Here is a 66,687-nt window from a genome sequence, read left to right on the forward strand (position 1 = left end):
CAGCCTGGTCGGCCTGCAGTCAGACAGGGCCAGTGCAGGGCGGCCAAGCCCTGGGCCACCGCTGGGAAACTGGGAAAGCGTCTCCCTGCCAATAGCCCCCCCTTGGCCAATCAGCACTGAGACTCTGACAAGTGGGAGACTGAGAGGTCTCAGCGGATTCCACAAAGGATGGCCCAGGTCACCACCAGAGAGGGTCAGTCTCAGAGGGTATGTCTACACTGCCCCGCTAGTTCGAACTAGGAGGGTAGTGTAGACATACCCAGAGCAATTCCAGCCTCCCAAGGCGACTGCACCCTCCCTCCCACGACACCTCCCCTCCTTGGTGGAGGCAGGGGGGAAAGGAAAAGGGGGAAGAAGCGAGAGAAGAGGAAGAGGGAGGGAAGGAGGGACCTACGAGGACAACCCCCCCAAGACCCTAGTGATTTCTGTGCCTAGGATTCAGCTGGTACTTGTGGATCAGCCTGAACAGGTTCCAGACCTCTCTGAGGTTCTTACCTTCCAACCAGGGGCTGCAAAGTCAGCAGCCGGGAAGGGGAAAACTCCGACGAGGTTCCTCCTCCTGCCCGCGTCCGTTAATCCTAATCCATCTCTGTCCCCAAGAGAGACCTTGAGAAGGAGCCTGGTGCTGCAAAGCCACCAGAGTCTCTGAGGGTATGTCTATACTACCCCCCTAGTTCGAACTAGGGGGGTAGCGTAGACATACCCTGAGGCTGCTACTGCCTGGCACCTCTGTTCTGCCTGGCTGACATGGGGCGGGGGGAGGTCTCTTTGTGAGGTCACCACCTCCCACCGCTGTCCCCCAATGGACTGAGGTCCTGCAACAGGCCTTTGTGATGTCACTGCTACCCCGCCCCTCCCCTGCAAGGCTGCTGTCCTGCCCCTGGCCAGTCTCTCTGGATGTTCAGTGGCTTCCCTGGGTCATCCCACCTACCAACAGCTGAGTCTGGGGGTGGCGCTGGCTGCACAGCAAAGCCCCAGAGGCTGCTCCCTTTGCCATACTCAGTTTGCCATGAATTAGTAGATTTTAAGGCCAGAAGGGGCCATTAGAGCATCGAATCTGACCCCTGCCTGTCCCAGCCCTCCTGGGTAGCACTGCACAGCAGTGAGATTTTGATCCAAGCGCACATTAGAAAGGCATAAAGCTCTTGCGGAAAGTTTTTTTGTACAAAAAAGGAAATGTCCACACTGCTTATTTTTGCGCAAAAACCTGTAGCGCAAAAACAGATCGGCAGAAAATATGCAAATGAGATCATGACTCATGCAAATGAGTCCCTCGTTAGCATATTTTTTGCCGATAAAACTCATAGTGTAGACGTAGACAAAGTGAGGGGAGGGGCCTGACCCCTGCTCCTGCCCCAAGCCAGGCCCCCTGGTAATTCCCTGGGTTGTGTTGCTTGGGGGAGGGGGTTTTGGGGAGCAATGGAGATGAGAGAGGGCGGAGCAGGGGAGGGAAGAGGAGGAGCAGGGGTGGGGCTTAGGGAAGGGTGGCATAGGGATGAGTGGGGGTGGAACAGGGGTGCTGCAGGGCGAGGCCTTGGGTTGAGAGGGGTTGTCTAAGGCCCTACTTCCCCCAGGAATGACCCTGCCCAGTACAGATCCTTGGAGGAACCCACTGGTCATCTCCCTCCTTAGTGAGCTTCTGTGAGCCATAGTCCATCCGTTGTCGGTCTGTGCCAGAGCCAGGGGCTTGTTAAGGAGGACAAGGACGACTTGAGCAGCAGTGATATTTGGGACAGGTGGGCAGAGCAACAGAACTTGGGCTCAGTATCTTTCTATATGATCAGGTGATCTCTGTCAGAGATTTTCCTATCTAACCTGCTCTTAAAAATCTCCAGAGATGGAGACTCCACAACCTCCCTGGGCAATTTATTCCAGTGTTTGACCACCCTGACAGGCAGGAAGCTATTCCTAATGTCCAACCCAAACCTCCCTTGCTGCAATTTAAGCCCATTGCTTCTTGTCCAATCATCAGAGGGCAAGGAGAATATTTTTTCTCTCTCCTCCTTGTGACACCCTTTTAGATACCTGAACGCTGCTATCATGCCCCTCTCGGTCTTCTCTTTTCCAGACTACACAAATTAAAGTTGAAAGATGCCCAGTCTTAATCGGAAGGCTTCCAGAAATGGAGAACCCCCTCCCCAACTTCTTTTAGGAGGTTGTTCTAGTGGTTAATAGTCACCCTCAACGAGAAACATTTGTGCTTAATTTATACCTGGAATTTGTCTGACTTCAGATTGTAGCTTTTAGTCTTGCTCTGTCTTTCTCTGCAATCTTAGGGTGTGTCTAGACTACATGCCTCCGTCGACGGAGGCATTTAGATTAGACATATCGGCAAAGGGAAATGAAGCCGCGATTAAAATAATCGCAGCTTCATTTAAATTTAAATGGCTGCCCCGCTCTGCCGACAAACAGCTGATCAGCTGTTTGTTGGCAGATCTGGGCAGTCTGGCCACACTGTGGTCACAAGGAAGCCTTTGTCGACCGGCACAGGTATGCCTCGTGAAACCAGGTTTACCTGCGCCGATCAACAAAGGCTCCCTTGTGACCGCGGCATGTCCAGACTGCCTCGATCTGCCGACAAACAGCTGATCAGCTGTTTGTCGGCAGAGCAGGGCAGCCATTTAAATTTAAATGAAGCCGCGATTATTTTAATCACGGCTTCATTTCCCTTTTTTGAATAAACTAATCTACATGCCTCCGTTGACGGAGGCATGTAGTTTAGACGTACCCTTAGAGAGATACCTGGCAGCTGGGATTTTTTCACTGTAATAAACTCATCACCTCTTGAGCTCATTGTCGGTAGCTAAGGTGACTGAATTCCCTAAGTCTCCTACTGTAAAGCATTTTCTCCAGGCGCTTAGTCCCTGTTGTGGGTTTTCCCTGAAAATTCTGTTTTTACTGGTTTAGCTGCTTCTGGTTTTGGTCCAGGAAGAAAGGACAAAGTGCAAAGGGCAGAGTGGCGGTGTTTGTTATTACCGATTGTTTCTACATTGCTACACGGGTGAATGTCCTGTCAGAGAAGTGAACGATATGAAATCTGCCCCCCTCCCCAGGAGGCTTACCATTTATCTGCTGGAAGTTTGGGAAATAAATGCTTTGAAAAGGTCCAACACTTGCAATGCACTAGCTATTATGAAGTACAGGTTTGTAGATTTCACAGACTGAAACAAAGTGCAAGATTTGGGCATCATGGGGTGATCTTGGTAACTTTTGCAGGTATAAAATGTGGGCAGCAGAAATTATAGTCCAGCAGAGGCTCTGCAGCAGAAAGAACCACTTTATTGAGGACAGAAAGAAATGCACCACAACTACCAAACAGCACTTACCTATACATTCAGTTACTGGCAAAACTATTATATTGGTGCCATCTGGTGGCCAGCCAACAATATTACAAAAACAATAATTCAGAAGCACGGTGCCCGTGCACACGTGCAAAGGAGAGCACCACAGAACACACTAAAAGGCTAGCTGTCAATCATACCCATTCTAACTTGTCCATTCCTGGGCTCCATGGCCCTCACTAGTCCCGCTCCTGTGTGCAGCTGTGTGTGCCGTTCTTGAGCGCGCATGTCTGTCCAGTCTCACAGGCCACGCTCTGACACACAAGGGTGCTCCTGAGGGTGCAGGAGCACCTCTCGGTGCAGTTGGCAGAAATCACATTCTCCATTGACTGGGGAGAGAGCAAGAGTCAAATGGGAGGCATCAGACTTTGGACTCCTGATTCCCAGTCCATCCCACCCCTTCTGTGAGCCCCCCAGGAGCCCCCTCCCCTCCCAAAGCTGACAATAGAACCAAGGAGTCCTGACCCTCAGCCCTGTGGCTTGCCCACTAGACCAACCTTCTGAAGATGGCTAGTTGCCAAGGACACTGTTCTTTGACTGAGCCTGTTGATTTACATCAGCCTGGGCTCTGGAGGCCACACTGTGTGCGACAGTCAACATTCAGCTCCAAAGAGATGGCTGCAGGCCCGCAACAGGCAGTGGGTGAAGGGGGCAATTGCCCAGGGCCTGGAGATACAAAGGGACCCGGAGCTCCTGGCTGCTACCGCTGCTACAGTGGTGCGGTGCTCCGAGCAGCACTGAGGGCTGCCTGGGGGAGGTGTGGTGCTCTCTGGGCGGTGCTAAGAGGGCCCCAGCCCTGCCCCTTCCACCTGAGGCCCCAACTCATCTTGGGGACATGGAGCAGGGCCTGTCCCCTGGCTTGCCCACCAGCTGGGCAAGGCTGTTGGCCCCATTGTATGTCAGAAATGGCTCTTTGGTGCCTGAAAGGTTTTGTTTTAGCTCAACTGCTCAAACTGGCAGCCAGGACAAGTCTGCACTAGGCCCAGGCCCCACTGTAACCAGCAGAGCTTGGGGAGAGTTTGCTGAATTAATAATTTATTTGCAAAAAATGCAGCGGTGGGTGCCCTGGAGCTGTTGGGAAATGTGGGGCGAATTGGACACAGAGTTCTGGGCAACACAACTCAACAAACCAAAACACGGAAACATCGGATTTCAGGCTTTTCAAAATGCGACGTTTTGACCTGTCATTCCGAAGCGCCATTTCGTGGAGATGTTTATGTTTAAAAGGCTAAGCACAGCCCAGCCCCCCGGAATGCTTTGGCTCCCCCCAAATAACGGTTTTCTCCAGTTTTTCATTTTGGCAGGAGAGAACAAACCGTTTGATCGGAAACAATTCCCCCCCCCCCCCGCCCAGTGATTCTGTCAGTTATTTGCTCAGCGTTAGTTGCCCGCCCCCCTACCTTGATGTATCTCCCGTCTCTGAAGCAGCCACAGCTGTCCGGAAACACACAATCCTCCCCGTCAAACAGCAGCCTGTTGTCACACTGGCAGCCCTCGAAACACCTCCCTGTGCACTGGGGTGAACGGGCCAAGCCGGCGCAGGTGAAATCGCAGGAGTGGGTGCAGAGGTCGTAGTGACTCTTAGCAGGGCAGCTGAGAGCTAGAGGAGAAACAAGCCAGATGCAGAAATCCATAACCCACAAGCCCTGCCATAGACACTGCCCTGGTTAAGTAGGGGCCCCACACTTGGTGCCGGTTTCCTATTAAGCAATACTTGTTCCTGCAAGACTGTGCATGTAGGGACAAGCAGGCCAGGCCAGGCCTCCCAAATGGAGCACTGAGCAGCTGGGACTCGAAAAGGGATCTGGGCTCACCGGGGACACAAACTTCCAGAGCAAGGCAGCATCCCTCGGATGTCAAAATGGAGAGCAGGGATTAGACGCAAGAAGGGGATTTTATGTCTGGATTAGACACTAGAAGGTTGGCTGGTGTCGCTTGGGTCCTTAATTTAAATACTTTTGGTTTTTCTTCATTTCGGTCATTGCTTTGGGGTGGGGCTAGGGATGAGGGGCTCGGGGTGCAGGCTGCCCTGTGGAGAGAGCACTGCCTCAGCCCTCTGCTCCTGTGAGAAGCAGGGCCGGCCCACAATATTTTGGCATCTGAGGCAGGGAGCTCAAATGACGCCCCCATGCCCCCTCACTTGGGCCAAAACTTTGAAAGGTCTCAATTCTGCCTCCTTCCTGTTCTACTCCTCTCATGGGGCTGCTCTGCTACCTACATAGGCACCAGCAGCTGACACAATTTTTTACACTCTGGGTCCTAGTGGTGCCTCCCCATAGTCTGGTATCTGAGGCGGCTGCCTCAGTTCACCTCATGGTAAGGCCAGCCCTGGTGAGAAGCGCTTCTCCATGGCCTATGCAGCTTCAGCAGGCACAGCCGGGGAAGGGGTGCATGTCCCCGAGATGGAGGACCGACAGACACACAAATAGACAAACTCTCTCAAATATAAAAAGTCTCAGGGTCCGTCTACACTACATAGATGATCCAAGCTGCCGCTGTTGATCTTCCAGGGTTTGAATTAGCAGGTCTAGTGAAGACAACTAATTCGAACCGAGAGGGACACTCCAGTTAATGCCAGTTTGTCCGCTTCCACGAGGAGCAAGGGAAGTCAAAGGGAGAGCATTTTCGCTTCGACTTCCTGCAACGCAGAGAGCACCAAAAGTTGAGTGAAGGTACTTAGAGTTCAGCTACGCAATTAACATAGCTGAAGTTGTGGAGCTTAAATCGACCTTAGCCCCTAGTCTAGATGTACTCTCAGGCTGTGTCTACATTGGCATCCCTTTCCGGAAAAGGGATGCTAATGAGACACTTCGGAATTGCAAATCCGCGGGGGATTTAAATATCCCCTGCGGCATTTGCATTTACATGGCTGCCGCTTTTTTCCGGCGCACGGTTTTTGCTGGAGAAGAGCGCCAGTGTAGACGCGATTTTCCGGAAAATAAGCCCTTTTCCGGAGGATCCCTTATTCCTACTTGAAAGTTATACTTGAAAGTAGGAATAAGGGATCCTTCGGAAAAGGGCTTATTTTCCAGAAAATCACGTCTAGACTGGCACTTTTCTCCGGCAAAAACCCCGAGCTGGAAAAAAGCGGCAGCCATGTAAATGCAAATGCCGCGGGGGATATTTAAATCCCCCGCGGATTTGCAATTCCGAAGTGTCTCATTAGCATCCCTTTTCCGGAAAGGGATGCCAATGTAGACACAGCTTTCGAGAGGTAGCTGTGTTAGTCTGTAAGGGTATGTCTACACTACCCTCCTAGTTCGAACTAGGAGGGTAATGTATGCATACCTCACTTGCTAATGAAGCCCGGGATTTGAATTTCCCGGGCTTCATTAGCATAAGCGGGGAGCCGCCATTTTTAAATCCCCGCTGCTTCGAACCCCGTGTAGCGCGGCTACACGGGGCTCGAACTAGGTAGTTCGGACTAGGGTGCCTATTCCGAACTACCGGTACACCTCGTTTCACGAGGAGTAACGGTAGTTCGGAATAGGACCCTAGTCCGAACTACCTAGTTCGAGCCCCGTGTAGCCGCGCTACACGGGGTTCGAAGCAGCGGGGATTTAAAAATGGCGGCTCCCCGCTTATGCTAATGAAGCCCGGGAAATTCAAATCCCGGGCTTCATTAGCAAGTGCGGTATGCATACATTACCCCGCTAGTTCGAACTAGCGGGGTAGTGTAGACATACCCTAACTTTAAAAACAACAAATTGTCCTGTGGCATCTAAGCCCTGTTCTACACTAGGAGGTTATTTCAAAATAACCCCACTTATTTTGAAATAACAAGGGGAGCGTCCACACTGCCAAGCCCATTATTTCGAAATAAGGGGCTGGTTATTTCAGAATAATACTCCTGCTTCCCATGAGGAATAACACTTATTTTGAAATAGCATTAGTGTGGATGCTCCACTGCTATTTCAAAATAACAACTCCCTAGAGCCATTCAAAGTAATTACTCCCCAGGGCGTCCTAGGGATCTAAGTTGTGGTAGTGCGTCCACATGAAGGGAGCCTGCCTTGGACTAATTGCGAGGCTTCCCTGTAGTGTGGACACACTATTTCAAAACAGTTATTTCGGGAGTTATTATTTCAAAATAACTTATTTGAACTACCGTTATTCCTCCTGCAAGGAGGTTTAATGGTTGTTTGAATTAGGAGCTTTAATTTAAACTACCTAGTCCATGCTGCGTATAGCCATGGGCAGGTAGTTCAAACTACGGGGCATTTAAAAATGACGGCACCTGGGAACATGCAAATAAAGCCCGGGATATTTAAATCCCGGGCTTCATTTGCAAGTTCGAATGCCTACATTAGCCACCGTAATTCAAACTAGAGACTAACCAAAATAGGTAGGGTCACGAGCTTCCATGGATAAACCCCACTTCATCAGAAGAGCTGGAGTGGCAATGGCAGAAGCCAAGATCTATATAACAGCAAAAGCATTCACCTCTCAATTGCAGGACCCGTGCTAATGAAGCTAATTCAGTGGGCTGGGCAGGACACAGCTCCTCTGAGGAAGTGGGGTTTACCCATGAACGCTCATGGTCCCAGATATATTTCGTTAGTTTCTAAGGTGCCACAGGGCTTCCCGTTGTCTCATACAAAGTATCACGAGTGACTGGCCTCCCCATGGGAATCCCTGGGTGAAATGAAAAGTCTTGTGATTGACAGGGCAGACCCCTGCTGGCCTGGGCTCCTATCAGTCTCTGTTAGCTGAAGTGGGAGCACAGTGGGTAGAAGGCCCCAGACCCAAAACCTGGTAGCCAGGCCTGTGTCACCACCGCCAGGGTGTGGGGTGGGGGAAAGGAGCACAGCCCTGGGGGTCCGAGGGCTCCCGGCTGCTGCTGCCACTCCCTTGACCTGAAGGGCTGGTTGGGGGAGGCCAGCCCCCATCCTGCCCCCCTTTGCCAGAGGCCCCGCCCCTTCTGGGGGCCGGCACTGCCCCCCACCTTGCCCAGTAATTGTCAGCAGCGCTGACGGTGATGGCCGAGGAGCGAGTCCTCGGCAGTTCCCAGCAGTGCCTGGCCTGGTGAGCCGGTTGCCATGCGCTGGGTGACACGCAGATGGGCACAGCAGGGGCATGGCTGTGCCAGGCAGCCGTGGGCTGCAGGTTGCTCTGGGCACTCACGGCAGAAGGAGGCCGTTCTCCAGGCTCTGATCTTGGCTCCGGCAGCTTGGCAGGCGGCCGCGTAGCCCTGCAGGCTCTGACAGAGGGTCTCTCCCATCCCGTTGGCGGTGCACATGTCATAAAGGCAGTGGCTGAAGTACTCGGCAGGGCTGACCAGTGAGTGGCAGTCTCTGAAGGGACCTGAGGCGGCTCTGATCAGCCCACAGGAGCTCTCCGCCTGGTACGGTGCCATCTGGGCCACATCACATGCCGGGCACCTGCCATTGCAGCCACTGGAGCACGGGGCACCGTCTACCTTCCAGGCAGCAGGGAACAGTTCCCCGCTCCGGGCCCAGCTCCTCCAGGGCAGCAGGAAGTCGTCACTCTTGTCCCCATTGAAGTTGCCGCACAAGCCGCACACGTGTCCCCTGTAGGCGTGGGGCACGGACACTAGGAGGTAGGAGGCAGCGTCGTAAAGGACCTGGAGGCCAGCGGCAGACTGGAGAATGATGTTGTTCCCCTCCTGATTGATCAGAAGTTTCCCCTCATCCATAGCCAGTGGCAGGTTGCAGAGCTCGCCGTCCACCTGCACCAAAGAGAGGGAAATTCACCTGTGCTAGCGGGGGCAGCTCTGCACCTGTGTCCTGGGGCCGTGCGCACGCACAGAATCACCAGTATTGTCAGCACTGCACGAGTCAGCGGAGTGCCACCAGCCTCAGTGGCGTTACGGTGGAGCCACACTGGCCTGCGGAAGTGGTGTCAGAATAACTCCCGATCCACACTGGCATCACGGGAGTGAGTCTGGGTTTACACCGGCTTCCCTGGAGTCACACCAGTTTTACTGGCATCGAAAGAGCCATTCTGGATTTGCACGGAAGTCAATCGATTTCCATGTGTACAGGTGTGAGCAGAATCTGGCCTGGAATTAGGCCATGTCTACGCTAGCACTTATGTTGGGAAAACGTTTTTCTCCCAAAGATGTGAGAAAATACTCCCGGGAGATGTACGTTTTGTCGGCATAAGAGCATCAGAACATAAGAACGGCCGACTGGGTCAGACCAAAGGCCCAGTGTCCTGTCTGCCCACAGTGGCCAGCTCCAGGCACCCCAGAGGGAGTGAACAGAACAGGGAATCACTAAGTGAACCCTCCCCTGTTGCCCTTTCCCAGATTCTGACAAACAGAGGCTGGGGACCCCATTCCTGCCCAGCCTGGCTAATAGCCATTGATGGACCTAACCTCCATGAATTTATCTAGATCTTTTTTGAACCGTTATAGTTTTGGTCTTCACAAACTCCTGTGGTAGGGAGTTCCACAGATTGATTGTGTGTTATGTGAAGAAAAACTTCCTTTTGATTGTTTTAAACCTACTACCTAGTTATTTCATTGGGTGACTCCTAGTTCTTCCTTGTTCACTTTCTCCACAGCAGCACAGGACAATGTCTGCAGGAGAGCGTCCGCTCACTGAGCCGGTGTCATTACCACGGCTACCTGGCATAGCCTGTAAGCATAGCCATGGCCTTACGAACCCTTCCTGCCCTGCTGGGGCTTTGAGGTCACCGGAGCTGAGCTGACGGACCCATTGGACCTTTCATTCGCTCTCCATGTTCTGAACGGAATAGACTTGAGCTCACTGGGGGACATTGAGGGCCGATGCCCTGGGCTGCCCCGAGAGCTCAGGGTCCACAGCGAGTTGGCGGTGGCTGGGAGAGCTGCCCTGTGACTGCCAATCATAGAGGAGACTTCAGATGCCACCAAGATGTAACTGCAATGCAAACTTACCGTGACCCTCCACTTCCTCCCCCTCTCCATGGTGATGGAGTAACCATGGATGGAGACCGCCACTGTCCTCACTTGAGCCCCGTAGCCAGCACCCACGCTCTCCTTCCCCACCACCACGGAGAAGTTTGCCAGCTCGGCATCGCTGCTGCAGACTCTGGCTAGGGTGTAGGTGCAATTGCCATACAGGTCAAAAGCCTGTCCGTCAAAGGTCAGGTAGTGGGAATAGCCGGACATGGTGCATCTGCCTGCGGGATAGCAGCCCAGGACTCCGTTCTCCACCCGGCACTGCTCGCTGGCTCCACATGAGGCCTCCTGGCACTCGACGACCCCGCTGTCTTGGCACCGGCACCACTCCTGGCAGGAGGCGCTGGGGTAGAACTCCTCTCCCCTCCGGTAGTACCTGCCGTGGTGCACGCAGCCGCACTGCGCGATGGGGACACACTGGTCTCCGCTGAGGATGAACCCAGCGTCGCAGAAACACCCTTCAGCACAGGGGGCGTCGCAGCCATCCGGTGCCGAGAGGCCATGGCAGGTGGCAGGGCAGCCGTTCCCACAGAGTTCGTAATGGGAGTTCCGGGGGCAGGTGAGGCCTGCAGGAAGCAGAGGGAAGGGGCACAAGCAGTTGAGAGAAAGCTTGTAAAATCACTGAGCGTGTCAGAAAGAAAAATGCCCCCCAAACAATTGCCTGTGAGTTTCAAGCATTTTTTATTCTATCCATTTTTGAATGTTTTTTTTCTGTTGATATTTTCATTTGCTTGCTTCCAAAATTGATTGCTTTCTGAAAACAATATTTTCTGCTTGGAAAAACAAAGGGATCAAACCTCTCAGTGGAAAAGCAGTTTCTGTGAGGCTCAAGGACTCACATTCTGCCAAGCGGGGTGGAGACAGAGTAAGATAAAGAGGGAGAAGATTATAACCATTAAAGGGAATACGAGAAGGACAATTTAATAAGGCCAAAAGAGAAGAAAAAAGGGCAACTGCAAAATTCAAACACCCAGAAGGAGGACAACCAAATCATGAATTTTGAAGGAAAACAAAATCAGAGGAGGCTAAGAATTTTCCATAGGCATATTTTGCTTCTGAAAAATGCTGTTTTTGTTATAGTGAAGCTTTCTGTGGGAATCTAACAGTTTTGATTCCTATATAACTGCCCTGTGCCTGTAAAAATCAAGGGTTGTATCAGATACAGTGTCTACTACAGACGGCTTAATCAGGAAGAACTAGACAATTAGCCCATCATAACACGGGATTTTCAGGTCTCTCCTCCACATCCGTCTTCTCTCCTGAGCCTCCGGTCTCTCGCTCCGCCTCTCTCTCTCTCTCTCCTCCTCCTACGGCCTCTCGCTCTCTCTCAGCTCTCCTCCACTTTCTGCCTCTCCCTTTGTCTTTCTCTTTCTCTTCTCCCCCTCCTGCCTCTCACTCTCTCTCCGCTCTCCTCTGTCTTCATCGGGGATACATGCTTGTCCAGGCCCCACCTCCTGGGCGTGTATTTCACAGCCCCGCCACTCTTCACCTCCCGCCGTGGCCCTCGGCAAGAGGGCTGAGGCGATGACTTTCACGGCCAGGGGGCGGGGCCTGGAGCTGCTGTCATGCTGCACGTTACCGCCCCGCCTCCCTCCGCCTCCCGCTGTGGCGCTCAGCTGAGTTCTGCGCCGCTCAGCCGGGCTGCCACGGGGGAGCAAGCGGAGCCAGCGGCCGTTTGGGCTCTCTCATGGCGGCCCGGTTGAGTGGTGCAGAACTTAGCCGAGCACCACGGTGGGAGGCGAGATGGGGCAGGGAGGTGACGTATATGGTTGCCAGGTGTCCGGTTTTCTACCGGACAGTCCGGTTTTTGGGCCCTCTGTCCAGTAAAAAAAATCAGAAAATACTGGACATGTACAATGTCAGGTATTTTCTGGTTCTCTGGCTGGGTGCCAGATGGAAGCCTGGCGGAGGCGGGGGAGTGGCTGGGAGGGGGGGCGCGATAGGCACTGGGAGCCTCTAGCTGCCTCTGGGAAGCAGGGGAAGCTCTGTCCCTGCTCCTGAGGGCTGTTCCGGCGCGTGCTGGAGCCGCAGCTGGACTTGCTCACTGGGACCATGAGTGGGGCGGGCAGTACCCTGGGATCTGCATGTGCCCGGGTGAGTCTGGCTCCCCACTGGTCGATTCCCTTTCCCTGCCCCCCGCCAGCCAGTTCCTCCTCCCGATCTCCCACGGCCAGCCTCACTGCCCCCGACTCCCACCCCTGACCAGCTTTGCTACCCGCCAGCCAGCCCCGCAGCCTCCGACCCCCACTCCCGCCCAGCTTTTCTTCCTGCTGGCCAGCCCCGCAGCCTCCGACCCTCACCCCCAACCAGCTTTTCTTCCTGCCGGCCAGCCCCACGGCCTCCAACCCCCACCCCCAAACAGCTTTTCTTCCTGCCGGCCAGCCCCACGGCCTCCAACCCCCACCCCCAACCAGCTTTGCTTCCCCCTGCCCAGCTACGCTACCTCTAACCCTCCCCCAACTCTGCTTTCTACCCCCCCTCCTTCCAGCCAGCCCCACTCCTCTCCCAGCTGGTCCCTCCCCCCTCCCGCCCCCGATCAAGTGTGTCCAATTTTTTTTACCCTACCTGGTAACCCTACTGATGCACATGGCCAGTGGGTGAGGCTGTGTACGTCACCACCTCGCCCCCTTCCCCTCCCTCCGTGGCACTCGGCTGAGTTTGGGCCACACAGCTGGGCCACCGCGGAGGAGCAAGCAGTCGTTTGGGCCTCACAGACCCCATGCAGCACCCCTGTGGGGAGCGCAGGGAGCACATGGGGAGCACGGGGCCCAAACAGCCGCTTGCTCCCCCGCGGCAGCCTGGCTGAGCGGTGCAGAACTCAGCCAAGTGCCACAGCGTGAGGCAACAGCGCCCCCCAGAGATGACTCCTAATGCTACAGCATTATAGAGTCACAGGCATTGGGCTACTATATATACGATGGGTGCAAGAGGCTTTTTCCAAACCACTAACAAAATCTCCCGAAGCACAGGACTAGTTGGTGATGGAGATTCCAGCTACTCAGACATCTGTTGGGAAAACAACACAGCGGGGCGCAGATTATCCGACATTATCTTGGAATGTACTAGAGACCCTGTTTTATTTCAGAAGGTGGAGATGGTTACTGGGGAGAGGCTGTTCTAGATTTGATTTGGATAAATGGGTGTGAACTGGGTGAGAATTTGAAAGTGGAAGGAGCTTGGGTGAAAGTGCCAATGAAATGGTAGAATTCATTATTCTAAGGATTGGTAGGAGGGGAAACAGCACACTAAAGACACTGGATTTCAAGACTTTCACACACTCCAGTAGTTGGTAGGTAAGATTCCCCTGGGAAGTAAGAATAAGGGGGAAACAGCTCAAGGGATCTGACATTTTTAAAAGAGATTTCATTCAGGGTATAAAAGCAAACAGACTGACTGTGCAGGAAAGATAAGCAGGGTAGACAGACACAAGCCCTGGCTGAACCAGCAGATCTTCAATGATCTGAAACTCAAAAAAAGAGTCCTACAAAAAACTGCAAAGGATGAATATGAACAAACAACACAGGTACGTAGGGGCAAAATTAGAAAGGCAAAGGCACAAAACAAACTCAGTCTAGCTAGGGACATAAAGGGAAACAAGAAGACATTCTACAAATACATTAGAAGCAAGAAGACCAAGGACAGGGTAAGCCGGCTACGGAATGTAGCGGGGAGTGTGTGTGTGTATTGGGGGGGGGGGGGGAAGGGCAGGGAGGTAGGGTAATAACTGAAAATGTGGAACTGGCAAAAGTGTAAATGACTTTTTTGTTTGTGTTTTCACCAGAAAGGTTGGTAGCAACTGGATGACTAAGATAGCGAATGCCAGTGAAAATGCTGCAAATCGGAGGCTAAAACTAGGAAAGAACAAATTAAAAATTACCTAGACATGTTAGATGTTTTCAAGTCACCAGGGCCTGATGAAATACATCCTAAAATGCTCAAAAAGCTGACAGAGGAGATATGTGAGCCATTAGTGATTATCTTTGAAAAGCCATGGAAGACAGGAGAGATTCCAGAGGTCTGGAAGGGCATGTCTACACTAGGAAATTATTTTGAGATAACTAAATTTGACTTAATAACTCCCAATTTTAAAAAATCAAAATAGCATGTTCCCACTACCGGGAAGCCTCAAAATTAGTCTGAGGCAGACTCCATTAATGTGGATGCTTATTTGGATTTAGAGCCCCAGGAATCACTGGGAAATAATTAGGTTGTATTACTCCGGGGAGTGGTTACTTCAAAATAGTGGCACCAAAGCATCTGCACTAACATTAGTTTGAAACAACTATTTCAAAATTAGCATTAGAAGAAGTGATCGATGTGATCTATCAACATTAGCAAGTCTTGTGATACTGTCTCCTATGATCATCACATAAACAAACTCGGGAAATGCAACTAGATGGAGCTACTATAAAGCGGGTGCAGAACTGGTTGGATAACTGTTCCCAGAGAGTAGTTATCAGTCTCAAACTGGAAGGACATTTTGAGTGGTAACCTTCAGGGATCAGTTCTGAGTTCTGCTCTCTTCAATATCGTCATCAATAATTTAGACCAGTGATGCTTAACCTTTATTCATTCGGGTCCGTGAAAATGTTGGTTGAGCAAAAAAACCCAAACAAACAAACAAACAAAAAAATGGTGGCCAGCCCCGCATTGCGACCCCTCAGGAAGACAGCCACGACCCCTTTGGGTTGGGCACCACTGATTTAGACAATGGCATTGAATACAGTTACAAAGTTTGCAGGAGGTACCATGCTGGGAGGGGTTGCAAGCACTTTGGAGGATAGAATTAAAACTCAAAATGATCTGAATAAAGTGGAGAAATGGTCTACAGTAAATTCGATACAATGCAATTAGGACAAATGCAAAGTACTCCATTTGGTAAGGAACAACCAACTGCACACACACAAAAGAGAAATGACATAGGGGAAAGTGCTACAGAAAGGTATCTGAGAGTCATCATGGTGAATCACAAGCTACAGATAAGTCAACAAGCATCTGATGAAGTGGGTCTTTGCCCACAAAATCTTATGCTCCAATAAATCTGTTCGTCTATAAGGTGCCACAGGATTTCACATTGTTCCTATATAATCAAACAGTGTCACACTGCTATAATAAAACACAAACTCCATTCTTGGATGTATTAGCAGGCGAGTTGTAAACAAGACCCGAAAAGGAATTCTGCTCTACTCTGCGCTGATTAGACCTCAGCTGGAGTATTGTGTCCAGAACTGAGCACCACACTTCAGGAAAGATGTGAACAAATGGGGGAAAGTCCAGAGAAGAGCAACAAAAATGATCAAAGGTCTAGAAAATATGAGCCATGAGGGAAGACTGAAAAACAGACAAGACGGAGAGAGGCCAGGATAACGGTATTTAAAAGGTTGTTCCATGGAAGTGGGAGAAAAATTGTTCTTAACTTCTGAGGCCAGGAGAAGAAGCAATGGGCTTAAACTGCAGCAAGGGAGGTTTAGGAAAACGTCCTGTCAGGCTGGTTAAGCACTGGAATAAATTGCCCAGGGGCTGTGGAATCTCTGCCACTGGAGATTTTTAAGAGTAGAGTAGATAGACACCTGTCAGAGATGATCTAGATCAGGGGTCCTCCATCTGCAGCGCAACCCCCTTCTGACAAGAAAAATCACTGCCTGACCCAGGAGGGGGATCTGAGCCCTAAGCCCCCTTGAGCCCTGCCGGCCCGGGGTGGGGAGGGGCTAAAGCCTGAGCCCTGAGCAGGAGAGGCGATAACGGAAGCCCAAAGGCATCAGCCCCAGGGAAGGGACCTGTCACTGGTCCCTGCTGCCCAGGGCTTCAGCCCCAGGCCTGGGGCTCTGGTGTCAACTTTGGCTGCAGGCCCCAGCAAATGTAAGCCAGCCCCATGATGCCAAGGTCACAACCCACTTTGGGGTCCCTGCCCAGTTTGAGATAATCCTAAGTCCTGCCATGAAGGCAGGGGATGGGTTAGATGACCTCTCGGGGTCCCTTCCGTCTTACGATTCTTTGAGCCTGCTCCCCTTCAGCGGCTGGTGATGGAACCAGCAGTCCTGATTCTCAACCCTTGGCTCTCCCCTGTCAGTGCTGTGGCTACAGCCCAGCATCGCAGCCCGCACTGCCTGGCTTGCACCCTCTAGGCCTCAGCTAGAGGCTGCTTTAAGGAGCCTTGGTGTCAGGTTTTCTCTCCGCCCCCCATTAGTGTTTGTCCCCGAAGAAGAGCCCAAGTTACCGCAGAAGCTGTCAGTTCTCCAGGGCTCTGTCATCACCCCAGCAGCCTGGCAGGCCGCGGCGTAGCTGGTGAGGGTCTGGCACACAATGGCCTGCTGCCCCTTGAAGAAGCAATAGTCATAGATGCAGTCTTGGAAATAATCCTCAGGAGGCACTTTGTGGTGGCAATCTCGGAAGGGCCCGGCCGTGTCCAGGATCATCCCACACTCTGTGCGGATTCGCCGCTGGTGTCTCTGGACAGCAGCTAGGTTGGAGCACTCTGGCTTCTCAGGTTCGACGCAGCCCAGCGTCTCGGCCACCCGCCAGCTCTGCCCGAAGGCTGTTGCATTCGGGGCCACCCTGCCGTCCCTCATGGTCTGCTCATCTCGCCGGTCACCATTGAAGTTCCCACAGAGCCCACACAGGGCACCGGCGTAGGTGCTGGGGGCAGTGAGGGTGACCCGGCTCTGCCAGTCGAAGGCGGCAGTGAGATGGAAGTCGGTCCAGATCGTTGCCTCCTGGCCTCTCCGGTACATGGAGATTCTGCCATCGTCCGTGCTGTACGGCAGGTTGAGGAGTACACCATTCATCTGTGAGCAATGGGCAAGGGACCAGTGAGAGTGATAGAGTGACTTCATCCTGCAAGGCCCTGCTGAACCTTTCAGCAATGGAATGCAGCCACTTCTGGGGTGGGGCATATTTAACAGCCATGCAGAAACACTGCCTGGGGATCACCCACCCAGCACTGAATGCAGCCACCCCTGGAGTGGGGCATGTTTAACAGATGCGCAGAATCACTGCCTTGACTTCACACAATATGCACTGAAATGCTCAAGGCTCATAAAATCAAACCATGCTTGAAGGCTGGAGAGCAACTGGGGAAAGTCCAGAAAAAAAGCAACAAAAACAATTAAAGGTGCAGAAAACCTGAGCTATGAAGGAAGATTGAAAAAAAATGGGCTTGTTTAGTCTGGAGAAGAGAAAACATCTGCAATACCTGCGATGAGATGCTGATGTCATTCTGGCTGGTTAAAGGAATAAAATTGGAGGGTGGGGCGGGAAATGATCACCGGAGGCATTTTTATGCCTTTCGATTTTTAACACTGGCTGAATTTGGACTGTTCAGTGGGATCTGTTGGTTTCCCCTCCTCCTCTCCCCTCGTGTTTTGAGTAAATCCTGCCTTGTGCAAATCAGCAACAGCAAACACCACGTGGAAACCCCACAACCTTCCAGGACAACAAGGACCAAACATGAAGAAAACATTGAGAATGTTGGTGCAAGCTAAAGCAAAGAAACCTAGAAACTTTCCTCACCGTCCGTGAGACATTTTTGACTCTTACAGTAAATGTAAGAGAATTGTGAAAATCTCTGACTTCGAATAAGGGTTTGGCAGTTGGAAGAGACTTGTCAGGAAAACTTTTTGGGCAGTTTTCTGGGCTGTGTTGTAGAGGAGATAAGCCTACATTACCACAATGGTCCTTTCTGTCTTTGAAATCTCTAAGGGTATGTCTACACTACCCCCCTAGTTCGAACTAGCGGGGTAATGTATGCATACCGAACTTGCTAATGAAGCCCGGGATTTGAATTTCCCGGGCTTCATTAGCATAAAGCCGGCGCCGCCATTTTTAAAAGCCGGCTAGTGCGAACCCCGTGCCGCGCGGCTACACGCGGCACGGACTAGATAGTTTGAATTAGGCTTCTAGCCGGCTTTTAAAAATGGCGGCGCTGGCTTTATGCTAATGAAGCCCAGGAAATTCAAATCCCGAGCTTCATTAGCAAGTTCGGTATGCATACATTACCCCGCTAGTTCGAACTAGGGGGGTAGTGTAGACATACCCTACAGGTACATCTAGACAGTGATGCTATTTCATGGTACTGCCAAATAGCTATTCCGTGTCTTTTAAGCAAGCCCATTATTTCAAAATGTAATGGTCTCGCTATTCTGACGTCCCTGTGGAACACATTCCATGAGGATTAAGGAATATTTCGGAATAGCAGTTTATTTCAAAATTATGAAATAAGCTATTTTGAAATTAACTCGAAACAAGTTACACGATTTACATAGCTCAAATTGCATAGCTTATTTTGACCTAAGGGCACAGTGACCAAGGCTGATCAAAACTTTCCTGTCATAACTATTTTTGATGGAAAATTGATTAACATTTTTTGTAAACTGTTGCAGCCACCAAAAAAAAAGGATTCCTTTTTGTGGCAAAACTGAATTTCCAACCCCCCCACGCCCCGATTATTTTTTTGGTTGAAAAAGTCAATATTTGTCCAAAAACTGAAATATTTTCATTATGAAATGCCCCTGCTCTGCTTCATGGGAGTCGTCGTTTGGATAGCCATTTTCCTTTATGTGCTTTGCCCCCAAGCTGGCCTCCATTTCCCATGATGCCCTGTAGCGATGTACCTGCCATGATGTACTGCCCTTCTCCACCTAGGGAGGAACCCCTGCTGCATCATGGGAGATGTAGTCTGCCCTGAGCCCCAGACGCAGGAGGCGCCCAAACACCATGCGGCACAGCCATGGCATTTCAGAATGGGCATGTTTCAGGTTGGGGGCAGAGTTTCAGACTTAGATTTTTTTTTGCCAAAACTTTGAAATTTTCCCTGCAGAATCTCAGCTGCCCCCTGTTGTCCCCCCAGCTCCACTGACGAGGCCTGCAGAAGGCAGAAGAGAAGGCCAACGGGGAGTGATGACAGGAAAGGAGGTGACAATGGGACACCATTGGGGAGTGACCCGCAAGCAACGCAAAGCAGAAGCCCGGACTAGGGTGAGCGGGCAATGTCTGAACTCACCAGGACTCTGCCTGGATGGTCCCTGCTGACTGTGATGTTCACGCCGTACACTCGGACCTCCATGGCTCTGGTGAAGGACACGGCTTGGAGGCCCCTGTTGTCGTTCTGCACCAGGACCTGGAAATCCTCCAGCTCTTCCTGCCCCTGGCACCGCCCGGCCAGTTGGTACTGGCAGCTGCCCTGGAAGTCGAACCTGAGCCCATCAAAGCTGGTGTAGTGGGGGTCCCCGCTGGCTGTACAGCTGGCGTAGCCAGTAGGGTAGCACTTTGGGATGCCCTTCCTCACCCGGCACTGTTCCGCAGCTCGGCACCCTGCGGCCTCACAGCTCGCCTGCCTGCTCCGTGGGTCGCACACGCAGCGCCTGGTGCAGGTGCTGTCCCCCCAGAACTGCTCCCCGGGGGCGAAGAGCCGCCCCTGGAACTCGCACCCGCAGCCGGCCTGGGGGATGCACCTCCCAGCATCCAGCACAAAGCCCTCGTGGCACTGGCAGGTCTCCACGCAGGGCAGGGAGCAGTTCTTAGGGGCCTCTCGGTCATTGCAGGTGGCAGGACACGCGGAGCCGCAGGGCTGGTACTGGCTGTTCTCCGGGCAGGGCAGAGCTGGAAGAGGGACAGGATACAGGGGTCACTGGCAATATTGCTGCATCCGGCATTGGCCGGCTTGGCACAGAGCGGAGGGAGCCCAGCTAGATGCTCTGCGGCAGAGAGACCCAGCGAAGCTCCCAAACCTGCCTTGAGCTCCAGTCCCCACACGTGGGGCTGGTAGAGCCCCATGAGGCCCCCTCTCCTCCAGCCTCTCGGCCAGGGCTGCACTGTCCCCTACCCTCCGTTCTCCAGATCATATCCATCAAGTATGAAATAGGGCTTCCTTGAGCAGAAGGCCTCTGGCCCCATAGACCCCCCCAGTAGAACATGCCCCCTACAGGTTTCCCCTGCCTCCCACCCCTCCCCAGGAGCACCCTACACAACTCCCTTCCCATGATGTACTCACGGCACCCCACCAGCGTCCGCCAGTCGGAGACAGTTGCGCCCTCGGCCCGGCAGGCATTGGCGTAGCTCGCCAGCGCCTGGCACAGCATCTCCTTCTGGCCGTCGTTCATGCACAGGTCATAGACACAGTTGTCCAGGTAGATTTTGGGGTCGATCATGGAGTGGCATCGGCTGAAGGGGCCGCCCGCCCCTTTGGTGATCCAGCCGCAGAAGGGCTCCGCTTTGTACCTGCCGACCTGCTCTGGGGAACAGCTCTTGCACTGCCCATGGCAGTCGTCCCAGCAGAACCTGTCCCCGTCCTCCACCTTCCAGCTCCTCCCGAACTCCACAGGGCTGGCAGCCAGCGCCCCGGTCGGGGTGGTGAAATCATCTCTGGGGTCCCCGTTGTAGTTGCCGCATAGGCCACACACGCTCTCTGAGAAGCTGCTGGAGAGCTTCACCACCAGGGAGCTGCCCCAGTCGTAGGAGACACTCAGGGAGAAGTCGGTCTGGATGACCACAGAGTCCCCGCTCTGATACACCTTCAGTTTCCCCTGGTGGGGGAAGTCAGCGATGGGGAAGCTCCGGGCATTCATCTGTGAGCATACAAATAAATGTTTACTCTCCACGCTGCTGGGACCCTGGGGCCACCAGCTCCCATGGGGCTTGGCTGCTGCAGCTCCCCCTTCCAGACAGACTCATCTCCAGACACGCTGGATTTCCCCTGGGGTGCTTCTCCCCCCGGGGCCCAGGAAATCCAGGCAGGGTGAAAGAGCCCACCCAGGAATTCACTCTCCCCTTTGGATCCAGGGGCATCCAGCCCAGCCCTGGGCCAGGACAGCGGTGGAGGAGGGGTTGAAATTCACAGGACTACAGGGCAATCCACAGCTAAGGCGCCAGCCCTGCGAGTTCTCACCTGCATCAGCCCCTTGGAGTATCTGTCTATCGAGATGGTGACATTGTAGACACGGACCGTCACGGTGGCGAGAGAGGAAAGGCCTGAGCTGGGCTGGTTCTGGACCTCGATGCTGAAGGGCGGGAGGGTGGTGTCCGGCCCACACGTCCTGGCAATGAGGTAGGAGCAGGTGCCCGTGTGGTTGAAAGCCTGCCCGTCGAAGGTGTGGTAACGCCAGTCTCCCTGCACCTGGCAGGTGGATTCGGACTCGGCCACGCAGGCCGGGACGCAGTTTGTGATCTTGCATCTCTCCCTCTTCCTGCACGCCAGGCTGCTGCAGGCATGTGGACTATCTGGAGAGAGAGGATTGCCAGGCCACACAAAGCCCCATTGTGCACTGACCCACACATCTGTGGGGACACCTCCCCGCAGAGAGAACTGGCCCTGACACAGAGCTCTGTGTGGCTCAGGGCCTTCGCTCTCTCACCAGCGGAAACTTGTCCAGCCAAAGACACCTCAGCCGCCGTGTCCCTCTCACGCCGGCTGGCAGAGTTCCACTTCTACGGCTTGGTAACTGGGGTGGAGGCTGGTGTTTATTTTCCAGCTCTGGTTTCAATTTCTATCAGTTTACACTGTCATGGGTTTAAGCTCTTTCCCTTTATTTTGTATTGACTCAGCTGTGGGAAATGCAGGTGGGCTGCCAGATGCTAAGGATTTAATGACAGTAGGTGCTGAGCTTCAAAAGGTAAAGCTTTAGAACCAAGAAAACACAAATTGCCCGCACTCCGTGTCAAACTCTACCAGGCAAATATCTTTAGATCAGCCTGCTGATGGGAGGGGGAGGCAAAAGGGAGAACCTGCCCCACGGCCCAGTGATTAAAAAGGGCTTAGGGCTCCCAGTGCCACTACCCCTGGAGCTCTAGGGCCTTTAAATTGCCACCGGAGCTCTGGTCGGCGCACTCTGGATGGCATTAAAGGCTGGCTGGCCCCGCCCCCTTCTGACTGAGGCCTTGTCCCTTCTGGGAGCCTGGAGCCACCCCCCACCTTGTCCAGGGGCCCAACAATTCTGTCAGCTCCACTACTTTACTTTCAACTCTAACACATTCTCAAGTAGCACCTTTCTAATATTGCCCATCTGTAAATAGCAGTGATCACCAGTGGAAATATTTTCTCATCAGTTTTGTGTGTGTCATGAAATCAACATTCCCCATTAACAATCGAAGCCTTCCCTGCCCAGTTCCACATTGTCAGTGCGTTTGGGAGCATAGTCCTAGGGCTTGGAAGGATTCCATTTTTTACCAGCAAATGTCAATAACCGTCCACGTCAGCTTCCACTCAGGAAAAGAAGGCAATATCATTTCCATAGAGAATAACTTGAAATGTACCGCCAGGCAAAGGAGAGAGATGACTGGCTGAGAACTGGTTGGGGATCTCCTGGAAGCTATTTACTTTCTTGATTCTGACAAGCGACGTTGACAGATTTGTCTTTTAACTGTTCTGAAGCTTTCACTTTTTGCACCTCAGTGTTGTCATTCAGTAAGTAGCATCTTCTAAATGAGACCACTTACATAAATAAAAAAAACCTTCCAGTGGATAATTATGTGCAGCTCTGAACATTTGAAGTGATAAAAGAAGAAAAAAATAGAAAGAACGACTGATATTCTCTCTCAAATAACATGACCTATTCTGTGGATTGGCTCATAAAGCCAGACATGTCTGGTGATATCGCTTGACAGAAAAGAGATCAGCTTGAAATTCCTTCTACTGACTGTTTTTACACTGCTACCTGTGTATTTGCTTGCACCTATAATAATATGACCTCCTCTCTCTTCTGTAGCACTCATCATGTGTAGGTCTTCCTGGGCTTTGCCAAGGGAGTCAGTAACAGTGTTCCCATTTGACAGATAGGGAAACCGAGGCAAAGAGGGGCAAGTGACGTACGCAAGGTCACCCAGCAGCAGAGCCCCAGGATGCCTTCCCCCACACTAGAGGCTCCAGCTGAGGCTGAGGCCCAGTTGTGCCAGGTGCTGTACCAACACCTATTAACAATCAATACCCCCTGATTAGAGCCAACCACTAAAGAGAGGCAGGGACAAATGTGTCCCTGAAAGCTCTTTGCGGCAGGGGCTGGCTTTGTTCTCTGTCTGCACAGTGCTTAGCACCATGGGCACAGGTCCATGACAGGGGCTCTTCAGTGCTACTATCGTGTGATAATGGCTCCAATTTTCAGATGGGGAAACTGAGTCACGGCATGTCACGACTTGTGTGAGCATGGCAGGAGTTGGGACCGACCTTGGGACTCGGGGTGTTGTGATCGCTGGCTAGAGGAGTGCTGGGCTCCTAGAGGGTGAGGCTGCAGCGGAGGATGGCAGTGGTGCCTAAGTGTAGGACTTGAGCCTCTATAGCATCAGTCAGGCACCTGGGAAGGGGCAGATTGCTGATGTGGGCCTAAAAATCTGTAGTTCTGGAGGTTTCTCGTGCCTATCTTATATTGCTCTCCGGGCCGGCAATATCCATGGTCTGGCAGTGCCATGGATGTTGCTGGACCCTAGAGTCCCTGGATCCGAGTGCCCTGGCAGGGAGCAGCTGTCCATGGAGCCCCACTGCCCACCCCACCGAGCCATGGAGCCCTGTCAGCCCTGGGGCTGGAGGCTGTCACCCTGTGGCTGGAGCTGTGAGCCTGGTGGCCCAAGGGGCTGAACTCCCCGGTCCAGCAAATGCTCTCCTTCGGGACTAGTCTGGAGAGTGCTGGACCAGGGAGAACCAACCTGCATTGTCTGACCCCCCATCATTGCTTGCAACTGTGAACATTTAAACCAATGCAAATGGGAAAAGAAATGCTTCAACCCATGATTTTGTGCACCTGTGGACATGTAAACTAATACAAATAAAACTTATTTAACACGCACCTCAGTATTGAGTGTCAAAATGATAAACCAACACAAGTTGCATTGCGCCGAGCCATTCCAGCAGCCAGCTTCATTTCACCCCCTGGAGTGAGCTGCTCAGCACAGAATGAAACAGATCGTCTTCCCTAGATCAAAGTGTGACTCTGCACTGCCCCGAGCCAGCCTGACACCAGGTCAGAACGTTTCCTCTAGGCACAGGCAGGAGCCAGGCCGATGGAAGTAACGAGATAAGCTGGTTCAGTCTGTACTTAGCAGCAGCCTTCCAGGCTCCCCTCCCCCCACCCCAGCACAGCTGTGCCCCAGTGTCACAGAGAAATGGGGCCCTGGGAATGAAGTTCAGATGTTTCCATCTCTACCGTGTAGCAACTGCGCTTACGGCTGTTCCAAAAAGTAAAATGCAAAGAGAAAATGGCATGTCCCAGGTATTCTGTGGTGTCATATTACACACTGCGCCTCCTGGATGTCTAGGAATAACCTAAAACTACAGTCAGAGACCCCTGCAATAAACTGCGACATGAACATTCCTCTCGGAAAGCAAGTTTTGCAGTTTTCCCAAACAGAAGATTTTTCTGTTGCAGGAAATTCTGGCAAAAATCAGCCAGCTGCCTCTCAGGGTTTGGTTTCTTGGGAACAGCCTCTTCAGATAACAAACCATTTTGCTGGCAGCCTTCCTACCAGCATCATCAGCCTCACTGCATAGGTGGGGAAACTGGGCACCGACTGGGAGGTACCTTTCCCTAGCTTGCAAAACAGCAAATCTGGGAACAGAATCAAATGCACCTTGCAGCGAGCTAACTACTGGGCAACACCAAGTCCAGAGCTATCCTAGACCTGTGCGGGCCGTCGAGCTCAGTTACACAACGTCAGCTGTGTGAATAAGGGGGCTGAAGGCAATGCATTTAGGCCTGCTTACTGCTACATCTTCACTGCGGTGTGTCGACAGCTGACGCTCTCCTGTCAACTCCGCTTACTCTTCTCGTCCTGGTGGAGTATCGGAGTTGATGGCAGAGCACTCAGACATCCATGTTTCATGTCTAGACTAGACATGGCAAATCAACCCCTGCTGGATTGATCGCTGTCTCTAGTGAAGACATGCTCCTAGACACACCCCTACTATCTGAGTTTCCCGAGGGGTTGAACTTAGCCCCGTGCTTCTTACAGCCGAAAGTCCCAGCTCTAAGCTCTGTGCTGGAGCTATGTCCTATTTCTCACCCTCACAGCAGAGATGTAAGGGTAAGCCAAAGGCTGTGGTCGCGCCCCCGCTAAGGGAAGGGCAGACGTGGGGGAAGCCCTAAGTCTTCGGTTCACTGGCAGTTTGGAAAACATCAGACAGGGAGCTGGACTGAGCTGAACCAAGCGGGACATTTGTTTGGATTCTTTGGCAAATCAAATAAGTCTGTGTTAGGTGGGGTGAAGATGTTTCATTCAGCCCCCAATGTATTTCTGGGCACATTTAAAGGAGTAAATTCAGCAGCCCAGAGGCGATGCCCCTGTTACAAGCTAGAGCCTCGTGCTGTGGGCCCTCCTGTGGGAGCCCCAGGCATATGTCTTCCCTGCCAGCCCGCAAGGCACTTGGGGTGGGGGTGTCTCAGCAGAGCCCGGGAAAGCTGTTCCACTTTGTAGACAATATTCCATTGGCCATGGGGCCCGCTACAGAGAGAATGGCTCATAGACCCCCAGCAGACCTGTCGCGTCCATAGCATGGTTTGGGGACCCCGTCCTTTGGAGAGGCCCTGAGGATCCAGTGCGGCCCAGAGGAAGATGGGGGTCTGGTGTGGGGCGGCAGCAGCAGGAGGGATCTGTGATCCGCTTCACCATGGCAGCAGGAGCCCCAGGGCACTCGCTTCCTGCCACCACAGCTAAGAGATGCCCAGAGGGCTCGGAGAGGGCAGCAGGGCCGAACAGAGCAGGATCCTGACACTGAGGTGAGTGCGGGGGGTTGTGCCCTGCTGCCACCTGGATTCAGACCCCTCCCCTGCTAATCCCTGGCTCACCTCGCTCAGGGTAGGGGTGGAGCAGAGAGGGGCTGGGACCGGGCTGTGGGAGGGAGATTACCCTGGGCCTGCGCCACCCTAGGAACAGCCCTGACCCCGCGGCCAGAACTCTGAGCTCCGAGTGTGACTTTCTGTGTTGTGCAGGCCACAGACCTGCCCTTGGCGCAGAGCTGTTAATAAAACAGCCAGTTTGGGGCTACAAATGGCCTGTGATGACCCCTGGGAAATTGTTCCAAAGGCTAATTACTGACACCGTGGAACAGTCACGTCTCACTTCCAGCCCGACGTTGTCTCGCCTCAGCTGCCAGCCCTGGGGTCCTGGAGTCGGGGGAGTCAAGTATTTATTGTCACGGCCCAAATATCCTGGTCAAGGTCCAGACTCAGGAGAAAATCTCCCAACGATCATGATAAGAAGTAAATCAAAAGATTTGGGGTTCTGTTCAAAAGCATTGGGTAGCCAGCGTCAGACGGAAGGGCCTTTATCACGTATTTTTTCCACAAGCAAGTAGTTCTAGGCCGGGATCACGTTACCCCTGAACTGTCCCTTTGTTAAGCTGAGTAGTTGGAGTTCAATGGGGCTATCGTGTTTTCTAATCCTCTAATTGCTCACTGGCTCTTTTCCCAGCCCTACCCCATCTGGCCTGGTGGTGGGCGAGCCCTGAGTTAGAGTCTGCATTCAAGCCCTGCCTTCCGAGAATGTTTAATTACGTATACAAAATGGAACTGCGTCAGCAGGTTGAATGAAGACATTCCCCAGCCCCAGCTAACTCATGGATGCTTTCAAAGCCCCCTGTGAATCTCACCCAAGTGGGTTTTTATTTGTTGAATTTCTGGCTGGCTTTGGGCCGACCCAAATCTGGGTTTTTTGGCAAACAAGCCATTTACCTGGCAACTCTCTCCCTGCCCCTCCCCAGGAGCAAAGAGACAGGAAGGCTTGGGCTTACCACATCTGCAGAGACCCTGCGAGCCGTACCCCATGTACATCGCCGAGATCCCGATGCTCAGCACCCCAAAGGTGGCACTGGGGCTCTCCAGAGAGTGGGAGCTGACCCCCTCACCCAAGTCATACTCCGCCCAGGAGAAATCTGTGCCCCAGATGGGTTTCCACTGGAGACTGCCCAGCGGCCGCCCGTCTGTGGTGATCACACCAGCTTCGGAGCTCTTTGAGATGATCAGGGCATAGTTCTTGAAGCCCATGATCCCATCCAGGTGGTAGGAACTGCAGTAGCTTGTGATGGGAGGGATGCTGATGATGAAGGGGTCGTACGTGAAGCCAGTTTTGCTGTAGCCAGTGCAGAAGAAGACAACTTGGATTCCAGCACTGGAGGTAATATACAAGGGCTGGGAGTGAGTGATCTCAAGGGTCACCACCTCTCCAGCCACCATGTCCTTCCTGGAGATCTCTCTCCCCCACTGATAACTCAGCTGACTTGTCTGGGAGGCTATGACATACACCATGTCAAACTTGGGCTGGAAAGACAAGGGCGGGACAATGAAGGCAGAGCCCCAGCTGGAGACAGGCAGGAGCTGTTCGACCACGTGGTCACAGGAGCTGTGCTTGGAGGTGCAGCTGTGGCCGCTCAGGACGGCCACGTGTTTCAATGACATGATCCTGGAGCCGGATAAGTCCTCTCGGCTTTGGATCTGGGCAGCTTCAAAAGCCTGGAGGAAAACAGTGAGTCTGCTTCCTGCCGAGTACTTGACCCCTCGGAAGGTCACGTCTCCTGTCAGTAGGATGATGACTATGGTGGGGTCCTGCCAAGCCATCACTGCAAACTCTTTGTAGCGGTCACCCTCCTTGCCGCTGGGCGTAATGGCATAGTACAACCTGCCCATGCTCTCCACAGGGAACACGACGGTGGTTTCAGACGTATATTGCTTGTAGCTGAGGGACAGGACTGTGATGTCTTTGTCAGCACAGATCAACACAGTGCTGTTGAAGATCCCACTGCCCACCATCTCCATGGAAGCTGGCAAATGCACCGTCACTGTCTGCCCTTGCTCCACCGTGATCTCTCTCTGGAAGGTGGAGTTCTGTGCGGTGACGGTGACCAAGGTGACCGCAGAGTAGCCGGTGATGAGCAACTGCAAGTCAGTGTCTCTGACCTTGCCACTGTTCTCCATGAAAGCGGTGATGAACTGCCGGCCGAGGTGGGTGGATTCGCAGGGGCCTGGAAGAAGCACACACAGCACAGAGAAATGAGAGCAGCTCCACATGCCACAGAACACACAACGTGCCACCTGCATGTAGCAGACAAAGGCCCTGTAAGAGCCAATGGCTGGATCATTAGGAAAACTTACCCAGAGCTCTGGATGGATTCTCCATCACGCGCCATTTGTGAACCAGGGTTGCTCTGGTTCAAACAGGAACGAATGTGGGGGCATTCTCTGGCCTGTGTTGCACAGGGGTCCAAACCAGATGACCACAATGATACTTCCTAGCCTTGGAATACAAGAATCTCTGACTCTGAAGTGATTTTGTGACAAGTTCATCAGGAGGTTAGATTGTATCTCACAAACTTAGACCACCAAGAGTATTAATGATGAAATGGCTAGAGGCTGGTTAGTTTGACAATGAGCCCAGGCTAAATAATGGACAAGCTGATATAGCATTAAAGAATAGAAATCTAATTCTTGACAATCAGCCTGGAGTTGGGAGATAAAAATGTAAGAATAGCCAGACCAAAGGAACATCTAGACCAGCGTCCTGTATTCCCGCAGCGGCCAATCAGACACCCCCAGAGGGAGTGAACAGAACAGGGCAATTTGGAAAGGATCCTGGGATGCTAACATGAAGGATAAAGGAGTCCAGGCCTGTCTACACTGGTGGCTTCTTGCGCAAGAACATCTTGCACAAGAGTTCTTGTACAAAAGGTCTTCCAGAAGAGTGTGTTCACACTGCCATGTGCTTTTGCGCAAGAGCACCCATGGCAGTGTGGACACTCTCTTGTGCAAGAAAGCTCTGGTGGCCATTTTAGCCATAGGGCTTTCTTGCGCAAGAAATTCATGTTGCCTGTCTACTCTGCCTTCTTGTGGAAGAGCTCTTGTACAAGAGGGCTTATTTCTCATGGGGAGAGGAATAACTCTTCCGGAAGAAGCCCTGCTTTCTGACACTGTCCTGTAAATTTACTTGCTCAAGAACGCGTGTGCAGTGTAGGCGCTCTGCAAGTTTTTGCGAAAGAACAGTCGTTCTCGTGCAAAAAGCCTGCAGTGTAGACATAGCCCAGGAGAGCTTGTTGTATTTTAAAGAAGCCTCATTGCCGGCACAAACCATCCCGGTGCACAATAAGAAAAGCAAATATAGAAGGCGGCCAGCTTGGTTTAGCAATGAAAACCTTGGGGAGCTTAAACACAAAAGAGAAGCTCAAAAGAAATGGAAACTTGGACAGATGATGAGGGAGGAGTAGAAATCTATTGCTCAAGCATGCGATGGTGTAATCAGAAATGCAAAATTAAGAAAGGGATAGAAAATAAGACACAGAATATCTTACTGCCCCTGTATAAAACCATGGTACGCTGACATCTTGAATATTGTGTCTAGATGTGGTCTCCTCACCTCAAAAAACGTATTTTGGCCATGGAAAAGGTTCAGAAAAGGGCAACTAAAATGATTAGGAGTTTGGAAAGGGTCCCATGTGAAGAGAGGTTAAAGCGACTGGAACTTTTCAGTTTAGAAAAGAGGAGACTGAGGGGGGATATGATAGAGGTCTATAAAATCATGAGTGGTGTGGAGAGGGTGGATAAAGAAAAGTTATTTATTAGTTCCCATAATACAAGAACTAGAGGACAGCAAATGAAATTAATGGGTAGCAGGTTTAAAACTAATAAAAGAAAGTTCTTCTTCACACAGCGTGTAGTCAACCTGTGGAACTCCTTGCCAGAGGAGGCTGTGAAGGCTAGGACTATAACAGAGTTTAAAGAGAAGCTAGATAATTTCATGGAGGTTATGTCCATAAAAGGCTATTAGCCAGGGGATAGAAATGGTGTCCCTGGCCTCTGTTTGTCAGAGGCTGGAGAAGGATGGCAGGAGACAAATCGCTTGATCATTGTCTTCAGTCAACACTCTCTGGGGCACCTGATGCTGGCCACTGTCGGCAGACAGGCTACTGGGCTAGATGGACCTTTGGTCTGACCCAGTACGGCCGTTCTTATGTTCTTATGTAAAATCCATGGGCTGAATTTAATGCCGCCAAGGGTGCTGAAGGAGTTGGTTGATGTCATTGCAGAGCCATTGGCCATTATCATTGAAAACTCATGGAAATGGGGAGAGATCCCAGATGATTGGAAAAAGGCAAATGTAGTGCCGATCTTTAAAAAAGGGAAGAAGGACAATCCAGGGAACTACAGACCAATCACCCTCACCTCAGTCACCGGAAAAATCATGGAGGGGATAGTCAAGGAATCCATTTTGAAGCACTTGGAAGAGGGGAAAGTGATCAGGAATAGTTAACATGGATTCACGAAGGGCAAGTCATGCCTCACCAATCTGGATGCCTTCTGTGATGAAGTAACTGGCTCTGTGGACACCGGGAAGGCAATGGACATGATATACCTTGACTTTGGCAAGGCTTTTGATATGGTCTCCCACATAATTCTGGCCAGCAAGTTAAAGAAGTATGGATTGGATACATGGACTGTACGGTGAATAGAAAGCTGGCTACATTGCTGGGCCCAATGGGTAGTGAATAATGGCTTGATGTCAGGTTGGTGGTTGGTTTCAAGTGGAGTGCCATTGGGGTCGGTTCTGGGGTCGGTTTTGTTCAACATCTTTATTGGTGACCTGGATGAGGGGATGGATTGCACCCTCAGCAAGTTTGTGGATGACATTAAGCTAGGGGGAGAGGTAGATATGTTGGAGGTCAGGGATAGGGTCCAGAGTGACCTAGATACATTGGAAGGTTGGGCCAAAAGTAATCTGATGAGTTCAACAAGGACAAGTGCAGAGTCCTGTACTTGGGACAGAAGAATCCCAAGCACGGCTACAGGCTGGAGACCAACTTCCTAAGCAGCAGTTCTGCAGAAAAGGACCTGAGGATGAGAAGCTGGGTATGAGTGTACCCTTGTAGCCAAGAAGGCTAATGGCATATTAGGGGGTGTTAGGAGAAGCATTGCCAGCAGATCTAGGGAAATGATTATTTGCCTTTATTTGGCACTGGTGAGGCCACATCTGGAGTATTGCATCCAGTTCTGCTCCCCCAACCCCCACTATAGAAAGGATGTGGATGCATTGGAGAGGGTCCAGTGGAGGGTTACTAAAATGATTAGGTGCATATGACCTACGAGGAGGGACTGTGGGATTTAGGCTTATTTAGTCTGCATATGAGAAGAGTAAAGAGGGAATTGATAGCAGCCATCAACTACCTGTAGGGAGTTTCCAAAGAGGCTGGAGAGAGGCTGTTCTCAGTGGTGACAGGTGGCAGAACAAGGAGCAATGGTCTCAAGTTGCAGTGCGGGAGGTCTAGATTGGATATTAGGAAAAACTATTTTCCTAGGCGGGTGGGGAAGCGCTGGGATGGGTGGGGAGGGGATGGAAACCATCCTTAGAGGTTTTGAAGTCCCGGCTTGACCAAGCTGGGATGATTTAGTTGGGGTTGGTCCAGCTTTGGGCAGGGGATTGGACTCAATGACTCCCGAGGTCTTGTCCAGCCCTGGCATTCTATGATTCTATGATCCATCCCCTTCCAGCTTCTGGCAGCCAGAGGCTAAAGTAGCCAGAGCCTGGGGCTGTGTCCAAGATCCTCTTGGCTAACAGCCATGGATGGGCCAGTCCTCCATGAATGTATCTAATTCTTTTTTGATCTGCATTACATTTGGCCTTCACAACATTCCTTGGCATAGAAAATAGGCGGATCAAACACCCCAGCTTCATTCTTTGAGGAGATGACAAGTTTGGTTGATGCAGGTAGCTTCACAGATTTAACAGATTTCTATAAGGGGGTTGCCATAGCAACTGCATGAAACAATTAGCTGTGTGTGAAATGGAACCAGAGCTGGAGAAATGTTGGTGTAACAGGTGAGTTGTCAATGGAGAGTCATGATCACAGCAGGGCTCTGCAGGGATCGGTGCATTGTCACCAGCGATCGGGAAGTAAATCATCACTGCTGATACATTTGCTGATGGCACAAAGTGTGGTGGAGAGGTAAAGACCTGCGAAGGTGAGGCCATTACCCAGAGCGGTCTGGATCACTGCAGAGAAAAGGTTTTAATATTTCTCAATGGCAAGTTCCTCCTCTAGGCAGAGGGCTCACAAGCAGCATGCTGGGAAGGGGGCTGGACTCGGGAAGCAGTGGCTCTGGAGAGGATCAAGGGGCCATAATGGACAAATCGCTTGACAGGCACGCCCAAGGCCACTGCAGTTCTTGTCTGTGTAAACAGGGGAACAGCGAGCAGGAGTCGGGAAGTGATTTCCCCTCTGTGCATGGCTTGGGAGACTGGAATCCTTCTTCCTGCATCTCTGGTGTCTGCATTGTAAAAAAGCGATTGAAAGAGTGGACAGGACACAGGGAAGAGCCAGCAAAAGGCTTTGATGTCTGGAGAAAACTGACAGCAAGAGACTTACTGCAGCTCAAAAAGAAGATTGAGAGGTGCCTTGACTCCAGTGTAGAAACAACTTCACGGGGAGGAGCGTAGCAGGGGCCAAAGGAATGCAGAAAAGGCAATGACTGGGGGGAAAGCCAGACACCTCGCAGCACCTGGGCAGTGTGTGTGTGTAGGGGAGGGGGCGAGGAGGAGGGGGGGGGGACCCGGAGATGTCCACTGGACTGTGATACACAGGTGGCCAGACTGCAAGATCCCTTCTGGCCTTAAACTTGGTGACTGTCTAAATCCCCATTTGCTTTAGCAGGGATGCCTTCTACCCCTCGACCCCACAGCCAGGAGCTGCTGGCAGGAAACTGGAAAAGTCAGTGTCAGTCCATCAAAGATTCTCGCAGTGCTCTCTCTGTGTGTGTGTGTGTGTGTGTGTGTGTGTGTGCGCGCCTGCTGCCCCCTGCTGGAAAAGATGAGTGCTGCTCTGTGCGTGTATGGGTGTGTGTGTGTGTGTGTGTCCCCCTGTGGCCCCCTACTGGAGGGCAGGAGCCCTACTCTGGGTGGGTGGCTGGGTGGGTGTGTCCCTGTGGCTCCCTGCTGGAGGGGATGATCCCTGCTCGGTCTGTGCATGCCCAGATGAGGGACACACGCAACTCAGAGCATGTTCCCATCCTGCTCTGCTCCTGCACAGCCCATCCTCAAGGCTGGTGGCTCCAGGCAGTGCTGGGCAAGTTCCCTCTGGCAGAGATAGGGCCCAGCAGGCACCAGGCAGGGCCTCAACCCCGGTTGGGGGCTGGGAGCTCTGCCTCCCCTGAAATGGGGTCCTGGGTAATTCTGGCTACCAGGATGTGATGCTTCCAGCCACACACACCCATACACCCAGCCAGCAGGGTACAGCATTCACAGCCACACACACCCATACACCCAGCCAGCAGGGTACAGCATTTACAGCCACACACACCCGTACACCCAGCCAGCAGGGTACGGCATTCACAGCCACACACACCCATACACCCAGCCAGCAGGGTATGGCATTCACAGCCACACACACCCATACACCCAGCCAGCAGGGTACAGCATTTACAGCCACACACACCCATACACCCAGCCAGCAGGGTACAGCATTTACAGCCACACACACCCGTACACCCAGCCAGCAGGGTACGGCATTCGCAGCCACACACACCCATACACCCAGCCAGCAGGGTACGGTGTTCACAGCCACACACACCCATACACCCAGCCAGCAGGGTACGGCATTCACAGCCACACACACCCATACACCCAACCAGCAGGGTACGGCGCTCCCAGCCGCACACACCCATACACCCAGCCAGCAAGGTACGGCGTTCACAGCCACACACACCCATACACCCAGCCAGCAGGGTACGGCATTCGCAGCCACACACACCCATACACCCAGCCAGCAGGGTACAGTTCTCACCCCCTTACAACGGTAGGCTGAACCTAGCAGCAGCATTGTGTTTTCTCTCTCGTTGCATGGCCGATTCCAGCCAGCAGGGCCGTGCAGGCGAGGTGGAGTGCAGAACTGCTGCTCCCCGGGCAATGAATTCTGGCTTTCCCCACTACCATGCACATTGGGACCCTGGTGACACTAGTGAAGACTGAGTGTGCAACTAAGCCCCACCAAAGCCCTCCCCTCATGCAGCTAGGAGTTGTGCGCGCCGGGGGGGGGGACGACAAGGGGAGATGGTGGCTTTCTGGGCTGCCCCCGAACAGGCAGGGACCAGGGCTGGCAGAGTGGCTGGGATGGGGTCTGTGTCAGAGAGAGGAGCATCGCAGGCTACTGGCATTGTGACCCAGCTCCGGCCTGCGGGGAGGGACCAGGACAACCCTCCTCTGCCCCAGGCCCTGCCCCCACTCTGCCCCCATCCAGTCCATACTCCACCCTAGCTGCACCTTTTCCCCACGGGCTAGGTGGGACCAGGGCTCCGGGCCGGCAGTGGGCATCTGACCCCACCCGTGGCAGCAGCAGAGGCAGGTGGGCCCCATCACTCTGCTCCTCCAGCCAAGAGGCCGGGGGGCAGAGCTGGCTGGGGCCTCCTTGCTCCTTTTCCCCCACAGCTGCCAGTCGGTACCGTGGCCAGGGGAGGAGGGAACGGTCCCTGTTGCAGGTACCAGGCCTCTGCCCCCTGGCTGGTTTATCTGGTTTCTAGGCAGCCCCTTTGTGCCCCACTCTCCACTGCATCCCTGGAGACAGGGAGTTCCTGGCCCCAGAGATCTCAGCATGTGTCACTCACAGAACCAGAAGTCCTGGCTCCCAGGCCCCTGCTCTAACCACTAGACCCCACTCTCCTTCCAGAGCCTGGGATAGAACCCCAGAGTCCTGGCTCCCAAGCCCTCCTGCTCTAACCACTTGACCCCACTCTCCTTCCAGAGACTGGGATAGAACCCCAGAGTCCTGGCTCCCAAGCCCTCCTGCTCTAACCACTAGACCCCACTCTCCTTCCAGAGACTGGGATAGAACCCCAGAGTCCTGGCTCCCAAGCCCTCCTGCTCTAACCACTAGACCCCACTCTCCTTCCAGAGACTGGGATAGAACCCCAGAGTCCTGGCTCCCAAGCCCTCCTGCTCTAACCACTAGACTGTTCTCTCCTTTCAGAGCCAGGGATCAGGCCCTGGAGTCCTGGTTCCCAGCCCCACCTCTCCAGATCTCACTCCTCAAAATCCTGACAAGTCTCCTTGGATGGGAAATGCTTTTCCTTGCTGGCTCAGTCCCGCCCCCTTTGGCAGCTGAGGATGATTCCCAGAGATGGGGGGGGGGGGATTTTCTGGAGCGGCGATCCCCACGTCACCCCCCGATGCTGTGATCCCCATGCCCCACGTTACACTCACCCCCCAGCAGCGCCAGCCAGGCCCAGAGCAGCAGCCTCCTCATTGCCATGGCTGCAAAACAAGGGGCAGGGGAGAGCGTTAATTGGGGAGAAAGGGCCATGGCTGAGGCTCCTGGGCCCCTAGGGTCAATACAGCCACTTTCACTCCAGGAGTGGGGAGCAGAGATGAGGATGCCGGGGAGGGTTCCCTTAACAAACCCCGGCTCATCCTGGGCTGATCGCTCTGAGGGTCTCAGAGTGTCTGGTGGTTAGAGCAGGGGGCGGGGGGCGGAAGGACTCCCAGCTTCCATCTCCAGCTCTGGGAGGGTTGCGGGGGCTGGAGTATGAGCAAACTGGGGACCTGGGGGACTCACTGGATGGCCTTTATCTGTGTCCGTAAAAAGCCAGTGTTCCTCCCCATGTGCACCCTCCCATCGACCGACCCACACTCCCCCTCCCACCACACCCCCCTGCCCTGGGACTGTCTCTAGCCAGTAGTTTTCAGCCTCAAGGCCAAACTCCTACCCCCTTATTTTGGCCCCTCATTCAGAGATCTCCCTTTGGGGCTGTGGGTGTCCAAGGAGGCCTGTATGGGAGGTACCATGCTGGGGATGGGGAGCGCCTGTACTGACTGTCTGCACGGCACCAGGTGTCTGCACTGCTCCTCTCCCCCTGCACCCAGGCTGCTGTCCCCAGAGCCCGTCCCCCCTCCTGAGCTCCAAGGGCTGGGGGCAGGGGAGGAATTCCAGGTGCTGGCTCATGGCTCAAGGCCGGCTGGGGACAGGGGGGAAGAGAGGAGAAAATTGGACTTACCTCTTCTGTGCACCTGCCACCCAAGCCGGAGCCGGAGGCTTTATATAGCAAGGGACTCACTGCCTGTGTCTCCAGGTGACACTGTGGCACAAGGTATTAGTCACAGCTTCCTGGAGTGCCGGCACATGCAGGGCAAGTGTCTGTGCAGCCGGCCAGCCCGCTCCAGCCAGTGGGTGAAAGCAGCCAGGGTGCTGTAGCACGGGGAGCCAGCGGCTGGAGCACAAACCCCTGGGGCCAAGCTCCGGTGGCTGGTCTGAGCCACTGCTCCAGCTGCAGTGTCCACAGGGCTGCAATACAGCCACTGCCTGAGACACGGTCGCATTGCGCCGGGTGCTGCCCAGACACACAGGGACGGGATCAGGGCACCAGACACACAGGGACGGGATCAGGGCACCAGACACACAGTGACGGGATCAGGGCTCCGGGCGCTGCCCAGACACACAGGGATGGGATCTGGGCACCAGACACACAGGGATGGGATCAGGGCTCCGGGCGCTGCCTAGACACACAGGGATGGGATCAGGGCACCAGACACACAGGGACGGGATCAGGGCTCCGGGCGCTGCCCAGACACATGGGGACGGGATCAGGGCACCAGACACACAGGGACGGGATCAGGGCACCAAACACACAGGGACGGGATCAGGGCTCCGGGCGCTGCCCAGACACACAGGGACGGGATCAGGGCTCCGGGCACTGCCCAGACACACAGGGACGGGATCCGGGCACCAGACACACAGGGACGGGATCAGGGCTCCGGGCGCTGCCTAGACACACAGGGATGGGATCAGGGCACCAGACACACAGGGACGGGATCAGGGCTCCGGGCACTGCCCAGACACACAGGGACGGGATCCGGGCACCAGACACACAGGGACGGGATCAGGGCTCCGGGCGCTGCCTAGACACACAGGGATGGGATCAGGGCACCAGACACACAGGGACGGGATCAGGGCTCCGGGCGCTGCCCAGACACACAGGGACGGGATCAGGGCTCCGGGCGCTGCCCAGACACACAGGGACGGGATCAGGGCACCAGACACACAGGGACGGGATCAGGGCTCCGGGCGCTGCCCAGACACACAGGGACGGGATCAGGGCACCAGACACACAGTGACGGGATCAGGGCTCTGGGCGCTGCCCAGACACACAGGAATGGGATCAGGGCACCAGACACACAGGGACGGGATCAGGGCTCCGGGCGCTGCCCAGACACACAGGGATGGGATCAGGGCTCCGGGCGCTGCCCAGACACACAGGGATGGGATCAGGGCACCAGACACACAGGGATGGGATCAGGGCGCTGGGCGCTGCCCAGACACATGGGGACGGGTTCAGGGCCCCATCATGCTAGTTACTGCAGAGACACCCAATGAGAGACACCTCATCCTAAAGAGCCTGTCGTCCATGCTGACGAGGTGGGATGGAAAACGTAGGCACCAAGGTGACAAGAGACATGCTCAAGGCTGCGGAGCACATCAGTAGCAGAGCCAGGAAAGCCACACACCATGCATGTTATGGCCTCTCTGCCTGGTCTGCTGTACTTCTATTTGGTGACATCCACTGGCTGCCACATTTTCACTGCCAAATAACTGACCCCTTGGAGGCATTCCCAGAAACATTGTATTTTCCCTGCCTCCCAGAATTATTTTGGGGAATTGTTTTCTGTGGAAACTTTAAACCAAAATTTCCTATTGGTCTTGCAGAGTGAGGGCGAATGAGCGAGTTGTAGACACGGGAGGGATGGAAAGATGGCGAGGCCGATTCTTGTTTGCTTGCTTCTTTAGTTTTGGGAAGCCAGAATTTTCCCTACTCACTTTTCCAGGGGAAAAATTTTTCTGGGGCTGTTTGAAGTTTGTTTTCAGCAGAACATAGAAAAATGGAAGAAACAACAATGTAATGTCACACCCTGGATGGGAAAGGAAAACAGTTGCTTTGTTTCCACTTCAGTTACCAGCCCCTGAGAGGGAATAAACTGCAGTAGCCACAAGGCTTGCGTGGCCCGGGCTCTGTGGTCCTGTGAGGGCTGCCCTCTGCTGGTGGGACTCTGAACTGCTCCACTGGCATCTGTGTGTCTGAATCCATCTCAATGCCCGCGTGGAAACAGGGCAAGCTTGGGGTGCAGACAAGGCCTGAGCACGCCAGACTAACTCCATGCAGTCAAGCCCATATCAGTGCATCTCCACAGGAGCTGGCTCACTGCTTCACTGGATCCAGTAAACACTGAGTGTGCAACTCAGCCCCACCAAAGCTCTCCAGTTATGCATTCGAGGTCAGCTGGAAAACAAAGGGAAGCAGAATAAACTTCCCCGCTCCTGTTAAATTTGATATTGAATCTGGCAGAGAGCCCTCAGAGTTAATTGAGTTTGCCTGTGCTCCTCTCACAGAATACGGAGAAACTAGCCCTGGTTGGGAAGGAACTTTTGCTACGCACTAGAATCCCAGCTCTACCCATTAGGCCACACACCCAGTGCACTGCTGGGGACAGGACCCAGGCGCTCTGATGCCCACCCCCTTTATTCTAACCCACTAGCTTCCACTCTCCCTCCAGAACTGTGGCTAGAACTCAGCAGTCTTGGCTCCCCACCTTGAATCATCAGACCCCGCCCCCCCTCCAAATCTGATTTATGGGTTTTCACAAGTTATCACCCTAAACATTGTCATAAAAAATTGCCGTGGTGGGGATGGGGGGAATGGGGCATTTTCCATAGGAGGGATAAAGTTCCAATGGGAAATTTTGGTCCATAGAAGCCACCCCCGGCAGACCTTGCTGCTCCTGGTCTTGAGACACTTCACTTAAAGGCTTGCCAGCCAGTCCAAAGGAAGGGGCCACCCCAGGAATGCCGGTGGAGGGGAAGGAGTGAGTGCTTTGTGCTGACATGTGGATCGGAGAGCGGATATTTCAACAGGGCAAACACTCGGGTGAGAAACAGGTTGGGAACAAATGCAGCTGACCCCGTGGGAGCTGCCCTTTCTAGTGTGGGTGCAGTGCAGAGCCACAGCGAGCCGTGCCAGGCCTGGCCAGAGATCAGTTGCTACCTGTGAACCACAAAGCAAAGGGGAGGATTTTCCCTCTTAACAATTCAGGTGGGGGCGGGAGGGACGCAGAGAGTTGCTTGGCCAGGGAGCTGGCCAAAATGACAAGGCCAATTTTCTCCCTTATGCTCTGACTGCTAGACTCCTCCCTGAGCTGCGGCTAGACACCCAGCCTGCCCCGTGAGACCAAACAGCACCCAGGGCACAGCCCCACATGGGACCCAACCCCGGCTAACACCCTCTTGCTCTGGATCAGGGCTATGCAGAGTGAGCTCACGAGGTGTCCACTCCCTTTATCAATGAAGGGGAGGGATGCCCAGTCCTCCCCCCGAGACAAGGACATACACTGGGGCTAGTCAGAAAGAAAGGGGCTTTTATTAAGCACAAAAAGCCGGCTTGAAGTGGTTGTGAGTGATGGCAGCCAGCCCAAAACAAAGGGAGGGTCTCAAGAAGTGTCTCAAGACCAGGAGCAGCAAGGTCTGCCAGGAGGGGCTTCTATGGACCAAAATTTCCCATTGGAACTTCATACCTCCTATGAAAAATGCCTCATTTGGGATAGCTCAGTGGTTTGAGGGGTGACCAGCTAAACCCAGGGTTGTGAGCTCAATCCTTAAGGAAGCCATAGAGGGTATGTCTACACTACCCTCTTAGTTTGAACTAGCGGGGTAATGTAGGCATACCGCACTTGCAAATGAAGCCCGGGAAATTCAAATCTGACTCCAGATGGGCCCCATGGGGCCTGAGATCACATTGTGCTCCTCACCCCTTTGCCATGAGAGGTGACTCCGGATTGGTCCCTGAGAGCTGAGACCAGAATCCAGCTCTGGTCCCATTGCAGTCAGGGAGTGACTCCGGATTGGCCGAGATCGGAATCCCGCTCTCACCCCAGGGTGGAAGGGCTCTGGACGCCTGTCCTGCTGGCCCTGGCCATGTTTCGGCAACCCAGCTCCCATGTGGGCGTGGGAAGCACAGGGAGGGCAGCGCTGTAGCTCCATGGCAGCACAGGGAAGCATTAACACAGGCTTAGCTCCAAACCGCGGGGCCCCAGAGGACAGGCTGTGTGGTGTGAGTGTGGCTCCCCGTGGGCTTGGCCACATCTGCCCAGATCCTGCAGCGATGTCTGCCATGGCAGGGCCTGAGCTTACGTGGCCCGATCCCCCTCACTCGCAGCACGGCCACTGCTGCGGGGCTTGTTCTGCCCTGCGGGGGCTGGGTGTTTTCATCTGCACTGAGACAGCACGTTCCCCAGCCCTGCTGGTCCCCGCAGGATCCTGCACGCCTAGAGGGGGCAGGCCCCGCACCCCACAGCTCCCCGGAGCCAGCCGGAGCCCTGTCCTGGGGCTGCATGGGAGCCAATGCCTCCCAGAGGGGAGAGGCCCCAATTCCCCAGGGCTCTCCGAAGCCCCCGCCGAGCCAGCCCAGTGCCCTTCCCTGAGGCTGGGCAAGGCCCCGTATCATATTCCCTATTCAGTAGCAGTGATGAGGAAGGCCTGGCAGGTGTTCACTTTGCCAGTCAGAGACTGCGCCAGAGCCCTGAATGAGGAAGGAATTGGGCCTGGGGGAGGAGGCCATGTGAGCGAGTGGGGGCAGAGCTGGAATGTGGCCCACCCGGTTAGGGGACCAGCCTTTCCAAGGAACTGAGTCGCCGCCTCTGTCCTTGCCTGAGATCCAAAAAGCAGTGGGGATAAGTACCTGGGCTCTGAAAGAGACGCCCGGCCCTTCCGTCAGGTTAGCAAGCTTCTTTGGGGATTGGCGAGGTTGGCTGGGGGTGCCATGCAGCACTGTCCTGGCCCCCGCACTCAGACAGGGGTGTCGTAGCCTCCTTCTGCAATAGCGCCGGGTGAGTCGCACAGCAGCGCCGAGTCATAGAACCATAGAGCTGGAAGAGACCTCAGGAGGTCATCAAGTCCAGCCCCCTGCCCAAAGGAGGACCAGTCCCAACTAAATCAACCCAGGGAGGGGTTTGTCAAGCGGAGACTTAAAAACCTCCAGGGATGGAGATTCTACCACCTCCCTAGGTAACCCATCCCAGTGCTTCCCCACCCTCCTAGGGAAATAGATTTTCCTAATATCCAACCTGGACCTCTCCCACCACAACTTGAGACCATTGCTCCTTGTTCTGCCATCTGTCACTACTGAGAACAGCCTCTCTCCATCCTCTTTGGAACCTCCCTGCAGGAAGTTGAAGGCTGCTGTCAAATCCCCCCTCAGTCTTCTCTTCTGCAGACTAAACAGACCCAAGTCCCTCAGCCTCTCCTCGTAGGTCATATGCTCCAGCCCCCTAATTATTTTGGTCGCCCTCCGCTGGACGCTCTCCAATGCGTCCACATCCTTTCTATAGTCGGGGGCCCAGAACTGGACACAATATTCCAGATGTTGCCTCACCAGAGCCGAATAAAGGGGAATAATCACATCTCTGGATCTGCTGGCAATGCTCCTCCTAATGTACCCCAATATGCCATTAGCCTTCTTGGCTACAAGGGCACACTGTTGACTCATATCCAGCTTCTCATCCACTGTAACCCCCAGGTCCTTTTCTGCAGAACTACTACTAGCCAGTTGGCCCCCAGCCTGTAACTATGCTTGGGATTCTTCCGTCCCAAGTGCAGGACTCTACACTTGTCCTTGTTGAACCTCATCAGATTTCTTTTGGTCCAATCCTCTAATCTGTCTAGGTCACTCTGGACCCTATGTCTGCCCTCAAGCGTATCTACCTCTCCCCCTAGCTTAGTGTCATCTGCAAACTTGCTGAGGGTGCAATCCATCCCCTCATCTAGGTCTTTAATGAAGATGTTGAACAAAACGGGTCCTAGAACAGATCCTTGGGGCACTCCGCTAGAAACTGACCGCCATCCTGACATCGAGCCGTTGATCACTAAAGTCCTGTGGCCCCCTGCGAGCAGAACAGCTTTGTGAGGCACAGCCAGAGCAGCTCTGCGGGAGACAGAGAAGCAGTAGCTTAAAAGAGGCTTTCAGCCTTTCTCATTTTCAGGCCCTGCCCCAGAGCAAGTAGCTGATAGTTCTTTAACACTTGTGGTCAGTCCTTGGTTGAACCTGAGGAGCTAATCTGTAGATGCTCCCCAGAATTCAATGTATTTCAGTAAAAAACCTATAGCAACATCTCAGAACTCCTTATGTGGAACAATGATGTTCAGTAGATTACAAATTTTAAAATGACATACAAAGCATATTTGGAAAATCTCCCTCCAAGATTACCCAAGGAACTGGCAGATAACATTGCAAGCCCAATAGCAAGGAGTTTTAAATGAATTTGTAAGTGCAGGGATGATATCCAATTACCGGAGAATTGCAAATAAATAAAAAGAGGGGAAAAAAGTGTCAGGGAAATTAAAGCCTGTTACTTTGCACTTAATTGTATGAAAGGTCTTGGAACAAAATTTAAAAGAGCGATTAGCTAAGGACACAGAGGTAAATGGTAATCGTGATACACTACAGCATGGTTTTACAAAAGGCAGATCATGCCAGAGCAACCTAATCTCTTTGAGAAGATAAGTGCTTCTCTAGACAAAGGAAATGCAGAGAATTCACCTGGATTTCAATAAGGCTTTTGAGGTTCAACAAGGACAAGTGCAGAGTCCTGCACTTGGGATGGAAGAATCCCAAGCATAGTTACAAGCTGGGGACCAACCAGTTAAGTAGTAGTTCTGCAGAAAAGGACCTGAGGGTTACAGTGGATGAGAAGCTGGATATGAGTCAACAGTGTGCCCTTGTAGCCAAGAAGGCTAATGGCATATTACGTTACATTAAGAGGAGCATTGCCAGCAGATCCAGAGATGTCATTATTCCCCTTTATTCGGCTCTGGTGAGGCAACATCTGGAATATTGTGTCCAGTTCTGGGCCCCAGACTATAGAAAGGATGTGGATGCATTGGAAAGGATCCAGCAGAGGGCGACCAAAATAATTAGGGGGCTGGAGCATATGACCTATGAGGAGAGGCTGAGGGATTTGGGTCTGTTTAGTCTGCAGAAGAGAAGAGTGAGGGGGGATTTGACAGCAGCCTTCAACTTCCTGAAGGGAGATTCCAAAGAGGATGGAGAGAGGCTGTTCTCAGTAGTGACAGATGGCAGAACAAGGAGCAATGGTCTCAAGTTGTGGTGGGAGAGGTCCAGGTTGGACATTAGGAAAAACTATTTCCCTAGAAGGGTGGTGAAGCACTGGAATGGGTTCCCTAGGGAGGTGGTAGAATCTCCATCCCTGGAGGTTTTTAAGTCTCCGCTTGACAAACCCCTCCCTGGGTTGATTGAGTTGGGATTGGTCCTCCTTTGGGCAGGGGGCTGGACTTGATGACCTCCTGAGGTCTCTTCTAGTTCTATGGTTCTATGATGCTATGATTCTATGATACAGTTTCACATGGGAAAAATGGTTAGTTAAATTGGAGAAGATGTGGTTTCATATGAGATTTGAAAGGTGGATAAATAAATGGCTAAAGGAGACACAACCCGATTTAATCCTAAATGGAGTTTAGGATCTGGTCCAAGAGCTGGGCCCAAGGCTGGCCTTACCATGAAACGAACTGAGGCAATCGCCTCAGGTGCCAGACTGTGGGGGGGTACCACTAAGACCCAGAGTGTAGAAAATTGTGTCAGCTGCTGGTGCATATGTAGGTAGCAGAGCAGTCCCATGAGAGGAGTAGAACAGGTAGAAGACAGAATTGAGACCTTTCAAAGTTTTGGCCCAAGCAAGGGGGCATGGGGGCATTTGAGCTCCCCGCCTCAGGTGCCAAAAGGTTGTGGGCTGACCCTGGCTGGACCGGTTGGAAATAGTAACCATAATATAAATATTTAGAACATTCCTGGGGAGGAAAAAACACCTCTGCGGTCCAACACTGTGGCATTTAATTTCAGAAAGAAGAACTACACAAAAAAGAGGACTTAAGTTAAACAGAAATTAAAAGGTACAGTGCCAAAAGTAAAATCCCTGCAAGCTGAATGGAAATTTTTCAGAGACACCATAATAGAGGCTGAAGTTAGATGTGTACTCAAAATTAAAAAAACAAACAAAAAACCAATAAGAGATCCAAAAAGTACCAAGTAAATGAAGCAGCAAGAGATATAAAAGGCATCATTTCAAAAGTGGAAGATAAATTCTAGTGAGGAAAATAGAAAGGAGCACAAACTGTTAAATGAAGTGTAAAAGTATAGTTAGGAAAGCCAAAAAAAGGAGTTTGGAGAACAGCTAGCCAAAAATTCAAAAAGTAATAGCAAAACACTTTTAAGTCCATCAGAAGCAAGAAGCTGCTAAACAAGTAGGGCCAGTGGATGATGGAGAGGCTAAAGGAGCACTCAAGGACAATAAAGGTATGTCTACACTACAGCACTAATTCGAACTAACTTAATTCGAATTAGTTAATTCAAACTAAGCTAATTCAAACTAGTGCATCTAGACCTAAAAACTAGTTTGAATTAGCGTTTTGCTAATTCGAACTAGCATGTCCACATTGAGTGAACCCTGAACCGAAGTTAAGGATGGCCGGAACAGGTGCCGGCAGGGCATCAGATTAGGACTTAGAGCGTGGAGCTGCTGTTTCAGGCTAGCCGAGGGCTGTGCTTAAAGGGACCCGACCTCCACCCCGGACAGACAGTTCTCGGGGTTCCCCGCTTGCTTGTCTACCTCTATGAGGGACAACAAAGCAGTCCTGGCTTGGAGTGCCCTGAGTGCCTGCACTCGGCACATCACAGCACTCGGCCATCCACAGGCTGCCATCCGGGGGGTCAATCGGGGGGCTGTCAGGATCCAGAAGGCCCTGCAGGAGAGCTTCCACCCCGAGGAGCCCACAGAGCCACCTCAGTCCTCCCCATCGGGGGCTCGTACTCCATTCCTCCCTCACCTCCTTCCACTTACCCCTCGCTAGCCTCCCTTCGTGATGTAAAAACTAAAGACACGTGTGTTCAAAAATAGAAACTCTCTTTATTTAACAAAACTGGGGTGGGGGGGATTAACCTCTGGGGAGACTGGGAAAAGGAGGTGGGAGAGTGGAAGAGAGAGGGTGGAAGAGGGGAGGGGGAAACCTGGGAGGAGGGAGCTGGAAGGGGGAAGCCAGGGGAAAAAGGAGGAGGAGAAGTATAAAACTATGGTATGCCATATCTTCAGTAATGTGTACAGATGTGGTCTCCTCATCTCAAAAGAGATGTTTTGGCCTTGGAAAGTGTTCCGAAAAGGGCAACTAAAATGATCAGGGGTTTGGAACAGGTCCCATATGAAGAGAGGCTAAAAAGACTGAGACTTTTCAGCTTAGAAAAGAGGAGACCGAGAGGGGATATGATAGAGGTCTATAAAATCATGAGTGGTGTGGAGAGGGTGCATAAAGAAAAGTTCTTCATTAGTTCCCATAATAGAAGGACTAGAGGACACCAAATGAAATGAATGGGTAGCAGGCTTCAAACTAATAAAAGGAAGTTCTTCTTCACAAAGCAAATAGTCAACCTGTGGAACTCCTTGCCACAGGAGGCTGTGAAGACTAGAACTATAACAGAGTTTAATGAGAAGTTAGATAAAGTCATGTAGGTTGGGTCCATGGAGTGCTATTAGCCAGGGGGTAGGAACGGTGTCCCTGGCCTCTGTTTGTGGAAGGCTGGAGATGGATGCCACGAGACAAATGACTTGGTCATTGTCTTTGGTCCATCCCCTCCAGGGTAGCTGGTGTTGGCCGCTGTTGGCAGACAGGCTACTGGGCTAGATGGACCTTTGGTCTGACCCAATATGGCCATTCTTATGTTCTAAGTTCAGGGCTCAGGGTCAGGGGTCTCACTGGACCACCTTGATTTTCATGCCAACCTGCTCCTGGGTTTGCATGTGCCATTTGGTGGCCTGGCTGGCAGCTATCCTGCCCTAGACGGCCACTTTCCCGTGCGTAGTGCGGAGGTTGTGAACGTTGGAGGCCCCCCCCCCAAAACCTGGACGAGGTCCACGATGTCCGCACTAGACCAGGCGGGCGCCCGCCTCTTGCGGCCCCGGGCAGGCTCCTGTGAGCCGCCAGGCTGGTCCCGGGAAGAGGGGGAGGGCTGGGTGGCGGCAGGTGGCTGGCTCATGACGTGCCAGGTGCCGGGTCGGCTGGCTGGGTGCTGGCAGGCTTGCACCTGTCACAAGCACCGTAGCCAGACCGTGCCCCTTTAAGGGCTCCGGGGCCGGGAGGGGGCAGAAGAGTTTCCCTGGTTGTGCCCAGAGTGGCCACCAGGGCAAGCTGGGAAGGGCTAGCCTCCCACTAGTTCGAATTAAGTGGCTACACAGCCCTTAATTCGAACTTCTTAATTCGAACTGGGCGTTAGTCCTCGTAGAATGAGGTTTACCTAGTTCGAATTAAGCGCTCCGCTAGACCGAATTAAGTTCGAACTAGCGGTTTGCTAATGTAGCGCCTATGAAAGTTAATTCGAACTAATGGCTGTTAGTTTGAATTAACTTTGTAGTGTAGACATATCCTTAGTTCATAGCAGAGAAACTAAATTAATTATTTGCATCCCCCCGCATTGCTGAGGATATTGGGGAGATTCCCAAACCTGAGCCATTCTGTTTAGGTGACAAATCTGAGGAATTGTCCCAGATCAAGGTGTCATTAGAGGAGGTTTTGGAACAAATTGGTAAGTTTAAGAATAACAAGTCACTGGGACCAGTTGGCATTCACCTAAGAGTTCTGAAAGAACTCAAATGGGAAATTATAGAACTATTAACTGTAGTTTGTAACCTATCCTTTCAATCAGCTTCTGTACCTAATGACTGGAGGGTAGCTTATGTGATGCCATTTTTTGAAAAGGGCTCCAGAAGTGATCCTAGTCATTAATTTCAGAACAGGGCAAACTGGTTGAAACAACAGTAAAGAACAGCTTTATCAGACAGATAGATGAGCATACTTTGTTGAGCAAAAGTCAACATGGTTTCTTAAAGAGGAATCTTACCTCACTACTAGAATTCTTTGAGGGGATCAAAGTCACTCACCAAAGGTTTTTAAGCATGGATCCTCTCCTGGGTTGATAACTGGTTAAAAGATAAGAAAGAAAGAATAGGAATCAAAGGTTGGTTTTCAGAATGGAGAGGTAGCTAGTGGTGTTCTGCTGGGGTCTGTACTCTGACCAGTCCCATTCAACATATTCATAAACGGTCTGGAGAAAGGGATACTTAGGCTAGTTCGAACTAGCGGGGTAGTGTAGACATACCCCCAGTGAGGTGCCAAAATGTGCAGATGGTACCAAACTGCTGAAGATAGCTAAGTCTAGAGCAGACTGTGAAGAGCTTCAAAAGTATCCCACATAATTAAGTGACTAGACAACATAATGGCAAATGAATGTTAATGTTGATAAATGCAAAGTAATGCACCTTGGAAAAAATAATCCCAACTATACATACAAAATAATGGGGACTAATTTAGCTATCACCCCTTGAGAGAGATCTTGGAGTCACTGTGGATAGTTCTCTGAAAACATTCAGAGTGTGTCTAGACTACACCTGTCTGTCGACAGAGATGTAGATTAGGCACATGGAAATTGCTAATGAAGCAGGGATTTAAATAGTAGGAGGCTATGATAGAGGTCTCTGAAATCATGACTGTTGTGGGAAAAGTGAATAAAGAAGAGTTAGTGTCTTTTTCCCATAACACAAGAACTAGGGGTCACCAAAGAAAATTAATAGGTAGCAGGTTTAAAACAAACAAAAGAAAGCGACAAGGAGTCCTGTGGCACCTTATAGACTAAGAGATGTATCGGAGCATAAGCTTTCATGGGCAAAGACCCACTTTGTCAGATGCATGTAGTAGAAATTTCCAGAGGCAGGTATAAATATACAGGCCAGAATAAGGCTAGAGATAATGAGGTTAATTGAGTCGGGGGGGAGGGGGAGTTGAGGCTCGCTTCTAGCAGGTGATGTGAAGGTGTGAACACCAGGAGAGGAGAAACTGCTTTTGTACTTGGCTAGCCATTCACAGTCTTTGTTTAATCCTAAACTGATGGTGTCAAATTTGCAGATGAACTATAGCTCAGCAGTTTCTCTTTGAAGTCTGGTCTTCAAGCTTTTTTTGCTGCAGGATGTCTACCTTTAGATCTGCTACTGTGTGTCCAGGGAGATTGAAGTGTTCCCCTACAGGTTTTTGTATATTGCCATTCCTAATATCTGATTTGTGTCCATTTATTCTTTTATGTAGGGACTGTCCAATCTGGGGCAGCTGACATTGGCCACTGTCGGCAGACAGAATACGGGTCTACATGGATCTTTGGTCTGACCCAGAGTGGTCGTTCTTATGTTCTTAGGTACAATAGATTGTCAGGGTGCAGAGAAGTTACTAGCGGAGTTCCTCAGGGTATGTCTACACTACAAAGTTAGTTCGAACTAACGGACGTTAGTTCGAACTAACTTTCATAGGCGCTACACTAGCGCTCCGTTAGTTCGAATTTAATTCGAACTAGCGGAGAGCTTAGTTCGAACTAGGTAATCCTCATTTTACGAGGATTAAGCCTAGTTCAAACTAGCTAGTTCGAATTAAGGGCTGTGTAGACCCTTAATTCGAACTAGTGGGAGGCTAAGGCTTCCCAGGTTTCCCTGGTGGCCACTCTGGCCAACACCAGGGAAACTCTATGCCCCCCTCCCGGCCCCGGACCCCTTAAAGGGGCACGGGCTGGCTACGGTGCCCGTGCCAGGTGCAAGCCTGCCAGCACCCAGCCAGCAGACCCTGAACCTGGCACGGATCGAGCCAGCCACCCGATGCCCCCCAGCCCTCCCCCTCTTCCCGGGACCAGGCTGGCGGCTCCCGGGAGCTTGCCCGGGACCGCAAGAGGCGGGCACCCGCCTGGGCTAGTGCGGACATCGTGGACCTTGTCCACGATCTCCGCACTAGGCACAGGAAAGTGGCTGGCTTGGGCAGGAGAGCTGCCAGCCTGGCCACCCAGGAGCAGGTGTGCATGAAAATCAAGGTGGTCCACTGAGACCCCCGACCCTGAGCCCTGAGCTTACAATGGCCGTCCTGGGTCAGACCAAAGGTCCATCTAGCCCAGTAGCCTGTCTGCTCACAGCAGCCAACCCTAGGGACCCTGGAGGGGATGGACCGAAGACAGTGACCAAGCCATTTGTCTCGTGCCATCCCTCTCCAGCCTTCCACAAACTTTGGGGAGGGACACCACTCCTACCCCCTTGCTAATAGCACTCCATGGACCCAACCTCCATGACTTGATCTCACTTCCCTTTAAACTCTGTTCTAGTTGTAGCCTTCACAGCCTCCTGCAGCAAGGAGTTCCGCAGGTTGACTCTTTGCTTTGTGAAGAACAACTTTCTGTTACTAGTTTGAAGCCTGCTACCCATTCCTTTCCTTTGGTGTCCTCTAGTCCTTCTTTATGGGAACTAATGAAGACCTTTTCTGTATGCACCCTCTCCACCCAACTCCTGCTTTTAGAGACCTCTATCCTGTCCCCCCTCCGTCTCCTCTTTTCTAAGCTGAGAAGTCCCAGTCTCTTTAGCCTCTCTTCATATGGGACCTGTTCCCAACCCCTGATCATTTTAGTTGCCCTCCCCTCTCCCAGCCTCTCTCTTCCCCTCTCCCACCTCCTTTTCCCAGTCTCCCCCAGTTTTGTTCAATAAAGACAGAGTCAATGTTGGAAGAAACGTTATCTTTATTTTGTACATCAATAAGAAGGGGGGCTAGGGAAGGGTAAGTGGAAGGAGGTAAGGGAGGAATGGGGCATGAGCCCCCGATGGGGAGGACTGGGCTGGCTCTGTGGGCTTCTGGGGGTGGAAGCTCTCCTGTAGCCCCCCAATTGCCCTCTCTCCCCAGATGGCAGCCTGCGGCAAGTGCAGCTGGGCTGATGGCCGAGTGGTGTGATGTGCCCAGTGTGGGCACTCAGGGCAATCCAAGCCAGAACTGGTTTTCAAGTGGGGCACCCCTGAGAACTGTCTGTCCGGGGTGGGGGTCGGGACCCTTTAAGCGCAGCCCTCGGCTAGCCTGAGACAGCATCTCCACGCTCTAAGTCCTCCTCTGATGCCCTGCCGGCACTGCTTCCGGCCATCCTTAAGCCCTGTTCAGGGTCCACTTAATGTGGACATACTAGTTCGAATTAGCAAAACACTAATTCGAACTAGTTTTTAGTTCTAGACGCGTTAGTTCGAATTAGCTTAGTTCGAATTAACTAATTCTAACTAAGTTAGTTCAAATTAGCGCTGTTGTGTAGACATACCCTCAGAGATTGGTCTTGGGATCTGTCTTGTTGAACATTTTCAGTAACGACCTTCACACAAAAAGTGGGATTGTGCTAACAACATGTGTGGCTGTCACAGATAGAGAGATATTGCCAATGCAGAGGAGGATTGGAATGTCATACAAGAAAATCTTGATAACTTTGAAAACTGAAAATATAATGAGTAGTCCTGTAGCACCTTAGGGCATGTCTAGACTACATGCCTCTGTCGCCAGAGGCATGTAAATTAGACTATCCGTCATAGTCAATGAAGCGGGGATTTAAATATCCCATGCTTCATTAAAATAAAAATGGCCGTCACGCTGTGCCTAATGAAACGGGGTGTCTAACTAGTCTAGGGTCCCCCCACATGAAGTTTAGCTGTACAGCAAGGGGTTGGAATAAGAGAGGGCTGCCGTTTGGGAGTGAGGGCCACGGGCAGACCTGGGGTTGGGGGAAGCCTAGGGCTCAGATAGCAATGGGGTTGGGATCGGGAGTGAGGGGCACAGGCAGGCCTGGGGTTGGGGGGAGCTTAGGGCTAGGACAGCAGGAGGGCAGAGGTCAGGAGTGAGGGGCACGGGAAGACCTGGGGTTGGAGGAGCCCAGGGCTGGGATAGCAGGGGGGCTGAGGTCAGGAGTGAGAAGCACGGGCAGACCTGGGGTTGGGGGAGCCCAAGGCTGGGATAGCAGGGGGGCTGAGGTCAGGAGTGAGGGGCACGGGCAGACCTGGGGTAGGGGGAGCCCAAGGCTGGGATAGCAGGGGGGCTGAGGTCAGAAGTGAGGGGCACGGGCAGACCTGGGGTTGGGGGAGCCCAGGGCTGGGATAGCAGGGGGGCTGAGGTCAGGAGTGAGGGGCACGGGCAGACCTGGTGTTGGGGGAGCCCAGGGCTGGGATAGCAGGGGGGCTGAGGTCAGGAGTGAGGGGCACGGGCAGACCTGGGGTTGGGGGAGCCCAGGGCTGGGATAGCAGGGGGGCTGAGGTCAGGAGTGAGGGGCACAGGCAGACCTGGGGTAGGGGGAGCCCAGGGCTGGGATAGCAGGGGGCTGAGGTTGGGAGGGAGGGAATAGGGGAACCTTGTGCATGTGGAAATCTAAGTCCCATTAGGAAGCAGGAGGTCAGGGACCTGTATCTGTTGCCTGTAGGAAGCCTCCCCCCACATTCAGCAATGTTTCTCCAGCTCAGGAGGGATGGGCAGGAGCTTCTCAGTGCAGGTCCATGACCCCCCCTCCGAGACCGGCTAGATCTGACTCCCAAGCTCCCTACTCCTCCTGGCACACGCTCAGCTCTGGGAGAGCTGCCCCAGCCACGGGCTTTTCAATGCACCAGCAAGTCCGAGGGAACCGGGGGAATGGAGCAAACGGGCTCGTTCCCCTTTGAGGAGATCTCCTCGTGGGGATGTTCCATCGAAGCCATGGCAGTGTCAGTCTGCAGGGACGTTTCAAACGGAAATGCCATTTGGAAGGAAAACTCGAAACCTTTCCTCTGAGAAACGCAGAAGCACGATGGAGGAGGGGGCGTGTCTCTGCGGAATATTCCTCGACTTGAGCCATTCGGCAAAAGCCACGCACATTCACAGACCATCTCACAACCTGCATCCCCTCCCCCAGCTGAGGGGGGAAGCTTTGGCCCAGCTGCTGTGTGTGGCCTCTGCAGACCCAGGCCTGGCCCTGGGCATGATGAACACCCAACCGCCCATCTGCTCCATTACCAGCCCCTTCCAGTGCGCTGGGGTCAGTGAGATATTGGCACAGCCTGCAGCAGCGTGTCAGGTCTAGCGAGAGCTCCTGATCTGTCTATAACCAGGACCACCAATGGGGTTGGGGGGGGGATGGGCAAAGAGGACAGTTGCCCAGGGCCCAGTGATGTAAAAAGTCCGGGGGTTCTAGTGCACCACCCCTGCTACTGCAGCGACTGCAGACCTGGGCTGTTTAAATCTGTGTCGGAGCCCCTGCAGTGTGGTGCTGAGGGCTGGCTGGGGGAGGCTAGCCCCTAGTCACAGCCCTTCCACTGAGCCTTCTGGGGCCCAGAGCCACCCCCGCCCCCCACCCCCGTTGCGCAGGGTCTGGCAGAGTCTGTCACCAGCCCTGTCTATAATTGTCTGCATGTGAAATGATTCACACTAGCAGCCACGTCTATTTAACTTGCCCCTTTCCAACACTCAAGTCTCATGAGATATGATCCTCTTTCTTTAAGCATCAGCTCCTGGAGTCATGTAGTCATCTGACCAGCCCAGCTTCTGTTCAGTTAGAAAAGCGAGCTAGACTGCACGACCCCGCAAGGATCCGTCTCCTGGCAGGCAAGCAGCAAGCACCCAAGGTTTGGGATTTCCAGAACACGGGGGTTTTAACCAATCCCGAGGTTCGCAGAGGCCTGGCGTGAGATCGTGCTATGCAGAGCAGCCTCCAGGGTTGCTGTGTGAGCTAGTTCAGGGTCCCTGTGCCGCTGTGCCGTGCTGAGGCCTTCGCTAGGGAATAGTCACCAGTTCTGGGCTTGCACTTTGGGAAACCCGAGGAAGTCCAGAGAGGAGCAGCAGAAATGAGGAGAGGGTTAGAAACCTGTAAGGAAAGGTTAAAAAATGGCCCGGAGTGTGGGTCAGTGTCCCCTCTAGTTTTTCCCACCCCTGTGAGGAATGGTTGCTGTTATGGGCACCGATATGGAGCTGATCTGTGACACATCTCATGGTGGGGGCCAGGGCCAAGGGGTTTGTAGTGTGGGGGCAGGGCTGGTCTTACCATGAGGCGAACTGAGGCGACCACCTCAGGTGCCAGACTGTGTGTGTGGGGGGGGGGAGGCACTAGGACCCAGTGAATTGAGACCTTTCAAAGTTTTGGCCCAAGTGAGGGGGCACGGGGGCATCATTTGAGCTCCCCGCCTCAGGTGCCAAAATGTGGGCCGGCCCTGTGTGGGGGGAGGCTCAGGCTTGGGGCAGAGAGTTGAAGATGTGGGCACTGGAGTGGATCCCTAGACGAGGGGTTCAGGGCTGCAGCAGGAGGCTGGGGTGCAGGGTGTCAGGGCTCTGGTGGGAGATAGAGGCTATGAATGGGGGAAGGTTTGGGGGGGTTGGGATGAAGGAGGGTGCTCTGGGGCTACTGTGAGTAGAAAGGACTTCCCCAGCTCCAATTTCTCACAACAGCCCCTGGGCTATGGGGAATGACACCTCTCCCCTCCCTGGGCGGGTCGGATGGCAGCCAGGGCTGGATGGGGGCGGGAGCAGAGTCTGGATGGAGGCAGTGACTGGGACCAGATGAGGGTCAGGATTGGGGCTGGCTCTGGATGGGGATGGATGGTAGGGTCCGACAGCTCTGGACTGGGACCGGGTGTGGGCTGGGTTTGGGCTGCCTGGGCTAGATGAGAGCTGGGACTGGGGGTGGGCCTGGGTGGGGATGGATGGCAGGGTCCAGTGGTTCTGCCCTTGGCAAGTTGGAGGGCGCACTAGGTTGGGGCAGGGCGATGATGCAGCAAGTCCCTGCCCTGCACGGCTTCCTTCAGAGTCTGCGCAGTGCTAAAAAGGCAGCCCGCGGCCGCACAGCTTACGAGCTCTTAGAGGGAAGTGGGGAACCTGTGACAGTCATCAAATATGTGATGGGCTGTTAGAGAAAGGATAGGCTCATTGCTTTCATGTCCTTTGAATACAGGACAAACAGAATGGGCTTAACATGAAGCAGGGAGATTGGGAAATCTTTCTAAGGGGAATCAGCTGCTGAGGGAGGTTGTGGGATCCCTCTCTTTGGAGGTTTATAAGCAAAGGTCAGGCAAACCCCTGGGAGAGATGCATTAGGCTTACTGGCCCTGCCTTTGCATCTGGGATCAAGAAGGGAGAGTGGGATCGTCTATTCTCCCATCCCTCAACCCAGGACAAGAGGACAGTCTGGGAAACTTACAGGTGGCAAATTCAAGACAGGTCGTAGCAACACACATCACATAATTGTAATCTGTGGAACTCCCTGCCATAGGAAGTCTCAGAGGCCAAGATTTCAAGAGGGCCTGGATACAAAGAAAGTTAACCCTAGAAACAATGTTTGCAGGGATATTAACTCTGAGCTTCTGGGCTAATGATTAAGGGTCAAGATGAGATGCATGGGGAGGGGTTACCTCTCTCTCTGGGACATGGGATGTTCAGTGCCATTGGAAGCAGGATGGATCTTGGTTTGATAGCAGCACAGCACAACTGGTATTGTTTGAGCTAAAGAAGCAGCTCCAGCCACAGGCAGCAGTAACAGGTTGCTATTGAGTGTGAGGATCAGGCACTAGACGGGGCATGACAAGTGCTGAGCCAGGTGCAGCTGAGATCCATGGAGTAGAGCAGTGTTTCCCAATTTTATTTGGCCATGGAACAACTTGGGTTGCCAAAAAAAAAAAAAAAAAAAAGGCCCCCAGTGTGATTTGTCAAGAAAGAAAGAAAGAAAGAAAGAAAGAAAGAAAGAAAGAAAGAAAGAAAGAAAGAAAGAAAGAAAGACAGACAGACAGAAAGAAAGACCTGCTGCCACTTTTTATCAAGTAAAAAAAAAAAAATCCAGTCCCGATGCAAAAAATCTCTGTCTCTTTAAGAAGGGGCGGGGGAATGCTAGCTCCTCGCAGAACCCTTACTTTTGCTTCTGCAGAGTACCAGTTGGGAAACACTGGAGCAGAGCATGGTCACTGCACCCATTCTTTGTGTGTCATGGATCACTGTAGCCTGTGTGCTTTGCCACCGAGCCCTTGCCTGCCCAGCTACATGCTACAACAGACTCTGCAATTTCACCTGAGCTGGTTTGGCCTAGGGCCTGTGGAGAGGTTCCAAGGCCACCAGTGGGATGAGGGGTTGCTCTTTGAGGGACACGGCGAGCGGGAAGCTGCAGGTGCTTCACAATGGGAGATGCGTCCTGATGGGCTTTTGGTGATCCTGTGAGCCAGCTCTATTACAAAGAGCCATTACCCCCCTTTCCCGATGGGTAAACTGAGGCACAGAGCTAGGCTGTGACTGACACCCAATCACAAGAGGCTTTTGTGGCAGAGCTCAGGACTGAACCCTGATCTCCTCACTCCAGTCTCTTCGTGCAAGGCCTCTGCTCAGTGCTCAGAGTGCCTTTGATGCATCTGCTTCATTCCCACTAGTCTCTCTGCCGACTGTACAGCGGATGCCCCCTGCTCCCCAAAGGCCACTCATCAGCACAAAAGTGACCTGCCAACTGGCCCAGGCCAGGCACTGAAGGCTGCACCATTTCATGACCTACGATGAATGCAGCCACTCGGCACTCACTTCTGCTTCTGTCTCATACCTGTGTGTATGCCCCTTCCTGATGCACTTTCCTTCCTGAAACTCCACACTGCATAACCAAGCTTGGAAGGACTGGGTTTCTGACCCTGGATATTGAAAATTGTCACCACACACACACTCAGGGTACGTCTACACTAGCCCCCTAGATCGATCTAGGGAGGCTAATGAGGGTGATCGGAATTGCAAATCAAGCCTGTGATTTAAATATCCTGCGCTTGAAATGTTCCCTGCCGGTCGTCATTTTAGAAATTGACTAGCCCAAAGTAACTGCCCACGGCTACACATGGCAGTGAAACAGGATTCCAAATTAAAGCCCCTAACTCCAATTAGCTGGTATTCCTCCTGCAATGAGATTTACCAGCTAATTTGAATTAGGGGCTTTAAATCAGAATCCTGTTTCACTGCCACGCGTAGACATGGGCAGTTACTTCGGGCTAGTCAATTACTAAAATGGCGACCGGCTGGGAACATGCAAATCAAGCGTGGGATATTTAAATTCCAGGCTTGATTTGCAATTCTGGTCACCCTCATTAACCTCCCTATATCGATCTAGAGGGCTAGCTTAGACGTACCCTCACAGAGGAACAAGACTTCCGCAGACAATAACTGGAATTTACAGACTGGCTAAGTAAGAAACACGCTGCTTGAAAACTTATTCGAGTCACATTCCAGAGATGTAGCCTTTTGAATTAGGCTTGCTGCCAGCACACTAGCAAGCGGGCAGGGAAAACAAGCAGGATTTATTGATTTAAGGGTATTTACTTTGTATATTTGGACAGGCTGTTGCCAGTTTCTCTTTTAATCAGGCTTTAGCCAGACAGTCCCAGTGTCACTGCGAATTCTCTGGCCTCATCACTGTAAATCTTCAAGTGTGCACATTTAAATCCATTCAAACCAAAGGCTTCTCATCAACATCCGTATCGTCCGGCAAGAAGATTTAAAATACGAATCCAATGTGGCTGTGCCCACGTGTAAAGTGCGAGGAAAGAGGAGGTCGTCTCCTGGTCCTTTTTGAAAGGGATTGTTGAATTTGGCAGCTGCTAAGTAAAGAATGTGCTGTGTACGCTTCTTTTTATCCCATGCTTGCCTCAGTTAATACTGACCTCCTCCCTCCTCCTCTGGATGGAGTGAATGGGCTTATGGTAAGTCTCTGCTCCTTGGGAAAGAGGCCACATGAAGTGCTCACCCGGTGCAGTTGCACAACAGTGTCTGGGGGCAAAGTGCACATGCTCGTTGTACAGGCATCCAGTGTGTGGCCAGAACCCCTGCTCGAAAAGGGTCTGGGCAGTTAAAAATCTAGTCAGTGCTGCAGTGCTTAGTCCAGCTCCATAACTGCCCTAGCTCCATGCAGCTCCTGGAAGCAGCCCCTAGCTCGTGGGCAACCAGGGAGGCTCTGTGCACTGCCCCTGCCCTGAATGCCAGCTCTGCAGCTCCCATTGGTCAGGAACCACGGCCAATGGGAGCTGCAATGGCAATGCCTGCAGGCATGAGGGCAGCGCATGGAGGCTCCTTGGCCTCCCACGCACCTCGGGGCTGCAGGGACTTGGCAGTGCTTCCTGGGAGCTGCAGCGAGCTCCACCAGGACTGCAAGTCCTGAAACTCTCCCTGCACTCCAAGCCCCTGCCCCAGCCCTGATCCCCTTCATGCATCCCAAATCCCTCAACTCTGGTCCCATCCCGGAGCCTGCACCCAGAGCCGGAGCCCAGTACCGGAGGGGAAAAGCAAGTGGGATGTCTGGCCTGGGAGAAGGGCTGGGGCCTCAGAGGCAGTGGGAAGGGTGCTTGGTTTTGTGAGAGTCAGAAGTTGGCAACCCTATCACAGGGAGCAGAGTGCTCATGCTCAGTAGGGCAGGTTGGCAGGCTCAAGGGGGGGAGTGCAAACTCTCACTGGGGTGGATTAACAGGCTCATGGGGGGATTGAACAGGCTCATGGGAGGGTGCACATGAGGGGAAAGGTGAGTCTATAGTGAAGGCACAGAGGTGGGGGAGGTGTTTGCTGCTTCTAGCTCTGCCTGATGTGCACAGGGATCGGTCACCTGGGTTAATGTTCCGGAGGGCAGGCAATGGGGGCTCTAGTGTCTAGGCTGCTGTGTCCAGTCCAGCCCATGTCTGGGAGAACTGGCTGGCTCAGGAACAGGAAGAGTGAGACGGAGCATTTCACCTCTCGGGGGCACTGGTTCCAATTGAGGACTGGCTGGGGAGCACAGCTGGGGAACGGGCTGTGGGCAGGGCAAGTCATTCTCAGGGGCTGTCTGCCAGTGGCCGGCCAGCTTCACAAGCAACACACGCGGACTGCAGAGAAAGCCAGCCAAGCAAAGGCTAAAACCTTTCCAAGTTCACCCCGGGGCCTCAGGGCCCTACTAGGGGGAAAGGCCAATTTGCCTGCAATGCTGGGGAATCCTCCTTGGGCCGGGCATGCAAAAGGCAGTGGAAATTCACTGTTGATAAATGCAAAGGAAAAATCCTCCCAAGCCCACAATCCAAAGGGCGGGGTCTCATTCTGCTGCTCTCGTTCAGGCGAGAGATCCTGGAGCCACGGTGGAGAGTTCTCTGACAGCATCCCCTCAGAGTGCAGCCGCGGCCAAGGGAAGCTAGCAGCCTGGTAGGAACCGTTAGGGAAGGGCAGATTATACCCCAGTATGTAAATCCTTGGTACGGCCACAGCTGTATGCAGTTCTGCTCACCTCATCGCAGCCGGTGGCTCAGAACTGGACATGGATGGGACGGGGGCGGTGGGGGGGAGCAATGGGAAAGAGGCATGTGGAACAGTTTAGAAAGGCTGCTCAAAGAGAGGCCTTTCGGGAGGTCTATATAAACCCTGCCTGGAGGAGAGAGTGAAGAGTATTTACCCCTCACTTAACACATGAATCAGGCCCCCCTAACGGAGTGACTAGGCTGCAAGAAACACGTGGAAGCACTTCTTCGCACCACGCCCATTCAGCTCCTTTCCCAGGGGTGTGATGGCCAAAGGGGGTCCCAGTTCGAAAAAGAATGAGGTGAGTTCCTGGATGATGGGCAGCAACACAGCCCCAGGCCCCGGGTGTCCCTCACCCGCTGTTAGCCTGAAGCTGGGAACGGGCGACAGGGGAGGGCTCACTGGCGGATTCCCTGTTCTGTGCACTCCCTTTGGGGCACCTGGCATTGGTCACGGTGGGAGGACAGGACACTGGGCTAGCTGGACCTTGGGTCTGACACAAGATGGCGGTTCCTAGTTGACATTCCTTGACCTCCTGAAAATGTCTGTAACTTTGTGGCCCAGGAATTGCCCAGAATGAACACACGGTCCCAGTAGTGCCTTTCTGCCATGCTCTCAGTGGTCGAGGTACCTGTGCTGTGAGTTCCCTGCCCCGGTGCTGTGAGTCTTGGGAAACACCACATGCATCTGTCCTGAGACACAGAAATTGCCCCTTCCCCATGCCCCGGGCTAGTAAAATACAGCTGGGATGATTCAGTTGGGGGTGATACTGCTTTGGGCAGGGGACTGCTCTTGGTGCCTCCTGAGGTCTCTTCCAGTCCAAGGATTCCAGGATTTTATCTCAAAGAGCCAGTCCAGGTCTGGCCTTCCTAATTTCCTGCTTCCTCTGCCTCTGCATCCCCTGTCCCTGACCACCTCATCCATCACCCCGCACACAACATCGGCTCTCTCCTCCCCACTCCATATAGCAAAAATGAAGATTTGATGTGTTCACAGAAGAACCTCCCCATCAAATCAACTCACATCTCTCTATAGATTTTAGAGTATGTCTGTGCGTCTATGAGTCCATTTGTTCAAGAACTCCTCCTAAACTGTAAGGTCAAGGACCATCACATTTGGTATGCAGCTTCCTCGTCTCCTAACTTAAACAAAGGAGAGGGGATTGCTTTTGCCTGGAAAACGGGAAGTGATGGGAATGGGACTGTTTCCGATAACATGGAAAGGAAGGGGGCAGAGAGGAGGGATGTGATACTGCAAGTGGCCACTAGGTGCAGCTGCAGCATCAGGAGAGTGGCCTGCAGAGCTGGGGCTCCGCCATCTTTCCTGCCAGCACAGCAGGTAAGGAGTCCTCCCACCCCAAACCTGGAGCCTTTCCCCCAGTGGATCGCCTGCAGGCCCTGGGGGCAGGGGTAGGGTCAGGGTTAGCAACCTCCACCCTTTCGGTGTAACTAGGGTGTTGGGATGGGCTTCCCGTAGTGATGTGAATTGAAGGGTGGTTCACACCCATCGATTTCAGTCTGGCCTGTGGTTCATCCAATGCAGTGGTCCCCAAACTGGGGAGCGCCCCCCCAGAGTGTGTGTGGGGGGGAACATCCCGGGGGGAGCCTCGTCCAGCCCAGGGAGGGAGCACTAGTCAACCCTGCTCTGTCCACTCCAGCCCTGACCACAGCTATGGCCCCGGCTCTGCTCCCTGTCCCTGGCCTCTATCCCCCGGCTCCACTCCAGCTCCAGCCCCGACCCTGGCCCCGACTTTGCTTCCAGCCCAGGGGGTGACAGACACATTGTGCTGCTGGGAGGGGCACAAGGGGAAAGTGACTGATCCAGTCATTAGTACCTTTCTGTTGAATGGCACCAGGCAGCAGAGAAAAGCCAGGTGTTTGTGGGGTGCAGTGACTCAGGAAGCCTTGCTCAAATGACTTGGATTTGGATCACTCCCGCTATCCTGCACCTCCATGAGGCACGCCACATTTCAAAGCTACCCACGTAGCTGCCCAGATCACAGGGCACGTACAGGAGTTGGGATTTAGAGCACAAACAAGGACGCAATAGAAATACGCCAGCAGGTTTCCTGCATCGGGCCATGCACACTGTGAAAACGGACACTTTCTTAACCACCGCTCTCAGTTTGGACCCTCTAAAGATTTAGCGGGTGCCATGCTCTACCCCTGGTTAACCTCGACAGACCGAGGCTGGGATCCCCTCCCTTGTCTCTTTGGGTCAGTCTAGGCAGTAATCGGACACCCTGTCTGGCCTGTGACCTGCATGGCATCCATAGTTTGATCTCTGCCACTGAGAAAAATCCCACCAACGTGGGATCCCTGAGCCCCTCTGCACTCTTCGGACACAAAGGACTCGACGCAGCTGGTTGGTTTAAGAGGACTTAGAGATGTTGGGCTTTCCAGAGGTGTGACACAATGGGCTGCCTCGGAATGCCTGGCCCCTGCTTCTGAGCCAGGGAACAACCATCCAACACCTGCAGGTCCTGCAACCCCAGAGAACGGCCCCAAAGCTCTTGTCTTTGGCCCCTCAGTGCTTGCAATTTGCCTGGAAGAAGCAGAGCCAGACATTTGTCCTGTCTCCCTTTCTCTGACCCTGCTTCTGTCCTTGCTACCCAGAGCAAGGGCCAGGCCCTAGCCTTGCAGCTCACGGGCTCAGCGCCCACGGACCCTAACTGAGAGCAGCATTTCTAGATCCCGCCTACATCTCAGCAGGGGGAGAAGTGAAACCAAGACAGCCCCAAGCTGCCACCCTTCAGTGAAATCTTGTCTTGGCACGTGTGAGCAGGGTCTGTTGTGCACGATGGCCAGGGTGAGTTCCCAGCTCAGAGAAGCTCATTCTTTCCTTCCCCAGGGTTCCAGAGAGGGCAGCATCTCTGGGTTTGGCTGGCGAAATGGCTGTTGTGGTTGTTTGGCCTGGACGGGGGGTCCAAGCAGGGGCATGTTGACTAATCTGGACTTGGCAGCGTGTGGGATATTTACAGAATTTACCAGAAATGAGTCAGTATCTGAGCAGTCGCTGGCCTGGATTCAGTTAGTGAAGCAACTTAGCTGGGTTTGCCAATGCTGAAGAGTGAAGGCCAAACATTCAAATCTCTGCAGAGAGCAAGAGCTGGGGTCGCCTGGGTAGGTCTTGGCTGTAATCGGACATCCGCAGCTGGCCGGGTCCACGGGACTGTACAGTTTGGGCTCTGGGTCCCCAGGTGGGGGAATGGTCCCAGAGCCTGGGCAGGAATGTCCACATCACAGGGATACAGCCCTGCAGCTCAAGCCCCACCAGCTTTGGGTCTGTGCCTGCCGCAGAGGCACACCTTTGGGAGAACGGAGGCCTGGATCTGTCATTAGCTGTCCAGAGAGCCAAGTGCACTCAGAACTTGGCAGGATGGCCTGGGCTCTGAGTGGAAACAGATGGGTCCAGAGACCTCAGTGGGTAAAGCAAGCACCAGCTTCTAGGGCCTGGCCATTGCTCCTGGGACGAAAGAAAGATGCAAAGGTAGGGAGACACAAGAACATAAGAACAGCCACACTGGGTAGGACCAAAGGTCCATCTAGTCCAGTGTCCTGTCTGTCGACAGTGGCCAATGCCAGATGCCCCAGAAGGAGGGATCACGACAGGTAATCCTCATGTGATCCCTCCCTTGTTACCCATTTCCAGAGAAACAGAGGCTAGGGACCCCATTCCTACCCATCCTAGCTAACAGCCATTGATGGACCTAACCTCCATGAATCTATCTAGCTCTTTTTTGAATCCTGTTAAAGTTCTAGCCTTCACTGCATCCTCTGGCAAGGAGTTCCACAGGTTGACTGTGTGCTAAGTGAAGAAAAACTTCCTTTTGTTTGGTTTAAACCTGAGGCTTATTAATTACATTTGGTGACCCCTAGTTCTTATATTGTGGTAATAAGTAAATAACTTTTCCTTATTCACTTTTTCCACATCAGTCATGATTTTATAGACCTCTATCATATCCCTCCTCCGTTTCCTCTTTCCCAAGCTGAAAAGTCCAAATCTTTTTAACTCGCTTCATATGGGACCCATTCCAAACCCCTATTTCCAATGCCAATATATCTTTTTTGAGATGAGGTGACCACATCTGTATGCAGTATTCAAGATGTAGCATACCATGGTTTTATATGGAGGCAATAAGATATTCTCCGTCTTATTCTCTATCCCTTTTTTAATGATCCCTAACATTCTAGTTGCGTTTTTGACTGCTGCTGCACATTGAAAGGATGTTATTACAAAGCAATCCACAATGACTCCAAGATCTCTCTCTCGAGTGGTTATAGCTAAATTAGTCCCCAACATTTTTTATGTATAGTTGGGATTATTTTTTCTAATTTACACTACTTGGCATTTATCAACACTGAAATTAATCTGCCATTTTGTTGCCCAATCACCAAGTTTTGTGAGATTCTTGTGAAGCTCTTCACAGTCTGCTTTGTTCATAACTATCTTGAGCAGTTTGGTATCATCTGCAAATTTTGCCACCTCATTGTTTACCCCTTTCTCTAGATCATTTATAAATAAATTGAGTAGAATGGGTCCCATTCTTGGGGGACCCCACTAGTTATTTCCCTCCACTTGGAAAACTTACCATTCATTCCTACCTTTTGTTTCCTGTCTTTTAACCAGTTTTCAGTCTTATCCCATGACAACTTACTTTACTTAAGAGCCTTTGGTGAGGGACCTTGTCAAAGGCTTCCTGGAAATCTATGTACACTATATCCACTGGATCCCCCTTGTCCACATGTTTGTTGACCCCCTCGAAGAACTCTAGTAGATTCGTAAGGCATGATTTCCCTTTCCAGAAGCCATTTTGACATTCCCCCAACAAATTATGTTCACCCATGTGTCTGACAATTTTATTCTTTACTATAGAGACGGGACATATCTGTCTTGTGCTGCTCACAGGTAAACTGGGAAGCACCGAGACTAGGGGTTGTTCTCTGGCATTTCGGCACCTGCTGCTTGTTCAGTGGCGGGAGGACTGTAATGGTTCGAAACCATAGTCCATTGAGCATAGTGGTGCTGCCAAGGTGCAATGACTAGCACTAATTCATCCTGATCGCCCCTCCCCCCCCGGAGCCGATCTATTCAGGGGCAAGGAGGAGACATTGACAGGTGTCTGTGTAGCACATGGGAACAGGACCGTGCTTACCCATACGCAGAATCTGCAGCTACATAGGGCAACTGAAAACTAGGGTCACTGCTGGGTCCTCGTGTTCACCCACCCATCTGTGACTCTGCTCCCTCCAGAGAGGATCTCGTTAACATCTCCCAGAGCGAGAGCCGAACACTGAGCCTGGGAAAGAGCCATTCCAGTGGCAATGAAGCCATTTCCCAGGCATTTGCCAAGCCCAGGGATGTCCTGTCAATTTCTGAAGTGACTGTATGGGACACTTCCAGCCCAGTTAGTTAGCCTCATTTGCGCCCGCCATACCTTTGTCAGATGACTTTTTTTTCTTTAGTAAACAATTTGGTTTCTGTTCTTTCAATTCCAGCTCATGGTCTGATGAGGTGGGTTTTGCCCACGACAGCTCATGATATTACATAGTTTAGAAGGTCTCCAAGGGCACATCTACACAGCAGGGCTACACTCGAATTAAGCTATGCAACTTCAGCATAGAAGAAAGAACATTCTTCCCCCAACTTCCCTTCTTCCTGGTGAAATGAGGGTCCCCGAGAACTCGGTGTGTTTCAGGCGGGTTTCCTGCTGAGCTAGTGGTAGGACACTCCACCCCACCGTTGCCAGGGCCCTGGGCTGAGACCCCGTGGAATGGGTGGGCTTAGATCCCCCTGCACCATCCTCATTAACCCTCAAGGGGGTACTACAACTGTTGCTATGGACTGGCTGCTAGGCCTTAGTGCCCTGAGAACTGGGGATACTGCTACTAACTCTGGCCACTAGGCCTCACTGCCCTGAGGGAAGAGACTGAGAAGTGACTGGGACTCCCTGCCCTTCAAGGAGGGGGTGTCCTAGTGTTGGTGGCCGCTAGGCCTGACTGCCCTGGTGGAGGCCGGGGGGGAGGTAGTTATTGGCCCTTAGCCAAAGGGACGGCAATGCACATGGGGTGGAACACTCTTTGAGGAGGTCTGAGAGGGCTAGGGCCTGCCCTGAGGGGGGTGGGCATATCCACCCCGTGACAGGACTGTGTTCTAGCTGCTCAGAGACCACTGCTCCCCGCGCACTGGCAGCTGCTTTCACAGTGAAAACAGGTAGCGACCTGCATCTCTTCACTCCGCTTGCGGCCTGGCCACAAGGGGCAGGTTGGCCACCAGGGAGATACTGCGACCCAGTGCAGGATTTTCGGGGACTTAGTGTCCCTGGAATAGGTGGGGCGAGGGAGGGAGTGTTGTTCTGTCTGGGTCCGGGAGCCAGTGTTGTGCTGGACCCCAGACTCACAGAGCTCACTGCGTGACTGCACATCCAGAGGGGAGACCCGCAGCTGGCCTGCCAATGCTCTCTTGTGTCCGCCTTCAATCGCGCACCCTCATGCTGTGAGAGCAGACCCAGCCGAGCCGAGGACACGGGGGTTGTTACTGGGAAGACTTTTGCTGCATGGTGACACGCTGCAATTGCCATGACAGTCATTAAGCCCCATGCTGGGAAACCCATCGAATCCTTCCTGGGTGTGAAATGTGGGTTCAGTGCCTGGTGTGAAAACCTTCCCTCCACCGACAGCACAGCTGGCAAAGTGCCCTGGTGGGTTCAGGGGGGCAGCTGTAGCTGCACTGCCAGGCTTTCCCTATTCTGGGCCCAATACCCCTCTAGGAGCCAAAGCGGGCGACCAGCCAATGGAAGAGCTGACGGGGCCAAGGGGGCTGCACACCCCCGGCCAGTGCCAAAGAGGGGATTGTGGTACTGCTCCAGCCTACGCTGACTGAGTGACGGCGGTGGGGCAGAGCCTCCTCTGTGGGAGTAAGAAGCCCTCCTCACTGGAATGGGAAACCTGTCGGACAGCAAGAAGGCAGGGAGGGAAAGCCCCGGGGAGAAAGGACCTTGCAAATCCTGTCTGGATTCAGACTGGAAATGGACACTGGAGTAGGGCCTGCTGTTGGAGTGCCTGCTGTTGGAGTGCTGCTGTGGAACCAGAGGAAGGGAACAGGAGTCCAGGAGAGCTGGCTGGACTTTAAAGAAGCCTCAATGAAGGCGCAGAAACAAACCATCCCAGCGCGCAGTAAGAACAGCAAATATGGCAGGTGACCAGCGTGGCTTAGCAGTGAAATCCTTGGGGAGCTTAAACACAAAAAGGAAGCTCACAAGAAGTGGAAACTTGGACAGATGACAAGGGAGGAGTATAAATCTATTGCTCAACCATGCAGGGATGTAATCAGGAAGGTCAAAGCACAATTGGCATTGCAGCTAGCAAGAGATGTGAAGGGGAACAAGAAAGGTTTCTACAGGCATGTAAGCAATAAGAGGGTGATCAGAGAGGGTGTGGGGTCCTTACTGGATGAGGGAGGTAACCTAGTGATAGATGATGTGGGAAAAGCTGAAGTCTTCTTCTTAAACCCTTGTACTCCAAGTGGAGCATAGGTCATCTACAAATCTCCTCCACTTCACTCTGTCTTCTAGCTGACTCCAGGAGTACCCCAGTTGTTGTCCTTCAGTCTCAGTAGATCTTCTCCATGTTGTCCGAGGTCTTCCTCTTTTGCGTTTTCCTTGTGGGTTCCATGTGAGAGCTTGACGGGCTAAGCTTGCTTTTGGTGTCTGAGAGCGTGGCCTAGCCATCCCCACTTTCTTATCTTGATTTAAATGGCAAGTGGTTCTTGTCCCGCTCTATTCCAAAGCTCCTCATTTGTGATAAAGTCTTGCCATTTGATGACGTGGAGGCAGGAAAAGGGAATAAGGGAATTTGTGTGCAGCCATCTTGGTCTTGATGCAAGAGTCAGGCTAAGTCTGTGGCCTGACAATGCAAGATTTGTAATTAGACGCTGCCTTCGCCTCTCACCTCCATTCGGAGATAAGGATAGAATGCTGACTCTGGCAGGGACCTTGAGATAAGGAGCATCTGGGTGGAACTAAATAACTGTTAGCCATTGGTGTTTGCAATGGGAAGGAGACTAATTGTTATTGTTATTATGTCTAATGGACAGTATATAAACTGCTTCGTAATTGCATGTATTCAAAGATTTGCCTCGGTGGGGGGGGGGCTTCCCCCCCATCCGAACCAGTTTTTCCCTTGCTGCAGCTCGTAATAAAACTGCCTCTGGCTACTTGTTGCTTACAAACTCAGAGTGAGGACAATGTTTTCTTCCACAATGTGAAGGATCAAAAGCTGCAGTACTCAGTGCTTTTTTTGCCTCTTTTTCTGCACAGACATGGTCAGCTCCCATATTGCTGC

At 52.7% G+C, this 66,687-nt stretch overlaps 1 protein-coding gene across 1 annotated transcript; it reads right to left on the reverse strand.

Moving 5' to 3' along the window:
• Positions 1 to 3,258: 3,258 nt before the first annotated feature.
• Positions 3,259 to 36,345, reverse strand: LOC102448482 (IgGFc-binding protein-like). The gene is made up of 11 exons (XM_006122204.4): positions 36,189 to 36,345; positions 35,398 to 35,448; positions 26,957 to 28,183; positions 21,131 to 21,462; positions 20,237 to 20,810; positions 19,247 to 19,845; positions 16,466 to 17,033; positions 10,225 to 10,814; positions 8,466 to 9,030; positions 4,742 to 4,941; positions 3,259 to 3,670 (listed from the first exon to the last, which is right to left on the reverse strand). The coding sequence occupies exons 2-11, from the start codon at positions 35,444 to 35,446 to the stop codon at positions 3,521 to 3,523; spliced, it is 4,854 nt and encodes a 1,617-aa protein (XP_006122266.4). The 5' UTR covers positions 35,447 to 35,448; positions 36,189 to 36,345; the 3' UTR covers positions 3,259 to 3,520.
• Between the last annotated feature and the right edge of the window lie 30,342 nt (positions 36,346 to 66,687).

Source organism: Pelodiscus sinensis, chromosome 24 (assembly GCF_049634645.1).
Source record: "Pelodiscus sinensis isolate JC-2024 chromosome 24, ASM4963464v1, whole genome shotgun sequence".
In the NCBI taxonomy this organism is placed as follows: Eukaryota; Metazoa; Chordata; order Testudines; family Trionychidae; genus Pelodiscus; species Pelodiscus sinensis.

Bases quoted from the DNA above. Each gene is read 5' to 3' on its own strand.
- LOC102448482 (XM_006122204.4), bottom strand. From the start codon at position 35,446: ATGGCAATGAGGAGGCTGCTGCTCTGGGCCTGGCTGGCGCTGCTGGGG. The intron at 28,184-35,397 runs GTGAGTGTAACG...TGCTTCTTCCAG, and splicing joins CTGGCTGGCGCTGCTGGGGG to GCCCCTGCGAATCCACCCAC. The intron at 4,942-8,465 runs GTGAGTGCCCAG...TTTCTCCTCTAG, and splicing joins GAGAACGGCCTCCTTCTGCC to CTCTCAGCTGCCCTGCTAAG.